Source organism: Chenopodium album, chromosome 4 (assembly GCF_948465745.1).
Source record: "Chenopodium album chromosome 4, dcCheAlbu1.1, whole genome shotgun sequence".
Taxonomy (NCBI): domain Eukaryota; kingdom Viridiplantae; phylum Streptophyta; class Magnoliopsida; order Caryophyllales; family Amaranthaceae; genus Chenopodium; species Chenopodium album.
The window spans coordinates 70738386-70810046 of NC_137837.1; the positions used below are offsets into that span (position 1 = coordinate 70738386).

The following is a 71661-nucleotide window of genomic DNA, read 5'->3' on the forward strand; positions in this document are numbered from 1 at the left end:
ACCGGCCCTGGGCTATAAAAACTTGTCGTGCTCCTCCAATGCTCGTAGTCACTTCATAATATCCCGGGAAAATGCTCCAAAAGTGCAAATCCCTACAAAAGTCAACCAAAACTACAAAAACACTAGAAAACACCAATTAGTAATAAAAGTGGCTCTAAAGAGCCAAAAACACTACCAATTATGACCAAGGGACGGGGGTAAAACACTATATAAAATGGACATATCAATTACACCTAGGGCTAAATAAGGTGGCTCATTTTTTAGGCTGAAAAAATTGTGCTCGAACTAGCTAATGAAATTTTTTTTTTAAAAAAAAAAATAGCAGGATTTTCGAGCCATTCCTAAGACAGGCCAGAATTTTAACTAAAAATAATATGTGGGTTAATCCCCCCAAAAAATCAGATGAAACCCAAATTCATGCCCTAAAATTTTGTCCAAATATGCTAATTTTTGGTTCGGGTCATGCCAATGGGATGAGCAAATTTTGATAACCTCTAATACTAACTAAATTATTTTTGGTATGCAATTATTTATAACACAACTCCTTTTATAGAAGCACTTTGTCAATCTACTTAGAAGTCTTTGAAGCTTTAATATGATATATTCACTTTGATCTACTTCTTTCTTGACCTTTATCTAAAGGATTTAGACAGTTCAATAATTGGAAATTACTTATTGCATGAAAACTAAATAGAACACGCCAATCAATTTAGGCTCTTATTATCACTTTTGAACCTTAAGAACCTAACACCTTATACATTTACACCTTCTGCGCACTAAGAGAGCAAGGTTAGGCTCATTTGGTAAGAGTCTTACTGTTGGACTTAATGATTTTGATGATGACACAACCTCACTTACTTACAAACTAATAAGTGCTTTATTGTTTAAGTGTGTGTTCAGTTGCAAAGACCAGGAGAATTAAGTGTCTTTTAAAAATACCAAGAGGAACAAGAAGGCCAGAAGCAAAGCTATCCATAAAGAAGAGTCCCTCTCAGGAACTGGTGCTTCAGAAATGAAGACTTGAGAAGAGAAGGTTTCTCTCAGGGAACAGAAGCTTCAGAGAAGAAGCTTCATCAGAGAAGAGAAGTTCCTTCCAAGGAACAAGAAGCCTCAGAGTAGAAGCTTCATCCCAGAACATGAAGACTAAATATATTTTTATATTTTAGGATTTGTGTAAGTATAAGAAGTTAATTACACTCGAAAATTTTGTGGAATTGGTCTTAGTAGAAAATATGGTGCATGCTAGAAATTAGGAAATTGGTTAAGTTGTTAAATGAGTATCTTTTCTTAACTAAAAGATTTTATTTTATTCTCTGATTTTCGAAAATATCTTGTGCAAAAGGATTTTATTTATTTTGTCATCATTTTTCGAAAATATCTCTTGTAAAATTAAATCACCATGTTTTCCTTATCTTGCGGCCTACTCTCCCATGTTCTTTCTCAGTCATGGTTTCTGCACATTGAGGAGTTCATGGTTCCTTAATTTAAGGGACATGATCTTCTTAGTGGGTATGAGTAGTGGCGTAATGAATTTGCTGCACAAAGAGGTTTTTCCAATATGTTTATTGCTCTATAAATAGTCTTTGAAATCTGATGGAAAAACTCACCCTTGCTCACATAAGTTTTCTAGCTTTTAATTCGAGTCAAGTGTCAATTCCACACAAGTTCATTAGAATGTCCTTAATGTTCTTATACTAGAGTTTGTTTTTCTTTCGAGTTGTAATTTGGGGAATGGGGAAGTTTGAGTGAACTTTTGTGTATGAGAAAGAGAAGTGAGAAAGAGAAGAGAGAACAGAGAAGTGAGAAGAGAGAAAGAGAAGAGAAGAGTGACAAGTTGGGTGACTTGTTCCTCGGGGTTTCAAGTTCGTAGAGGAACTTGAGTTTGAGTCTTTAGTTTGTAATAGGACCATTTGCCCTATTCTAGTGAAGATTCTTTTCCCAAAATCCCAAGTGGTCGTGGTTTTTCTCCTTGTTAGGGCCAAGGAGTTTTCCACGTAAAAATCTCTCTTGCATTCTTTAGTTCCTTTAGTTAATCTTTCAGTTCCTTTAGCTAACTTAATTTTAATTCCGCAAAAAGTTTGGCTAAACTCTCATACTACAATTCAACCCCCCTTCTTGTAGTATTCTTTAAAACAACACTTACCTTAGTTAATAAATCTTACAAAGTGAGGGTACTTGGAGATGAATTTCTTCTTACCTCTTCCCGTACTTTAAAGTGTTTGACCTAAAAATATCGAATATAACACACCACAAAGGTTCAGGTTTGATATGGAATCTTCTCATAACCTTTACAAAAATGTAGATATACGTACATAGACAATGTATATGCTTTTTGTTGGATAATAATACGTTCCCCATTTAATTTTCGTGTTTATCTCATTTAAAATCTTAATATTCTTATGCATGACAAATGAACTCAAACAATTTAATAATTTATCATACTTCAAAACTTGGTCATGTGGGATCTTGTTAGATTCGTCTTGATTGTTAATTTTCAAATATATAATTTCATACTTTCCCTGTTCCCCTAATATTACAACTTGGGTAGGGGACACAGATTTTAAGAATGGGAGAGAGATAATGAGAATAAATATATGGACCCATGTGATCGATGAGGATAAAGGAGAGAAAACATGTGAACATAAGAAATTGTTACAATATTTGCGAAACTTTCTAAAATGGTAATTGTTGTAATATTTGTGGAATAAGCAAGTATATATGTTTATTTTATTAATAATATTGTGGGGGTCGATTGAAGTGTGCCTACTTTAGCATGTGCGAATATGCTTGGAAATAATCACAAGAAGTTGAATATGTCATTATAATGATACATTAGGGCCGAAAAAGTAACAAGCCACCGATAAGTAATTAAGGGATTTGCAAATTGTTTATGAAGCATTTAAGGCAACCACGATAGGGACACATCGAAATACAACAAAGGATTGATCCATGAAGGTCACACCCCGCTCATAATCCATGATACTAACTCTATATTATGTTGGTCCTAAATTATAACTGGATAATCAAGAATGATGGTACGAAATTGAGTTACTAAGTCAATTCCACACATATTGGCCTCTAGTCAATTCTATAGCGACACCTATTAATTTGCAACCCAAAAAACATATAAATAATATTCAATTCGCTCTAAATAATCTACTACATCTGTTAAATGTTATATGCAACTTTGGAATATTTATATCTCACAAATAATACCTTAAAGTTGAACATAACATTTAACGGAGGTCGTATGTTGAATTGGTTAAACATGAATGCACACATAAATCTAATTATTGTGATCACTTGGATTTAGCAACAAGATTACTGAGAACCTAACCCAGTTGTCCAATTTATCTTATTAAGCATGATTTTCAGATATAGGTCTTAATTATAACAAGCATTATTGTGTTCAAAACAAATAGAATAAACAGACATAAAATATTGGAAGCAACTTGACAATAATTAAAGAACGAATTAACGCATCCTATCATGATTCTAATTTAAGCAATTATTATACAACGAACCCTAGGCATACTAACATCATTAATATAACACCTAAACATGATAGTAGTATTTGAAATCAATCCTGACAAAGTCTTGTACTGTGTACAACGAGTGTACGTTAATTTATTGTAAAATGGGTTAAAGTTATATTAAAAGTACTTAAAGTTACCCTTTATATTGCAAAAGTTATTTTATTTTTATTAATAAATCTTATCTTACTAAAAACTTGTAATGTATTAGATTAAACATATAAGTCTGTATAGTATATATATGTAATCACGTATCTATAAGAAATCACACATTAAAATAAAATTTAAATCAACGAGAAATTAAAAGTTACTATTAAAATAGTTAAAGTGACTCTTTAAGTGGTTAAAGTTATGCTTAAAAAAATGGTCGTTTTACCATAAAATTAATTTACACCCGTTGTACACAAGACTTTGTCATCAGTCCTAAATATGATGCTAATAGGAATAAATATTGTACAGTTAATTAAGCTAAACGAATAATTAAAATCTACTTACGTTAATTGCGGACCTTTACAACTTTATCATAATAGAACGTTAGTAAACTTCAATAAAATATTTAATCAAAGTAAATGAGTTAAATTAAAATAATAGAAAGTTCAATAAAATATTTAGATTTTAAATCGTCAGGTTTTTAGCTTTTACGTTGTCGACTGCTGACATAGTTTAAAGTTTGAATTTTTAAGAACACTTAGAAGAGGAATGGTAGAAGATTATATTAGAAAAGATGAAAGATTAGGAGAAAGAGAGTACGAGAGCAGAAACGCAGCTCGTAACCTTGCAAAAGCCACAATAATCATAAAGTTAACTGATGCCGAAAATAAATTAATCGAAAATATGTGCGTCACGCACGACAAAATAAAGTGGCGTGTCACGCTGCAACCTTGCGTAATTTAGCGCGATGCACCGCACTCAAGGAATACGAGAATATTCCTTTTTTATGCTTTACTACTCATTTTTTGATAAAATTATCCGATTGCTCGGTTGTTTTTTGTGCTTTAAACATTCTCAAAGTTCCAAATGTGTTCGGATGGATTTGTAGGCTAAATAATTATGAATTGGGCTTGAAAAATAAAAGAAATGGGTAACATAAAAGTTTTAGGCTAATGAAAAGGAAAATGAATGAATTTAGGTTTCTAGAAAAACTAAAGTATTTCTTCGGTCCAATATTGCATTGAAAACTATGCTAAAAAAAGCAAATGAGACCACAATAAATAAATAAAAAATTAATTAATTAATATATGATTAAAAAAAATAAAATTAAATAAATACATAAATAAATAAGAGGGAGTAACTTCTTCTATAGGTCTTAAATGAGTGTCCAACTTATTTTCCATCTTTTATGAAAAAATGATTTTATACCTTATCAAGAAATGATTTTATGGTACAAAATAAATAGTTTTCACACTTTTCTAATGGTCTAAAATGTGAAACAAATCAAGGGTTGATTTTGTTCCTTATTATAAGATAACAATAATTTTGAATACATGAATAAATAAAGTGGTAGAAGTTTCATATTCATAAAACATATACAAATTGGGATTTTTCTCTCCTCACCTTTTTCATTTTTTGATCAATGGAAAGCAATTCGAGTAAAGATGAAGAGAACCCATCCAAAAAACAACTTAAAATCCTGTGTGATTTTATAGATCAAGGTCAAAACACTAATCCATCTATCACCCTCGAGGATGATGTTGTGGAACACATCATATCTTTTTTACCCATCAAAGAAGCAAGCCAAACAGCAGTCCTCGCCAAGAGGTTTGAAAAGTCCTGGCAAAATTCCAAGCACTTGTGTTTTGATTTTTTATTTTCAAGAAAATATTTTCAATTTCAACCTGTCAACGTTGTTGATCGTGTCATCATGCATCATTGTAGTGAGAAAATTGAAACATTTAAGCTATGTTTGAATTCAAACAATATTGAGCATTTGATTAATTTATGGCTTGTTACAATTTTGCGTAAAGAGCCTAATGAAGTAGACTTGGATTTTTTATTGGGAAAGGCTCATACAAGTCCTTTACAAATTCCTTTTGAAATTCTTGATATTAAATCTATACAAACTCTAAGAATTTCATATTGTGTGGTAAATTTACCGTCCAATTTTAAGGGTTTACAATTTTTGCACTCTCTAATCCTAAGGCATATCAATCTAAAACGATCTTTTGTCAAGACTATAATTGATAATTGTTCTCTCCTAGAACATTTAGAAATTGTACAATGTCACGGAATCCGTCAAATCAAGGTTGATGCAAGTGCCTTAAAATTTTTTAAGGTACTAAAAATACTCGATTGTCATCAACTTGGTTCAGTCTTTGTAGATGCTCGGAATATGACCAATTTCCACATCGATGGAACCCCTCGAAATTTGACTTTTGGAGAAAAACAAATGTTTGAACTAATAGATGTAATGCTTAATTGCGGACGTGCGTCGCTTGCTCTCAATGTGCCAAAATTGAAGAAACTTATGATATACATCGCACATGTTAGAGTTCTGACTATCACCAGCACATTAATTGAGGTACGCATCATATAACTTGTACTTTATTTCTTTCATTTTTTTTAATTGCACCATTCTAGTTTCACCCTTACAATGCATATTCTATGTCATAAATATATTAGAGAAGGTATTGGGTGCGGACTGTCGTATGCATATCTACGTGCGGTAGGCTTGGCTGATATGTTTTATTGGTTGGCCGATATGTTTCGTTTGTTGGCTGATATATTTTTTTTTTGTATTGATTGGTATATTCCTTTTGTTGGCTAATATGTTTTATTAAATATTTGATATGTTCTTTTTTGTTGGCTACTATCAGACATCAGTTGACTGATATGTTTCTTTAGTTGACTGATATGTTTCTTTAGTTGACTTATATCTTTGTTTTGTTGGTTGATATGTTTATTTTGTTGGCTTATATGTTTCATTTTATTGTCTTATAATTTATTTTGTTGGCTTATATGTTGCTTTTGTTTGTTAATTTTATCTTATTGTTGGTTGATATGTTTCATTTGTTGGCTGATATGTTCCTTTTGTTGGCTAATATGTATCTTTTGTTGGCTGATATGTTTCATTTGTTGGTTGATATGTTCATTTTGTTGGCTAATGTGTTATTAATGTCTCATATGTTCCTAATGTTGACTGATAATAGACATCGATTGACTGATATGTTCCTTTTATTAGCTGATCCACACAATTAACCATTTCATTCAACAAAAAATCAGATATATTATACAAGAATAAAAGAAGAAAAAAAAAGTAACATAAATTCAAAAAGTAACATAATATGCATCTCCCAATTCGACCACCATAACCACCGTCATAACTGCAACACATTCTCCAACTGCCAAACCAACAACAACAACACAGAACCACCGTTGTTCCCCAATTGGCCCACAACCAGCCACCAACAGAAAATAGGGATGGAAATGTATCGGGTCGAAGCGGGTGGACCATCACCCGCATCCATCCACCCTAGCCGATCCATCTACCATCCGCTATGAGATCCACCCAAATCCACCCATCCATCACCCACGGGTGAAACGAATGGCTCGGGTGATAATCGGATGTAAAATTTGAACATTTAGAATAAAAAAACAAATTACATAAGGTGTTGAAGGACGAACTGATGAATATCCATATTCATTACCATCCAAAACATCATTTCCCATACCTAAATTAGCAGCAAATTCACATCAACAATTAATTAAAAAAAGCAGCAAATTCAAATATACATATGAACCTTGAACACAAGCAGCAAATTCATGAAAATAACCCTAAAAACAAGTATTAAAATCGAATTAATTTCGTGAAAATAAGGTAGCAAATTCGTGAAGATAAAGGTAGCAAATTCATGAAAAAAGGCAGCAAATTCGTTAAAAAAAGGCAGCAAATATGAAATTAACCCTAAAAACAAGCAGCAAATTCGAATTAATTTCGAATGAATGAAAAATCCAGAAATTAGTAACAACAATTAAAACAACTCAACAACATATATAATTGAATTAAACAAGTGAACAAACAAAATTCATATGAACAAATTAATTAATCAAACAAGTGAACAAACAAATTCATAAAAAAAGGTGTTGTTTTCCTTGTTGGAGTTGTTGCTACCGTTGTTGCTATGGTGCCACTGTGAGGTAGAGTCGCAGAGAGAGGGAAGAGAGAGAGGCAGAGAGCGGTAGTGGTTTTTTAGAAATTACAATATTAAATTAGGAGTAGGGACATTAGCTTTAGTTGGGCCTAGCCCAATCTAAAAATTTTAGAAATTGAAAAAAATAAAAATTACTTTTAAAAATACTCGGGTGATGGATCGGGTTAACGGGGTCGGGTGATCCGCCACCCGCATCCGTTAATGCATCACCCGCCTATCATCTGTTTAAGCCGGGTTTTTCACTCAAACAATAAGACGAGTGGAGCGGGTGAACGGATGGTCCACTGGATTTTTCCATCTTTAGCAGCGAACTCCACCAATCAGTCACAACCCCTTCACCACATTAATTCCCAGCATCCCATGCGACCTGCACTTCCCGAAAATCACTCAGCAATTGCAGCACCACCTCCAACCGTCTACAACATAGCCGTAAATCGCACCAATTTCGATGAAAAGTGAATGACACTCCCCAACTGCCCAACCAACAACGACGCCACCTTCAACCACCTTCCACAACGCAGGTTGCAAATTGCACTAATTTTGATGAAAATTACCCAACAATTGCGACACCAAATCCAACCATCGTTCACAAGGCAGCCGCAAATCACACCAATAACGGCACCACCTCCAACCACCGTGCCATTTTTTCTTTTTCTTAAATTGCGCAAATAAGTGATAATCGGAGGAATTTTTTCAGGCAAAAGAAATGAACATGGAGTTTTTCAAGTGGAAGAATGAAAGAAGAAAGAGGAGAGAGAAAGGTTCTACAACTTTTCTTAATTTCGAAGAGAAGAAAAGTGAAGAAAGAGGAAAAAGAAGAAAGGAGAAAGGAGGAAGGAGGAATAAATATGAGTGCTGCACGAAGCATTGGGTGCGAATTGTCACACCCAATAGTTTATGAATATCATATCTTAAATTATACTTTAGTAAAAATTATAAAATTTAATATTTTGAAATTATAAATCGAGACTAATCTAAAAATACAACACATGAGTCTAGAAAGCTATCAATTCGGGCATTCAGGTCGGGTTTTAGTCAGACCAATGTGAGTCGGTTCAACTCGAGTTGGGTTATTTCCTATCAAGTTTGAGTCGAGTTTAGGTCGGGTTAATAACAGGTTGGGTTGAATTTGGCTTGGATTAATAATAGGTTGTGTTAAATTCGGGTTTCAACAGTTTATAACGGGTTAAGGGAATTCTTGGGTTCGGGTCAGGTTCAGTTCAGGTCAATTATTTGCATATTTTATTCAGGTCATCTCCAGGTAGGGTTATGTTGAACGGGTCTCGAAAACCTGGATTTACTCTGTTCTCAAGTTGGTTTCAGTTTGGGTCATATCTTGATCGGGGCACCATTTTCTCGTGTTCAAACATGTCGTCGGGTCATGATCGGGTTCAAATAGATATATTCTAACACTTAGAAATGAGCGTATACCAATAATTTATCTAAGTAAGGAGTAGTACGTATTGATTATTGAACTTCTCATAGTAACTATTGGCACAAGCGCACAACAGACACAAATTGTCATAAAATTCATATAGTATTTTCTTATTGTAGGGAATATTTCAAGTCATCCCACACTTGAGCCCCACTGTGATCATACATTTAAGCATGGTGGCGTCCAAAGGAAAGGAAGCTAGAGTAAAAGAGTTGCCAACAAGTTTTAGGAACTTGTAAACTGTTCACATGGTGAAGGTTACACCCCTTAATGATTCTAGAGATCGTTAACTCCAATAGGTCTGGAACTATGACGGGAAGTTCGGGGATGAAGGTACAAATCCAACCTAAAAGAGATTGAACTTACCCTAAAAATAGGTCTCTACTTTATTCTTCTCGTATTCATGTGCTCTTTCTGATTAACATGCAATCAATAGGTTTACCCTAAACCTGTTTAATCTATGTTGGTTTAATATTAATGCACAAACAAATCGATTATTGGCGATCACTTGAATTATAATCATATTAACCTAAACAGTATTATTAATTATCTTATTAAGCATGATTACAAGTACAAATTCCCTTTAAACATGCGTAAAAAGCGTGATCAAGCAATAACAATAAAACATCAAGAAACATGATAATCATCATCATAATAATAATCACAATTATATTAAAGAATAATATTATTAGCAGGATCCTAGGCATGATACTAAAAAGATTAATAACAAACCCTAGCATGTCACTAAATAATAAAAATCAAATCTTTAGCCCTAACATGATATAAGGAAAGAAATAGGAAGCATCATAATAAACATACTTGATATTAGAAATTTTAATTATTAACCTAAACATGATACTAGGAAGCAATAAAACATCATAACATGATAATGGGGATCAAAATAAAATAATCTAAGCATGATTTTTATATCAAAAGATCAATAAAACAATTAAAGTACTTACTTCGATGCCTCGTACCTCTTTCTAAAAACAAAATACACGCGTTAGTAACTTTAAGGAAAATATAAAATCAAATAATTAAATTAAATAATTGAAATAGAGATTTGGGACCAAACCCTCAGAAATATCAAACCTTTCACGTCTAGGGCGAAGGCAACTTCGAACTTGGCTAAGTGTTTCTAGAGCTAATGTATGAGGAATTTTGAGAGAGGGAAGGTTTAGAAAAAGAAGAGAGAGAGAGAGAGAGAGAGAGAGAGAGAGAGAGAGAGAATGCTTCTAGCTTTTAGAGAGAGAGAATAGAGTAATTTTGGGTGTTGTTGATTTGAAAACCGGGAGATACGACCCCTATTTATAGGAAAAATAGCACGAGATCGAAGAAAATCATATTCGGAATAAAATACCTCATGTCGCAAATGACAGGAGTCAGCGCCAGAAGACACGCTCGTCGCCTGACAACGAAGACCAACGCCAGGCGACGAAGGTCAGCGCTTGGCAACGACTTTGTCGACTTGCGCTGGTTTAAAAATCAACACGCTTTTTCACGCGTACTTACCTTTAACACCGGTTGCAGGTAATTAAGCATCCAAGCAGTTTTCGAAATCAGTTTTAATATATTTTATTCTAAATAAAAGATCTTTTTAAAAATATAATTATCAATCCTAAACTCATTAGAATAAAAAGAACCTTCTAGACACTTCTAGAAGATTAAAATCAATCCTAATTACTTTAGGAATAATAATTAATATGCCCTCCTCTAGATCATTGGACCAGCTTTAAAAATCATTGGGCCTAATCTAATTTAATCCATGACTTCCTCATAATTCATCGGAATTGGGCTTATAATATCATTGGAAAGCTCTTTTCGAGTCCAATCCAACTACACTATTATTGGACCCTTATTATGGACCAAACTAAATTGGACTGACTATTTTTCATAAATAAGTTAAGAAAAGAAATATTTTCAAAAACAGAAAAAGAAATATTTTAATAAAACATCCTCATCACTATACTTTCCACACTTTCACTTCGTTCGATAATCAAATGGCGTGAAAGGTATTCATCCCTGGGTTTGGTTTTGGGGAGACACATTTGGATGTCTACACTTATATTCTTAATTATGAGGCAAACTTCATATTCTTAGTAGAAATAATTTAGAAGAGAGTATGTAACTATATAACTATATATGAATAAGATGGTCGTAATTGAATTTAAGGTGATTTGAAATCGGGTTAGGTCAATAACAGGCCATGTTTAGTTTGAGATGGGTTGTGAACATGTCGGGTTGAATTTGGGTCGATTTTATAACAAGTCGAGTTGAATTCGGGTTGGGTTACAGGTTGGGTTGTTTTCAGGTCGGGTTAGTAACATGTCGGGTTAAATTTTGGCTTTAACGGGTTTAATCAGGTTTGGGTAATCTCAGTTTAGGTCGGGGTTCAGTTCAGGTTAATAAGCTACGGGTTATATTCATGTTAAATCATCTCCAGTCCAGGTCCGGGTCAAATACTCAGGCTAGCTCAAGTCTAGGTTTCGTTTTAGGTTAAATCATATTGGGTTTGGGACACCATTATCTCGGGTTCAAATAGGTTGGATCATAATCAGGTTCGGGTAGATTTTTCATTTTGGGTCAGCTTTGACAGCTTAACACAGGACTATGCTTTTCTAACTTATAAATCACAAAAACGCTTGATTAATTAATGAAGGATTGTATTTGAATAGTGTATATCTCAAACATTGAGATTAAAAAAGAATGGAGGCAGTATTTGTTAGGAATGAAAAAATAAAATTTGTAAGGTAGTTGAGATCTTAATTCATAGAAATTTACATTGATGAGTCTAAGAAATCATTTCCATGGTAACAAAATCGGAATTCAACCCTGATTAGAAACTTAATAATTAAGGGTGGTGCTAGTCTGCTAGAGCTAGGCAAGACTACAGTCGACCATTAGTGTATGCTTTGGAAAAGCTATGTTAGGCTTTTGCTATGTCAAATTGAATCTGATCATCAGATCATGTCGTGTAAGTGAATCATCTTAATAAATTACACGCATGTCATCCCAAATATCACACATTTGCTAACATTTAAATATCCATGGCTTATTAACAGTTACGTTGTTCATGTCATGTCGTGTCGTGCTTATTATATGGTTTTGACATATTAGAAAAGTTTTGTATTGACCTGACCATACCTAGTACTAAGTAGGTTCAATTGAATCAACCCGCCCTTTACTTTTATTAATTTTGTACATCTTATTTATATTAATGATGGAGTTGTTTGTCATGCCAGGATATTTTTGCAGCCTTTGAAATTGGAAAGAACGAACTAAAACATGTTCTCTTTGATGTAAAGGAACTCCAAATACTTATGAAGGCCACAAGCATTTGCAATCCATATGACATTATTGAGTTTGTTGATAGATGCCCAATTATTGAGAGACTTTTCATTGATGTAAGTATCTCTCAGACTTTGCTTTATATATACATATATGGTGATAGTAAGCTAGTTGTTGAATTGATATATTCCTTATCACAAACGAAAAATTTATACACCTTATTCATCTCCATAAACTTAATTTTAGTGAGTAATTTAAGTTTTGTTTTAATATGAGTTATTTATGGCAATTATTTAATATCAACATAAACTTACACCAACATTACCACTTAAGCGGAAATTCACTACCTACCTATACCAACCTTGCTGTAGATTACCATCTATTACTTGCATATATACTACCTCCGTTAATTATTAAGTGCAACAAAGGGGTATTATTTATGAGACATAAAATATTCCTTTGTTACACATAATAATTAACTAAGGTAGTATACAATATACCCACTTGTGATATTATAATATTCATTATGGGACATATATCATATACTTTAAATAAAAAAAAATAAAAAAAAAATTGAAAACCGGCAATGCCAAACGATAATTAGATTTAATTTACTACCTCCGGTCCAAATTAGTAGCAACTTTGGGGAGGTTGTGGAGGCCGAGGCAAAAGATCATAAGCATGCATGATTATTGAAAGATAAGGGTATATGCTTAAGTTTTAATCCAACCTAAAAAAAATAAAAAAATTAAGACAAACGACCCACCAACCCAGCCACGACCACCAACCCATCCATGACCACCAACCGGCCACCACCACCACCTCCTACCACCGAACCCAGCCACAACCAACAACCCATCCACAACCACCAACCCAGCCACGACCATCAAACCAACGACCAAACCACCGACCACGACCCCTAACCTATGACCACACCCAGCCACGACCACCAACCCAGCACACCGATACAACCAACCCAGCAAACCCGACACAACCAACCCAGCAAACTCGACACACTGACACCGAAACCACCAACCCAACACACCGAATCCACCAACCCAGCACACTGAATCAACCAACACCGAAACCATCAACCCCAACCCACCGATTTGAAACCCACGAGCCACCGATCTTAAACCACGACGCCGCCGACCCCCGCCGATCTTAAACCTCAAGGAAGGAGAGGAGAGAGAAACCGCTGATTCACGCTCAATTCTTCGCCGTCAAACTCTGGAACTCGCCGGAAATTGCCTCAATTGGAGTCGATCAAGCGACAAGTTGAAGGAGGAGAAAGAAAAAAATTGGGGATGAGGAAGATTATGTAGAAATTTGATGAATAATGGTGATGAGGAGGAAGACGAAGGAGGGTGAAGGTGGCTGGAATTGGTTTCGGTGGCTAAGGGGTTGATTTTGGTGAAAATAGGTAACTTAATTAATGTTAGGGTTAAAGCTAATTAGATAAAATCAGTTTTGTAATTAGGGTGTTTTAAAAAGGATAAAAATGGGAAAGTTGCAAGTAATGTGGACCAGCCCAAAAAGAAAATAGTTGCAACTAATTTGGACCGGAGGTAGTATATATAAAAACATCTACCACCCTGGCCCCAACCACCCACCCCTTCCCCTTCCTCCTCCCTTTCCCCCTCCCCTAGCAACAATCCCCTCCTCCACCAAACCCGCCGCCCAAATCCCCCCCCCCCCCCAACTCCGACGACCTACCTCCCCCACCAACTGGCCTCCTTTTCCCCTTATCCCCGTTGGCAACCACCACCACCACCTTGATTTTGAACCCTAGAAAATTCAATTCACTAAACATGAATCTGTTATAACATGTAGAACAAAGCCCATCTCGGGGCACTTACTACCCTCAAACCCACTATAGGGGTACTTACTACCTTCAAAGAGTGTATATTTAATCATTATTGTCCTTTACAATATATATGTAGTATAGTTGAATGTTCTCTTTTATTAATGTGTACATTCTTGACTATTTGGTTTAAAGCCGTTATTTCATTATGTTTAGTTTACACATGTTATTAACAATAATCAATTTTATCTCATTGAACAGATGCAAAACTTTTCTTCTCAACAAACAAACCAGTACTTGATAATGAAAGATAATTTCAAATTGGAGCGACATAACAAACAACTATCTTTCCTGAAACTAGTGAAGTTCTCCAACTTCAACTTCAGTGATTGGGAAATACAGTTGCTCAAGTTCTTCCTAGTAAAGGTGCCAAATATAGAGAACATTGCTGTTTTTGCGTCGAAGAAGTACTGCCTTGAGGAGCATCCTTTTGCTGTTGCTGAGTTTTTAGAGTTCGCAAACTCTTTGAGATCAACTCCTACAATCAAAGTGGCTCTTTACGAGTATGATGACAAAGAAGATGGTGTTATTGCTCCTAAGCATCGACCTTTCAAAGAGCTCTATCCTTATTGATCGGTCTATTTTGCAAGGTTATGAACTTATGGTTATGATGACTGGTGAGAGTCATGTAAACCTTTTTTTCGTTTTGTTGCTGAAGAATAACTGCAGTTACTGCAGACTGCATCCTACATTACATGTAGGCGTTTTGAAGTTTAAACATTATTTTCCTTTTCTTTGTCAATCGACCTATTTTAGTAGGTTATGAACTTGTGGTTATGACTTGTGAGAGTCATGTAAACCTTTTTTTCATTTTGCTGTTGAAGAATAACTGCAGTTATTGCAGACTGTGTATCCTGCATTGCATGTAGCCATTTTCGAGTTTGGAACATTGTTATCTTTTTCTTTGTTAGACAAAACAAGTTTGTTTTTTATATTAGATCATTTGTTGCTTTGTCTTATGGTATGATTTATTCTTTTTGTTTTGGTTTGAAAATTTTTCAGGTCTGTTTCAATTGATAAGATATATGTTTTCAGCAAAGAATGTCTTATAGTTGATTGATAATTTGATATAGCTAGTTTGACTAGCTGGTTATATTAAATGGTTTGACTAACTTTGTAAAATCATTTGTTTTACCAAACACCAAAAGAGCTTATTGCAATAAGTATTTTCAAAACAATTGTTTCAAAAAGCCAAGTTGAATAGCTGTTTCAAATCAATTTATTGAACGCAAAAAATAGCTGATTTTGTGGTCAAATCATCTAATTACTCCCAAAAAATCTAAAGTATCTTCAATATCTCTTAAACAAATAAGGGTAGTTTAGAATTAGAGGTAACTCTGAACATAAAATTCTCAATTAAATAGTTCTTCGCAAAAAGAACAAATTATGAAGTGATTCTTGCTAAAGTTTTCCTATAATCTAATTGATCCAGAATTTCCAATAATGAAAGTTAGTTATACAAATTTCTCAAGGGAAAATACTAATTCTATACAAGAGCAAATCACTGAAATCTTACTGGCAGTAAATCACTCAGGGAACAGCCACAAAGCAGTGGCATTGAAACTTTACTAATAGTACAACAAATATTACAGTTGATCTCCAATTAACAATTGCAACAGCAACAGCAACATCAACCTGATTTATGTTGGAAATGCAACAGCTGCTTTTGAAGGGCAATACAGGAACTTTTTACAAGTGCAAATGTAGCTTGATCAAAGTGTCCTAGCAACACTCTTAAATTCATTCAAGCAAGATTGAAGAACCTTTTGCCGTTTCTGAAGAGATTGCCTTTCATTTTGAAGGATATCAATCGCCCCGGGTGCAACAAACATCTCCATGAATTTTTCATCATTTACAGCAAACAAGTCCATCCCAAGTGATACCATAAGCCTTTCTTGACTGCATCGATTAGAAACCGAGTAAGATTATAGGATATTTCATCAAACATCTATAACGAGTATGCCAATTACGTAGTATGATAAAGCCACTTACCATGGAGTTAAAAATCCAGAATTCAGTGCAGTTGTCACACTTTTCTCAACTAGAATTTCTCGTATCCGGGCAAAATGCTGAGCAGCCGATGAGCATATGTCAGCATATGCAGAACCTGATCTAAAAGCATTATCTCCATTTCCAAAATAAAGACCGGCATTATTTCTGTTGCCCAATATTCTAGGATGCCTTTTCCTTGCTCCAACTTCCATATAATTTCCTGCCTCTTTCTTCACCAAACCATAAACTAACTCACATGGTTGATCAGGTGAAGGGGTCTCAGGCACTGTCATTTGATTATCACGAAGAGCTTCTCTGTCTTCTGGACCTTTGCCTGGTGTGGTTTCCCGCACATTTTTCTCAGGTGGTATATTCTCTTGGTTTGTCGTAGCTTCATTTTGCAAACCTCGTGCACCATCTGACATATCTAGGTAAAGTGATGCAGGAGAAACTTGTCTGTAACTGGAAGTTATAAGGCTACCTTGGACATCACTTTCATAACAAGCAAGAGAATACGGACTTGTCACTGAATCAAGGTGGTGTCGAACTAGCTGTTTACACTGTTTAGCAAGATCTTTAATGAACCTATTGAATGAGTGCCTCAAAGCAGCATGGAAACCAACGTAGCCATCCATGTCTCCTGTTTTCTTCCCATCTAAAAAAACAACAAAATCCCTGCTCAATTAGATGGCTCATCATCATATCAAATACCCTTCCAAAAACACATTAGTGTCCTAAATATAATAGGCTGCATTTGGCTATCTCATTAATTCATTTTGATATACTACGTATATTAAGTTCTAGATATAGATAGTTAGACATTGTATTTCCCCCCTTTTAACTTAATGAAAACAATTAACAGTAACTCCAGATACTGATGTTGTGTAGAGATATTAAGTTGTAGACAGTGAAGGAAAGTTATGGTACTCTTAACTTTTTTTCATTGAAATGACTTCAAACCAATTTGACCAACAGTAGTAATAGAATCAACAAAACCCACATGTCAAGTTGTTTAAAAAACAGAATTGTACAAGAAAAGACAACCCATCATCAAATCCATGAAACAATTTTTCCAGGAAAGCTACAAAAAGAACCCAAAAAAGATTCATAATTTGGTCTCTTACATTCTGAGTTCTGGCATTGATTTCGCTCATTGGCAAGTTCAAACAGATTCGTTAAAACAAATGCAAGTCGGTCACATGCAGTGTCAAGCAGGGGTGCTAGCCATGATCTGGCAGCAGTACGTGCAATCTCAGCAGCTGCCTCAGTTATACCTCTACTCCCACCACGGCCAGCATGAGCAAGCAAAATATTGGCCACCTGTTGTAGGATACATGTGATATTCATAGATCAGAAGATGCCAGATTGCCAGACCAGCCAAACTAAATTACTGTAATAATACAACTACCTTTTCTCTGGATACTTGAGGACAATCAATGGAATATGCAGCACAGCGAAACTCATGCATGACTCGTTCAAAAGCAGCCCCTCCATAAAGCCGCAGGGTAGAATTTGGGGGTTTAATGTCGGCAGTAACACCAGGCCAGCCCCCAGTACCACTGTGCAAACGCTCCTCCTCAGTTGTTTTCCCCCATTGCTCTGGAGATGGATCAGCTGCTCCACCAATCAATGATACCTTTAAAAATCAAAGGGGAAAAAAAAGGTCCATCCAAGTTAAGTTTGGACGGAGAAAAGATACATCCTTAATTTTAAATAAGACCTTCAATTATTATATGGATGAAAGGAGAACTTAAAACACTGTAAAATATTCAGTTTTCAGAAACCAAACTCAAAGTAGAGCTTTGTTAATAGGATTTACCAAGAAAGGGATACAAAGAATATAATAATAAAGCAATTTTAATGAATGCTAGATACACACCACATGACTGCTTATGGAAGCTGTGTGTAACATTGCTGATCTTCGGAGATGAGAAACATCAGAAGTTGCCTGTATCTTTGATTCCATATTAGCCAGCTCAGAGGTAACCTCACCACAACGCTGCTCAAGCAATGCTAGTGTTGCTGGGGCAGCTTCCTTGTAACGTTTCTGAAGCTCAGATTCCAGAAACTCCCTAACAGAGCTAAAACCAATGAAGGGGCGGAATTTTTCCTCATCAAAACCTCCCTTAACACCTTCACGTAGATGACGCAAAACTTCTGTGTCAACTTGAGATATTTGACGTCGAAACTCATCATTAGAGATTGTATTCCTCTCCTTGGGAAGGGCCACATAAAAAGGCCGAATATTCTCTCCTAGGTAACCACTTGCACTCAGATACCGATCAACCTCCCAGCGGTCACCAAATTCCTAAAGACATGAGGCCTGTTAGTCAAACTATTCCATCATTGAGAAGATATCTTAATTAAGGATGAAATGTCGATTACTCTCCACGTCTCTCACATTTCACAATAATAGTGACTAACTAGCAAGTTTTTTCATTAAAGCCAATACAAAAGCAAACTTACTGTTATATCAACAGGTCCAACAATATGCAGTTAATATGTTTTCCAATCTTTTATGAAGGACATGCAAGCACATTATAATCCAGAATTCATACCTTAAGACGATTATCAAATTTTGAGACAACGATTATTGTCCGTCTAAAAGTTGGATCAATGTCACGAATAGCATCCAGCCACAACGATGAGCACCATTCAACACTACTCTGCTGAAGGAACAAGAGAATTCGATGGGGTGGACTTGCTAATGACTTCACCATTGATAAGATTTCATCAGGTGTACTGTCTGGCTCTCCCTTTTTAGCCTGTCAACCAAAATTCCAATCTGTCATCTCCATCTCACAACAATAACATACACAAAATGTTGTGGCATTGGCATTATATCACTGAAAACAAAAAAAATCTACCTTTAGAACAAAACCCGGGGTATCAATGATAGTCAAATTTGGACAATAAGCATATTCAGCTCTCATAACAATTGGCTTTGAAGAAACTGATGTATTAGTCTTCTTCAACAGCACCTCAGTACGCGATTTTATTGTATCGGCAATAGTAGATGCCAATGAGATAGAACTACCATATTCTTCAGAATCCTCATCCTGTCATAGCAATTGCAAACCAAAGTTCAATTTTTAAAAAATGACAACTAATGTCATGAATAACTTAATTACTTGTACCAACTAATCTAACCTTTGTTTTTTTTTCATATTTTCTCCTACAACATTACGCTATAGTTTTAATAAATGATTGGATTGATTGCAATTAGAATTATTACTAAAATGGCAAAAAATTAATCATTTCAAATGCTACAAAAATAACCCACCCCAAAAAAAATCAAAAATTTCATCATGCATATCTCTTTCTAATTAGGGGTTCGAGACGATCTTGTTCCCAAATTTACAACTTAATGGATAAAAAAGGTAAAATCTGAGCAAAAATCCAGGAAAAATTGATAAAATTTATTCATTTAATCATACAAAACCTAGAAGTAAATTAAAGGAACAAAAATGTTGAAAATGTGAAATTAAAGAAGAAGAATACGAACCTGAAATCGACACCGAGGCTCTAAAGCAGTAGAATCATGAACCATTTGAAGAATCAAAGGTCTACGAGTACCCATTTCAACTTCACGAACATTAAACCGAAACCCAAGAAGTGCTTCAAGTAGAGAACTCTTGCCATCAGATTGTCCACCAATTGCAACAATTTCAGGTATCGGAAGCTTTTCGCCGAAAGCAACAGCAGCAGCTTGTAATCGATTGTATGCTTCGAATCTTGATTTGAATTCACTGGAAGATGGCATTGAGGAATTAGGGTTAGGGTTAGGATTTTGGGTTTGGGCGATTTGGTGGTGGTGTCTTTTAGATGATGAAGTTTTTGATGGGGTTTTAGTGGGGGTGTTGAGGAATGTACTTGGAGTCGCCATTGTTGAAGAGGAGAGAGAAAATGGGGGGAAAGAGTGAAGTTGAGAAGGAGGAGGAATTTGAATTTGAATTTGGAAAGGAAGCCGTTGGAGCGGAGGAGGGAAGAACGAAGAAGAAAAGGATGGATTTATGTGGGCTTTTTGTTTGTTGTAATCTGGGCTCACTTGTAACTTGTTTCGATGATACACAATGTAACTTCATTGGGAATACTAGACACGACTCACACAAGAGTTATCAAACCGAGTGTGTGGTTTGGGTTTGGATTGGCTATGGACGTATTGGTCATATTGAATATGTATGGTAGAAGAGAAATCATATTAAATTTCGAGACAATACGAAAAGGTTTTGGGCAATCCGAACAAGAAGGAGGAGAATTTGGTCCACAAACAAGTCTTAAGAGCTTCATACTAAAACCAATTGGTAATAGTAGGAGTTACTCCTCTACCTTATAGAGTTGAACCACCTCTCCTCTTTCTCCAATGTGGGACACTCACAAGTGGGCAACAATAGGTTTCAACAAATCATGGGTTGATTTTGATTTGGGTCGTGTTTGGTTTGGCAAATCTGAGGATTGATTTGAGTTGTTTCATGTTATGGCGAGTATGTACTGATTTATTCTGTGTTTGAGTCAAGCTGAAATCGTGTGAGTATTACGTTCGGGGTAAATTCAGATTAGATAAGCCTTCAAGTATGGTTTAAGGTTGTATCATATGATATTTTGGTATGGTAAATTCAAGTCGGATGAGCCTCATATTTGGGTCAAGTTTGGATTAAATCAACCTATTTACAAATTAGCATAGTCTTAAATTTAAGCAGAGTTTGAATTGAATGGGTTTCGGATTTAGGTCAAGTTCAAATCATGGTATTTAAGACTTAAGACTATAACTTGATTAGATTATCAACAATTTCTTTTTCTTTTTTTTTTTTCAATAATAATAACTATTATAGTCCTCCCTTTTTATGACATTCCCTCATCGCAATGTATCATTAATTTAGTAACTAGGTCTTTGTATATCGAAATACATTTCGGTTCACTATATAGGTAAACAACACAAGTAAAACAATTCATCTTAGTTCACTTAATCTTACCTCAGCTTAGTTTATATTGTACGACTTATGATCATTTTTATAAATACACTTTTTATGGCAACTCTACCTTTTGGTTATAACCAGAAACTACAACTCCTATTCCACTTAGCTAAGGGCCTGTTCTGATTGATTGAAATGAGCTAAACTGAATTTAACTTATTGAAGTTTAACTGAACTAAACTGAACTTAATATCTTATGAGAGATGAAAATTAAGAATTGAAGTGAATTGAAATGAAAATAATTTGAAAAGAACATATCCTAAGTTAGCTTGAATGGTAGAAAGACAATTCAAAATTTCAAATTGAAGGATTGAGAATGAATCAGTCTTTTCTCGCTTTAATTTGGCAAGGCCTATGCAATTGACTTCCCGTTGATGTCCCCAAACGTACACGTTCCATCTTCCCAAGTAAAATATGGGCTTGTGTTAGCTTAGTCAACTGTTGGAATGCAACAATTGGAATGATGATAGCGAGGGGTGCATCGGATCATGCGTGGTTTTGGGGGCGTGCGGATCAACCCATTATATCAAAGGACTTTGTCCAAAAAAAAAAAAAAAATTATATCAAAGGACGTTAACGTGCTTATCATATGCTACATACCACATAAAAAAATTATATCAAAGGACGTTAACGTGCTTATCATATGCTACATACCACATACCTACTAGCTCTGTAGCTATAGTATCCAAGGACATTAAACCCCCCCCCCCTTTTTTTTTTTTTTGGTGTTTAGAGAGCCACAATGGGCGGGGTGAGAATCGATCCCAGGATCTCCTGTAATCGGGAGGGAAGCTCTAACCACTTGAGCTATTCACGATTTATACTCCGCAATTATTTGATCATCTAATTCTTTTTTCGGTTTGTCTTAATGTGTGCCTATGGGCATATGTTAAGCTACAAAATTAAGAAATTTTCTAATATGTGCCAATGGACACATGATTAGACGACGTAGAATATTCTTTATTAATTTAGTCCCGTGCGTTGCACGAATTAAGTAGTCATTATTTGTTTAAATAGTTGTCAAATTTATATTAAAAAAAATCATATTCTCATTAATTAATTTTGAAAGAAACACCGTATTTATTTAGTTTTGGAATATAGGAAGAGAAAAAAAATAAAGGATGGTGTCAAAAATAGTTTAGGCGAGAAAATTTTTAATAAGGAATTGACATGTGTCCCTTAATGATGTCTGCATGTTTTATTTTAGTAATAGTTAATAGATTTATCTAATTATACAAACAAAAATATATTTAGTTTTATAGCTAATTATTTGGTCATGGGCACACATTAGAAAATCTCTTAAAATGGAGTAAAATGGATTAAATAACTTGTTTTATTTTACCATATTAGCAGGGTAGGAAAAGAGTACCACTAATTGAGTAAATAGTGGGCAAAAAGTAATGAAAACTTTTAACAATTTGGAAATGAAAAATTGGACTATGATATTGTATGTCGATGGATCACTTCAATAATTATAACTCAATAACAATTCAAATCTAACAGACCAACACCATGAGCATGTTTTAAAAGTAAGAATAAATTAAACAAAGGCAAAGTGCTCATTTGTTTTTGTTATTTTCCTTAATAAGTGAGTACCATGGTTTAATATTATGATGTGTACCATAACTAAAGATATTGGTATAGCTTGCTCCCACATAAACGTTCAAAATTTTCAAAGCAAACCGTTAGACGAGTCGATCTGGGCTGCACCCGCAACCAAGAGAAGATTCCACTTTACAAGTTTCAGGAGATTCCATCCCAAAATCATAATTCGTGTATATATATGACATTAGCAGGAGTAATCCCTTACCATTCATGATAAAGTGTTTAATTTTTTCTTCTTTTCTCAATATCTTGTGTGATTTGAAAAGTTTACGCTTTGATATAAAATGAACTTGTTATTTTTTTTATCTTCTATTGTATATTTTTTAAAATAAGTGGAATAACCAAACAAGGCCTTATTTCAACACATTGTGCCATATGGATGGTTATAATTTATTCTTTTTGGGTGTTTCCAGCCGGTTCACCCTTTGGGCTAATCCGAATTCGGCAATCAGTTATGGGTGGGTTAGGTTCCAGTCCCCTCCCAATTGTTGTTGTGGGGGATCGAAGACGGGTTATAATTGTAGGATAGAGGAGGTATTAATTTGAGTGAGCAAGTGATGATGGAGTAAATAGAGATGATGAGTTATATAGTTTGTCTAGAAAGAGACAAGATAGCATAGAGGGAGCACTTTATAAGTTTCACCACGACACGCCAAAACGTAACTAGAATAGCAGCAACTAATTAAAAGGTTGCTTCTTAATGCAAGGCATGCAATAGATTTATAGATAGATGAGCATATTGTATAGCTTAAGGTTAAGGTCGGGGCTCAATGTCATAGGTCGCTGTTTCATCCAGTGTGATTAGTGGGGTGACTATGCCATTATTGCTTTAGTAGATTAGTAGCAGCATTAATTAGGGTTTGCACCAACAAAAAATAGTATTCCCTATATCCTAAATCAATTGCTACTATAGGATTGAAGGGTGTTTTATGCGATAACTTTTTTTAATGGTGATCCAATTGGTGTAAGTAATAACGAACAAAATATTTTAAATAATTGGTTAGTAAGGAGAGACGATTATGTTCTCCGAAGTAGAAGCCTACATATTAGTAATGATTGTTTAGGGTTCATTATTGATCTAGCTAAGACCAAACCAATTTAGACTAGGATCAAAGACTAGATTGGTAAATTTCTGATCTTGGACCATACATGAATTAGAGTATTAGACTAGACTAGAAGCTAAGGCAGCGAAATTTCTCTTTTTTTTTTTCTTCTTCTTTACAATAAAAGTTACTCGTTGGTTGGTCAAATTGACTTGTTTCATAATAATCCGTATTTGATTTGCTAGTAATTAGACATTAGTAATATAATAGAGCATAGTAATAAGCTTAAGCACCTCTTACTCAACCAAAATTAGTTCTTTTTACGCAAGATGATATAACAGTCTTCTCAATTTATTATACTTGTAGTTAGGGTAAGACTAGTTAATAAATGATAGATAATCAATACACATCCTTTTTAAATAGAAGAAAAGGACAATATTTAAGAACTTCTAACCAAATAAGATAAACAATGCAAAAAGCACCAACATATTACTCCGTACTCCGTAATACATAGCCACAAATCCACTTATTGTTGAATGTTCCTAAGAAAAAAAAGTCCAAATTCTATATCATCATTCTTCCTCCTAATCTTTTCACTAGATTGCACTCCATCTCCAACAATGCAATCCATCTCCAACAATGCAATCCATATCACCATATCTCTTTGTTCAAATACATACCAACTTCAATAAATTTGACTTTTTAGATCATCATTTTTGTCAACAGCAATTAACATATAAAGTAGTAAGAACTATGCACACACTTTTAACCCAAACATTCTTTATTGATATCAAGTAACACCTTTTTCTCTTGAATAGTCTCATGCTCTCATCTTAAGTTAATAATCTTACTTAATCGAATTAATCTATCCAAACTCGAACTCATAAACGCGATCTTAACTTTATTTTTTACACTCAAAACGTTCTCTCAATTTCATATATATGTACATGATTGGAAATTAGGATTTGTAGTTTGACAAATTTCAAAGCTATGGGTTCACTTGTGAAGCTTAAGCTTATATAATTCATATAATATAATTATGTTCAAACATGCTTAACAACACCTTAAACTAGAATTGTTCATCATGTAATTTTAGGTCCACTTAATCAATTTTATTTTATGAACAAGAAACTTACGATTATCAATACAATCTGATGAAGCTCCAAGCACAAAAATTATGCAAGATCACCATTAATTAATTAATCCATAACATAACACCATATTAGTCCATGAATATTACTGTACTGAAATATATACTATACAAAGATTTCATTTATGAAATTTATTTTGCATAAGTCTAAGAAAACTCATCTTAGATTATGATTATGCTAATAATAAATAAATAAATAATAAAAATAAAAATAAAAATAAAAATAAATAAAAATAAAAGAGCATACATTTTCTAACAATACATTTGATTATTTGAATACCACTTGATTTTACAAATTCTACTTTAAATACAACACCATATATATATTATTCAGTTATTCTATAGTAATCTTTTTTATTACAAAATAAATAAAATTTTCTACTTTAGAAATATTTGCATCAGAAGGATAAGTGAGCAGTAATGCCTATGCTACTATGGAAATTTCTCTTCTTTTTTTTTGAAAATACTATGGAAATTTCTTAAACCTAAACAAACCTTAAACATGGGATATACTATACAAACCCTATCAATTCTGCTGCACTCTTAGATTTGAAACTCGACACCTCTAGATAAACCGGATCAACTCCCTTACCAGTTGATCTAAACATATACGTGCTCGTATAGACAAATCGAACCACCATCTGGCAAGTTTTTATAATATCTGAAATAAAAACGTTCCAGTAACCTAAGCTTGGTTTTCACTAAAAGAATAGAATAGAATGTGTTAAAGGGTTTGATTCTGCCATAAAGCAAAAAGAGGAAAACCATAGAAGAAGGAAAAAGAACAAAAAAGGAAAGCTCATATGATATGAGTAGAAGAGGCCATAATTTTTTAAAAAAAATTGTGCATTATTATTATTATTTGTAAAACAAATATAGAAAGTGGACAGCACAGGTACTACTCGTAGTCTCGTAGTTTTGATTGTTCTTAAAAGGAGTGCGTGGAAAAAGAATGCCAAAAAGGCATTACATGAGACAATGGTCCATGCTGCTCAACATCACTACTATACCCTATTATACCTTTTTTTTTTTTTCTTTTATCCACGCTCCACCTCAACTTAATCTTATACTCTTATATTCTTAGTTATTTTCGAGTACACTTGAAATTACTCGTATATGAAAAAGGCTATTATGGGTCTGTTCTCATTGACTAAACTCAGCTGAACTGAACCGAGCTGAACTGAACAAAACTGAATATTTTATAAGAGAAGGAAATTAGGAGCTGAACCGAACTAAATTGAGTTGAACTGAATTTTAACGTATGAGAACAGACCCTATGTCACTTATCTGACCATTTGGATGAGAACATATATATCCATTTGATTAACTTATATTCTTGTATAATTTTAAGTACACTCGAGTCTATGTATACCCAAATACAAAAGGGAGATTCTTTAAAGTTTACTCCTTGTGTTATTGAGTAATTTACACGACCAAACTTAATATACGTGTCAGTGCAAAAGTTTAACCTTAAATATAGGAGTGTAAAATTAAATTTTAATAAAATAATATAAAAAGTTGATATTATGAGACTTTAAATTATCATCTATTTAACCACATATCTCAAGATAAAATATGATACATCACGAAAAATCTATGATCAAAGTTAATATGTGAACCGTTTAAAAAAAGTTAAACATGTCAATTTTGGGACAAATGAAGTACCAATGTACCATACTTCATAATATAATGTTTCTCGCTTAGTGGTTAAACCTTTCCTCCCGATTCTAAGATATCATGACATCGATTTTCATCACCCGTACTTGTAGCTCTTTAAATGCAAAGTGAAAATCTTAGGGTTCGTTTAGTATCGTTGTAGTTTTCTATTTTTTGTTTTCCAAAACCATATGATATATGTAATATAATGAATAAAAAATTAGTCAAATTTATTAAGATCATGATAATTTTGAAAACTGACAACAGAAAAGTGGAAACATCTTTTTCTTGTTTCCTGTTTTTGGTTTTTTGTTTTTCAAAAAACTGAAAACTGAAAACAAAAAACGATGTCAAACAAGCTCTTAGAGCAAGTTTAGCCCCAAGTCTTATGGGGTGACATCTTCAAATTGAGTCTTAAGATTTATGCTTAATACTTTTCCCATTTTTCTTCAAAAATCTTTGGCAAGTCTTAAGTTGAGTTTTGAAATTTCAAGACTCAACTTAAAACTTGAGATTGGGACCCACTTCACTTTTATTTTTATTTATTTATTTTTTTACACTTTTCTACATATATATGTTAAATATTTAAATCTTAGGGTTAAAGTGATAAATTTGTGTAAGTTTTAGTGAGACTTAACAAGAATTTGATGACATCATTTTCAATGAAGACCACCAAAAATGATGTCAAATCCAAGTCTTAAAACTTGGTGCTAAATTTTCTCTTACTAACAAACATATGTGATAACTAAATTTAGAAAAGAAAAGTCATTTTTTTTTATCTTACACACCCAAACATGGGTAAATTTCTATTTTCTTTTTAAGAGGGGCAACTAAGTAGGGTAAATAATAGCAGAGCATGCAGTATAGAAATTGATTATACTTTCATTCCTTCACTCAATTTCCATGACAACAATAATACCTGCAGACCTCATCACTCTCACTTAACGTAAAGCTAACGCCATTCTCTCTCTTTACTTTTCCCTCTTAAAGCTCATTCTTTCATTCTACTATCACTTTCATATTTCCTTCTTTTTCCACCTCAAAATACACCCCCAAATTCCCTACTTTTTTTTCAAAAATTTGCCAAAAACTCATCAACCCACTTCAATTTCTTCCTTATATACCTCAATTCTGCAATTATTTCACAACCCCAGAAGTTAAATCACAAGAATTTCACCCCCCAAAAGTCATGAGAGACAGAGGAAAAAGAGAGGTTGAAGCATATAATAATATTAATAATGGAGGAGATTATAATTTTGTTGGTGATAATTATTTCCCTGAATTTCCCTGCAAAAAACACCCAAATTCAGCTTCTTCTTCAGGTGGGATTTGTGCTTACTGTCTTACTGATAGACTTGCTCAGTTAGTCTGCCCTCAGTGTGGTGAACAGAGGCTTTCTTCTTATTGTTCTTGCTCTTTTAACACTAATAATAAGTTCTACAATAGCTATGACACCTCCTCCTCCTCCAACCCCACCGCGGCCGATGTCGGAAGAATCTCATTCTTACTAGAGAATGACAAGAATGGTGAAGAGATCTCAAGTTCGAGGTCGAGGATTGAACGAAGATCAGCTCATAACAATGATGATTTCTCCCATTTTAGAAGAAGCAATAGCATTTCTACTACTGCTGTCAATAATAATCATAATAACAATCATGGGTCAAGATCAGAAACTGGTAAGTTTTGGAAGATTGGAAGATTGTTCAGAAAAAAGAGAGATAAAAACATTCAGAATATCAGCAACAACAATAATCAGAGTAGTCATAATAATGAAGAAAATTATGAGTGTAATGGGGTTTCAAGATCAAGATCACTTTGCAGTTTCAGGGGATTCTATGATACTGATCAAGAAAATGGAGGTTTTGCAGTTTCATCATCTGCTGCAAGAGCTTCAAGTGTAAGTACAGGAAATTTTGTTCTAGATTCAGCTAAAAGAAGCTGTTTTAGTGAATCTGAAGCAAGAATTAGCAACTTTGATTATTGTGATGCTTCTAATTTTGTTGGTACAAACAAGAGTAATATTTTCTCATTGAGAGAGAGTGAGTTTGTTAATAGTGAAGATCATGCTTTCATTGATTTGAAGCTGCATGATATGTCATCGGAAAGCTCGAAAATGCCACCTGATCTTGCTGCTTTGAGGAGGAGTGGGCTTGGGTTATCAACTAAGGAGTTCGGGTTTCGAGGCGGTGGCGGTGGTGGTGATGGATTGGGGCATGAGATGTTCAGAAATGGTGGAGGGTCATGTAGAGTTAGTAGTGTTAGTGAAAGAGAATTGAGGAAATGCAGAAAGAGCTACAAAGTTTGGAAATGGTTTTTCAGGCATCAGACTGATAATTCTGGCAAATTTGATGATCATGGTCCTTTCAATTCATAAGAAATAATCAACTTGTTCTTAATACATCCTTAAATTATATTCCTAGTTTTTGTATCTTTCTTTAGGTTTGTTCCTATTTTAAGTTGATTTGGAAGAATTTGAGGTCTTGTTGCTTTATATTAGGTGAAGAAAATGCTAATTTTACACCAACAATCAAAGGGGATATGTGTTATTAAATCCTCCTTTTTCTTTCTAGTTTGTGAATAGGACTCTTCTCTTCTCGCATTTTGTATCTTCTTCATGCTATAGAAAGGCAAGAGCGTCGCAAAGGATAATGATATAGACAATATCTGATAGATGCGAGGTTTCAATTACATATTCGTACATTCGTATAATTGTAAGTGATTATTGTGTTGCACAACTGAAAATAACACTTAATTTGGTCAAACTTTTGCTACTAGCATGCTAGAAATAATTTGCAAAAAAGTAGTGGGCTTACTAGTTAGGATGTGTCAATATTTTGTTTGGTTTGGTTGTTCTCTTTTTGCTCATGTATCATGTCAAACATGAGAAATCATTGCATTTTGCATCATACATTTGTGGTTGATGGATTCTATTAAAGTGATGATATAATTATATCTATTGACCTTAAGAGGAATATTTAATAGGACATTTAAAAAATTTAAGCAAACTCATCCGGAAATTTAATAGTCACATTAAGTATAAACATAATTTACTCAAAATCATGTAGTGATTGGATCATTTTCATACTCTCTCCATCACTCGATATATTATCGTTGTTGTAAAATCGATAACAAAGCATCACAAATTCAGGAATATTGATAGTTATTTCCGAACATCAAACAATAAGACTCAGTATACGTGACTATTAAATTCATACAACAGTTTGTTAATGAATAAACGCGAAAGCATGTACTGTATGATGTTTTGTCACAGTCCACAGAAAGAGTCAAATGTCAAAGCAATGTTCTTTATGGCAAAAGAAAAAAAAATCGGTGAGAGCAAAGATATGGTTACCACACACATTGATAGTGATTGCAGGACAACATAATAGTATAATTAGCACTTAATTTATGAAAATAAACATAATTAAGAAAAGCTAAGTTTATGTCTGAACATCTGCTAAGTTAAAAAAAGGCATGTCAGGAAACCTTTTTTGTGCAAAAAAAAAAAAAAAAAAAAAAAAGAAAAAAGTGTTGCGGCTTAAGGTCTAAGGAAACGGTTTTGTCTTTCTGAAATATGTGTAAAAGATTGGTCTTATGCTGTCTGTTGTACTAATGACAACTTAATTGAAGTAGAAAAACCCAAGACATAAAGATAGATGAAATCAGGAAAAGAATAATGTTGGAGTGTTTTTTACACACTTTTTTTTTCTATGTATGTGAAGCACAAAAAAATGTGCTCATATACAGGGTAAAGCGTCAAGATAAATGATTGGGGGTGCAAAAAAACACTTATTTTTATCATTGTAGTTGGGGCATGTTGTTACAATCATGAACGAGAGAAAGTAATTAAAAATTTGTCCTATTTACCCGATTTTTACTTAAACTTATTATTAAGAAAAATTGTCTATACTAAACTAACCTAAACTTTTCTGAATTTATTTGGTTTATTAGTTGAATTTAATTAGCCCTTAATAATCATATATGAAGTATGAACTTATTAATTTCTAAATTAGAGGAAATATAGTGAACAAAACAAAACCTAGGAGAAATTACAAGGTTATTATATGCAAACGATATCCCTAAAAATTGTTCAAACATAAATTTATTCCCTATATGCATCGGTTTAAAACGTTATTCCCACAATGTTGTCCACGTAGGATTGGTTGGAGCTTTGTATTTTTTTTCTAGTTAAACATAGAACCGCTAACGGTGATAGCGGTTCTATACATTAAAACCGCCAACGGTTGGCGGTTCTATGTTGAAACAAAAAAAAAAAAAAAAATACAAATCCTACGTGGACAAAATTGTGGGAATAAGTTTTGAAACCGATGCACATAGGGAATAAATTTACCATTAAGCAATTTTTAGGGAAATCGCTCTATTATATGATGTAGTGTTCTTCAAAATGTTAAAAAATAAGAAAGTTGGCTGCATTCGAGCATAATATAAACTATCATCCAAGATTAAGGGCATGTTCTCATAAACTGAGCTGAACTGAATATTTTATAAGCGAACGAAATTAGGAGCTGAACTGAAAATAAGTCCAAACTATAAGCATTCTTTCAAGAAAATGATTAGGGAAAAAAAAAAACTAAGATTGTATAATTATCATAGATTAATTGAAATGGTCAAGACTAAGAGAATGTTTCGAACCAAAAAATGTGACAGCCTTGAGCATGCCATTATTATCCTATAATCATTTTGTGTTTCTTCATAGCAAGTACCGTTTGCATTATTGATATATTGTAGTAGATTTTAAAATGCAAGTAGCTATGCCAACTCACAAATAGAGAAGTTAACAGATTTGGGATCAGAGGAAGAGAGTAATTCTTTAATGAAACATTGAATTTTATTACTCGCTATTGTCTCTATTATTTTTCCGACTGTGACTTTTTTCTGTTACTCAAAAAGATTCTAAATAGAAAGAACAAAAAGAAACGGAAGGAGTATTACACATTCAATTGAAATGGTCAAGCCTGAGAAAGGGCATGTTACCAGCCAAATTGCTAGCCTATTACTATTAAATTATATTTGATGCCTTAGCATCATCTACAGATTACGTATTATATAACATGATGCCAATGAATCTGTTATCAATCCTAGAGACTTGAGTATAATTATAGTCTTGTCCAAGCTAATTGCAACCGTGGTTCTTTCCTCTTGAATTTCTCATTTGAAATGGCGGGAGCTATGGCGGTCCTGATGGTACTACTAGCGGCAATTGCTACTGGGGCCTTTGCCAATGATCCTGACATGCTTCAAGATGTCTGTGTTGCAGACCATACACCAGGTAAATCTACTCATCAAAACAACTAATTCAGTCATGTATGATCTAAAAACAAGAGGTGTGAGACTGTGGGGGGTAGCTCAGAAGTAAGCCATCCCCCTTGATCTCCAAGGTCAACGGATCGAATCTGCATTTTTCCTTTCCTCAAGGCAAGAGAGAAGACCCAATGGGTGTCACACAATGTCTCATCTTAGAAGAAAATAAATTATAGTCTTGACGCAAAACTCTTAGACTAACATTAAATAATGTGAATCGTATGACATTGGTAAACAAATGTATAACAAACCTTCTTTAAAAATAATCCACCTTCAGCCCCTCATTAATACTAAAGTTGTAAGGAAACAACTAAAATTTCACCGTTTTGCACATTTTTAGATGGTACTACTACATTCTTAGAGTATTGTTTATTCATTAGTCCACATATATTGTTAGCCTAAAATCGTATGACATTGGTAAACAAATGTATAACAAACCTTCTTTAAAAATAATCCACCTTCAGCCCCTCATTAATACTAAAGTTGTAAGGAAACAACTAAAATTTCACCGTTTTGCACATTTTTAGATGGTACTACTACATTCTTAGAGTATTGTTTATTCATTAGTCCACATATATTGTTAGCCTAATTACTTATTTTTCAGATTTCACCTTATTGTTTTTATTTAATTTTTTCGACAACAAATTCGAAATCTAACCTGTCAGATGATCAATGTCTCAGGAATACTTGTGAACGGGTTCGCGTGCAAAAATATTAGCACAATATCCCCACTAGACTTCTTCTTTAAAGGGATTTCACAACCAGGCCAGATCACAAACACTATTCTCGGTTCAAAAGTCACCTCAGCGAATGTCCAAGACATTCCAGGTCTCAATACATTGGGAATCTCCATGGCTCGTGCCGACTTTGCTCCCTACGGTCTAAACCCACCTCACATTCACCCCCGTGCCACTGAGATGCTCTTTGTCCTCGAAGGTGAACTATATGTTGGCTTCATAACCACCAGCAACAAGCTCATTTCCAAGGTTGTTAAGGCTGGTGAAGTATTTGTTTTCCCTAGAGGTTTGGTTCACTTCCAGAAAAACATGTCCAAACACCCAGCTGCTGTTTTAGCTGCCTTCAACAGCCAACTCCCTGGCACTCAACAGTTTGCAGCTGCTCTATTTACTTCCGACCCGCCTGTGCCTAATGATGTGCTAGCTAAGGCTTTTAACATTGACCAACACAGTGTTGAGAAGATTAGGGCTGGCCTTACTCCTAAAATGTAGGCTTTTTCCATGGTAATATAACATAAATCTTAATTCAGATGTTAGTTTGTAACATTAAGTTATTAGCAATAAGGATTGTTCATGATCAATTGGATTAATATGTTTTTCATTATTGATTTTTTTTTCCATGTTGAAAGTATCATTCTTTACTAGTGTGTATTAATATTAATGTAAGTTGATCTGTATCATTAATACCGACTTATTATTTGCCATAAGTTTGATTTGAAATTTATTGGAATTCAAAGCATGTTGTGTCTTGTGCATCCTCCTACTAAAACCTAAATGGTCACAAAGATTTTCCCAATTTCTGGGACTGTCTTTTCCAAAATAAATAAAAAACATATATAAAATAGAAAAGAAAAAAAAAAAAAAAAAAAAAAAAAAGAAAGAAAGAAAGACAACAATGTGTTTAGCAACCATTATGATTTGGTTACAAAACAAATTTGGACACCAGTCTACTAACTTAGCGACCACTGTTAATAATGGCTATTTCCTACATTTTGTAGTGTGTGATCCTCCTGCAGCTCCTTAAATTATTCTTCTTGTTCAAGAAAGTATACTGTCTGAGAGTATTAAGGGTTTAACTATGAAGAAGTCATAAATGTGACAAGAATGCATAGTAACATCAGAGTTGTGATCCAAACTAATTGAAAATTTACTACGATTATTAGTTGACTTAGTTTTATTCTTGGTTCCAAGTAGTAGAACTATTATTGGAATCTCCATACAAGTAACCTTTGATTACACTATGCCTCTAAAAGTTGTTCAAAAGCCGACTTTAGCTTGTTAACAGTTACAAGCAAATGAATAAGCAAATAATTATCTGATCCAACCCCAGCCCCTCTCTCCTCCTCAATAATACACCCAAAAAGGGACTGTTCAAAAGGGGTTGTTTTGAAGCACTGGCAATGCAAAGATGAGGCCAAAACATGCCATCACTCCCCCCCCCCCCCCAACACCAAAACAAGGCTAGAGTTTCCCATTAAATGGTTTTCTATTGCTCTGCCCCCCTAAGCCCAAGCCGCTTGCCATAATTGTTGGTCCCCCTTGACAATAAGGTATGGCTTTGCCCCTAGTTCAAACATTGAACCTCTCTTTAATTACTGTATGTAAATATATTGTATAATATTTATTTTTGGCATATTCAAAGACAAGGAGAAAGAAGAACCACTAATTGTATAAGTTGATGACTTTATGTATGATGATGAATATGAAAGCATTGGCAAATTACTAAAAGAAGTTAAGTACACTAGAGTTCACCACAGACTTAACAAATAGACCAGATTGATTTGAAAAAAAAGTAAACCCAGCTGAACAACATACGAAGTATTCGAAATAGTTGTGTAACAATTTATAGTACCTTTGAATATGGTCATATATCAGTCAGCTCACTACAGATATCGTATAAGTTCAACTGCATATTTTCCCTTCTTTGTTGTAACTATCTCGCCGATCTGCAAAGTGATCAATAATAATAGTAATAATAAAAATTGACAAAATGATAAGTGGAACAAAAAAACTGGAATTCTAGCACAAAAACAAACCTTCAATCTCCCACTGCCACTGACTGAGACGATGTCACCAGTCTTAAGTGTAGCTCCGTTTTTCGTCACAGTACTCCAGTTAATGCGGACATCTCCTTTGCTATAAAAATGATCAATATAGTGCATTAAATTCTATTTCTGGCTCATATGTCATACATTTAGCATATTAACTCTTCCCTCCTTCCCAAATAACAGACCTATGCCCCTATGGGTTGTCTCAACATAGTAATCTATCACTTTCTAGATTTAGCATATTGGAATCTGAACCTTGCTAATACACCTTATTATCTTTAATGAAACATTAGTTAAGACATTCAAAGAAGATCTACAATGGCATGATGGAAATGTAAGACTTTAAGTAGTGAAAATTAATTAGGGAATTTTGACTCAATCCCCTGAAAAAAAACTCAGTCAAATGTGGGCATATAACAATGGGAGTAAGTTGTTACACCAAAAGCTATGCTAAAGTAGTGTATGTTGGAAGACTAATCCCTAAACACAAATGAAGATATATGCGACCAAAAGTTGAAAGCAAATCCACTTTTGCAGTTGGCAACACTCGTCCAACATTGATCATAACTACATGAAACAACCAAAGGTAAATTTCATGAAGTAGCAGCAAATAGAATATATATATTCTTCATTTGCAATTGTTTCTACTAATAATGTTCAGTGTCATATGCTATATTGCAAAGGCCATAAGATCTAACTGTAATGGATCATACCAATACCAATCTATGACTATAAGAATAAGAAGAAAATGAACAAAATGCATCCACGAAAATGACAATTCACAGCCAGAAATAATGGCTAATAGCCTACAATTTGTAGATTGAATGGTGAGACACCTTCTCATATACCACACATCTACAAATAAAAAACAAGGTAAATGCAGTCTGGGATTCCCAACAAACTAAAGAAGGAGCAGGCAGATAAAAGAATATCCATATTTAAACACTAGTCTACCACCATTATGAAAAACAAAATCTAATGAATGAGAAATGAAAGGTAAAGCTCGAATCTACCTTATCAAATCAGCAAACTTTGAGCGTGAAATTTTAAATCCAGCACTAGCTATAGCATCAACTCTCAACGACGACTCTACTGTCTTCAGTGTCTTGATCCTGCATTGAACAAACAATGATTCTTATGGTGTAGACTCCCTAAAATTCGTGAAAGTATACTAACCAAGTAACCAACAACAACCACTACCTTGGTGGTTCATATTCGAGTTCTTCCAATGGTATCAATGTACAAGAGACAGGAACCTTACCAACCTGCCACAGAAAAGCTGCTCACAAAAAAGATTTTGGTAATATTTTATTTAGTGATACTTAAACATGCTCACTATTCATCTTAAAGCTTCAATACTACAATAGTATAAAGCTACAAATGGAACAACTGAAACACTCTGTTAAGCTCAAGTGCAAAAACGGGATCCAACAGAGAGTTATCTACCTTGTCTAATAATGACATCATATAGTCAACAAGCTCAGGAACAATAAGAACTTGAGCCCCTTTTCCTCCCTGTAAATCCAAAAATATATAATCAAGATATATTTACTCATAATCATATATCTAGGCTAAACAATACACGTAATAAATTTTTGCGATTTCTTTTTCATTTTTTTAAGAATCCCCCTCTCAAACCCAGGGCATCCTTTCGAGAAACCAGCTTGCTTGTTTAATGTTCATCCTCAAGTATGAGCAACTGGTATTTTCAAAAGGGCATAATTGATAGTGAAATATACTTATAGTCGTATCTTGAGGAGATATTTAAGGGAGTTAGTTGGAGTAATATTATGAATCACTATCAGGAGGAGAGGGCATCACCAAATTAATTTGGATTAATCAGTGCTGCTTCATTTAGTTCTATAACATACTCTCTACACTCCTACTCAAGATTAATCAGAGGTCTAAACTCAGCTGAATCATATAAGTAGTCCTCAATCTAGCTGCAAGAAAAAGGAAGGGAGAGAGAGAGAGGCATTGAACCATGAAAACATGATAAGCTTGACTTGCTCAAATTTACCATACCTACATCTTTCTATAATTGAGCAATTATCAAAAGAAAGTTCAAAATAAAAGTCAAATGGACTACATAACATGCCTGAAGGAGAATATCTCCAAGCTTTTCTCTGGCAATCCCTGTGCCTAGAATTGAGCCAAGGAAGTCCCCATGGGTAGGTGGTTGATATCCAAAGTTCCCTGTAATGCTAGAGACAGTAATCAATTTAATCATTAAGCAATATACATATTCAATAATTATGCTTAAACACATAGCTAGCAAAAGAAGTTAGAACATAAGAGAAATGGCCACCTCAATGCTGCGACGGTATCAGAAACAGATCTAAGAACTTCTGGGTGTCCCACTGAAAGTCGACACCTCTCTGCCTACATAATTTTGAGAAACTCAAACTAAGTAGGAAGATTTTAAAAAGTCCAAGAATTAGACAACTAGCTTCAGAATAAATTTTTGACCTCCAAATATCCACCATTAGGAATAGCATTCACATCAGCTAACTTGTTTAAGGCCACCATAGCCTCATTTAATACAGGTGGGGTAAGAAAATCTGTATGCAGGACTTCTCTTCTCAATGATGCCCGGTTTGCCTTAAAACCAAAGAATATCCTATTAGACAAGTACAATAGCTACAACCATGACACCAGTTTATAAGATGAGAGAAGGAAATGCAAGTACCATATCAATAATATGCTTTATCTGTTCAACAAGGTTTCTGTCACTAACTCCTTTAAGTAATACATCCACTTCATTCTTTGTAGCTTGAGTTACTTGGCATACCTCTGCATATTTGGCCCATAGACTGTTAAATTGAAATATATGCAGACTTAAGTCCAAAATAAGTTTTCAGTTCTAGTGGATTTTCTAGAGGTTAACGACCACCATGAATTTGCAAAAGCCTAATATACAAAAAACATATTACTCAAAGGTCAAAAGCAGAGATTTCAAAAATCAGAAACATGCACACAGAAACGAACTTTGTGTAGTCGATTAGTTGCTCACTTGTTGGCAAAACAGGTCTGAGACTCGTATAACCACACCGCATAAGAGGAAGAATAGTATAAGCTTACCCATCCTACTAAATAGTTATCCCTACCCCAACTCTCTCCTTTTCCCTCAACTTCCTTCCTAGTCCTTTTCTCCCTAATTTCCTTTGTCCCACCCACATCCATTTTTGAGGTCCAAAGTTTCCAAACTCAGAAACGTCATCATTTGATGAGGATCTAACCAGCTCTGCGAAGAAACATACATGTGCGGCCTTACCATTGCAGTGTTGCCTGTATGGAGGTAGTTTGAAAGACTAATACAACCTAATTTTACCCATTATACTAAACATATTACGTAGTATAAATTTGAATCTTCCACAACCTCTGAATAACTATAAAAGTCAAACAACCAAAGTTTTTCTGCAGCTATCTTACACTGTACAATCTTTCTCACAATATCCTCTACTCAGTGCTATGACTGCTATCTCTTCACATTCTCATACCACGATATCTCTAACGCTCCAGCCTCCAGGATACTAAACCAAGAATTAGGCTTCGAGCTTTCCACAACCAACAATAACAACTCCAACAAAGTAAAGGTACCCATGATCTCCAAAGTCCATCATTCAAAAGCTGAAAATTTTCTCCTAATTCCTTATCAAAGACACTAACTTAAAAACACTTCCAATCTTTACCATAAACATCAAGTAATCATATTCATATGCTCATACAATGAAAACAAATTCAGTATTCAAGCTAGTAGCTACACATAGTCTACATTAAATTAGCATGCATTACTGCTAGAAATTTTAGTAACCCACATTGGCATTTCATCAAACACCTTAAGTACAATATCAAAACCCCACAAAAAAATACTCAGAAATAGGGTGAAAACAACAAATTCCCATTTTTTTCACAAATGGGACAGTATCATCCAATCCTATTAAACAAAACATAAGCTAAAGATAAATCCCACAAAAAAAAAAAAAAAAAAAAAAAAAAAAACAATTTTTTTTTTCTTTTTTTGAACCTGCAACTTCTGGGTGCGAAGATTTCATACTAATCAAGATAATTTGAAGAACCCATATTGCTAAATCAAAAAAAAAAATTGATTACCTGGAGAAATTGGAGATGAGGAGAGAGAAAATGAACGGAAAGTTGGGGAGTGAAGAAAGAGATTGTTGCGATAAGGAAGATGAACTGCGTTTGATAATAATCCTCCTTTTGGAGTGATGAGAATAGTGGAAGCCATGGATTGAACTCGAGAAAGTACACTCATTGTTTTGTTTAATTTAGATGGATAGATTGAGTCACAAAGATACAGTTTGTTAGAGTTTTGCAAATTCTGAGCTTTCTCCTTCCCTTTCAATGAGATAAACGAACCATAATGTTTCGTATTTTCTTTATCAAAAAATAATTAACAAAGTGAAATGTAACATGTATTATTAACAACTAGCCTTCTGGCCCGTGCAATGCACGGTTTATTTATAGGTATAATATATAAATAATTATTTTTTAATACATTTATATTGTCAAATGAATAGTTTATAAAGGAGAAGAAGAGGTAAAAATTGAATGCAATTGTAATTGAAATTAATCTGGAGGAAAGTGAACCAAACAACATTAAATAATTTATACATGTATTGAATTAAAGTTTTTTTTTTTTTTTTTCATATGAAAAAGGGATTAAAAAAAGAAAGATTAAATGAAGTGACATGTGGCATTGTAGAGAAAAAAATGAAATGTACATGTGGCATTATAGGGATGATGGTTTTTGTTTTTAAATACTAAAGTATAGAAGTGGTGATTGGGACTGCAATTGCTAGGGAGGAGTGGAGGACCACGTGTTCGATTCCTCACAACAATAATTGAGAGAAAATTAGAACCTAAACACCCAGAAATAGCCCCGCATAAAACACTTGGAAAAAAAAAATTCAAATGTGATCCATATCAGATTGTTTTAAAAAATTATGTTTAATGAGTACCTTTTTATTAAAAAAAAAAATACATGACTTCATTAGCTTTTTTTTTTTTTTTTTTTTGACAAGACGAGCTAAGAAAGAAAACAACTAATAAAAAAACTAGAAGGACCATATCAACACACGACGCTGACGAGCTTGAGCTGCCAACCAATGAGCTGGAGCCACCCACTGACGAGGAACCTTCTTGATAGTACAAGAGGAAAACCGAGTAATGATATCCTTAACATCTTGAAGCATCCATAAGCATTGGATATCCTGACAATCCTTGCTCCTCAGGAAATTTAACAAGGCTAAACAGTCTGTATAGAGCAACAAACACCTGTACCCACGACGATCGGCTGCCTTGAGAGCCTAGAAACAAGCCTGTAACTCTGACTGAAAGGCAGACGAAGAAATGAAGGCTCTGGACCCTCCACCAAGCACCATGTCAGAATGTGAATGTCTAAAAATCCAACCAGCTCCCGCAGAATGATCATGGGAATTATAAGCACCATCGACCACTAGGCAAATATCCTCAGTGGAGCTTGAAGAACCCTGAAGATAACAGGACAAGGTAGCATGCTGCTGTGTAGCATAAGAGCCGACTCTGGAAGGACGCATAGAAGTCTTAAAATCCTCAGCCGCAGAACTTCGAGAGACCCAGTCCTGCATAAAATTAAGAACAAAACTAGGAGAAATGACAGCTTGGCGAAAAACCTTGTGATTACGAGCAATCCAGACAGCCCATTGGAATGAGACCAAGCTGACCAGTAGTTCCCAAGACTTATTCCGAAGTAGCTCCAAAACCAACTCCACAAACCATGCGGAGAAACGGATGTCCCTACGAACAGTAAGAGATGAAAATTGTGGAGCAGTCATCCAAACGTCTGAAACAAAAGGACAATCCCGAAAGAGATGTTCAATAGACTCTTGATGTCCCATACAGAGAACACAAGTAGAATCCACTGGAATCCCCCGCTGTTGCAAAATACCATTGAGAGGCAAAGCATTGTGAAGAAGCTTCCAACAAAAACATTGCAACTTTGGTAAAAGCGGCAAACCCCAGAACACCTTCCACCACGAAGAAGGGAAGGAAGAAACACCATGAAAGTAGTCAAGACGACTAAGCATCATGGCGTAGGCTGACTTTGTAGAGAATTCTCCGTCCTTTGAGTATTTCCAATAAACGAAGTCATCCATCAGTCTACTCGGGCGCTCTAAAGCCAAAATACGACCGGCTATCGAAGAATCAAACAGCTGATGAACCATAGAAGTATCCCACGCGTAAGAACGCGGATTAATGATAGAAGAAACATGATACGGAAGAGGCGCCTCACTATTATCACGAAACGAGATTGGGTCTCCAGGAACCCAACAGTCCTGAACAATTCTAACCTGAGAGCCCGAACCAACCTTCCAAGCTGCACCGTCATCTAAGACCGACAAACCCTGCAAAAGACCTTGACACCCCCATGAAGAACTAGGAATCCTTCGAGTCTGTAAGAGATGAAGAGAAGGATACCTAGCCGAAAGAAGCCTTGAAACAAGAAGCTGAGGGTGATGGTGAATGCGCCAACACTGACGGGCCAACAGAACCGAGTTGAACGAATTTAGCTGACGAATACCTAATCCTCCCAGGCCTTTCGGAAGATGAAAAAGGGTATTAGATCTTAAGGCTAATCCCCGGGAATGAGGATCTGATTTCCACCAGAAGCGAGCCAAAAGACTATCTACCTTGGAACAAATAGATGAAGGCACTTCAAAAACAGAGATGATATTGTTAAACGAAGATACCAGAACTGAGTTTATGATAACCAACTTCGCTGCTGAAGAAAGCCCCAGAGAGGCAAAGGCTGACAGACGTTGAACCACCTTATCAATAAGGAAACTGAAATCCGCAACTTTGTTGCGGCCTAACTCCACTGGTAAACCTAAGTATGAACCTAAAGTAGGTTTACACTGGAGCTTCAAGCTTCGGGCAAGGAAATCACGATAGTCCGTCGGAGTATTAGGACTAAACTTAACAAACGACTTCTGAAGATTAATCACCTGCCCTGATAATGAGCAAAACTCTGATAATAGAGCCGTAAGATTCTCACAAGCGTCAGGAGTAACTTGTAAAAATAACAAAGAATCATCAGCGAAGAACAGGTGAGAAATCGCCGGAGCACCACGCGAAATGCAAATACCCTTGAGAAGAGAGTCACTTTCAGCTTTCCGAACCATAGCAGACAAGACTTCCATACAGAGAACAAACAAATAAGAAGACAAAGGATCGCCTTGTCGAAGACCACAAAGAGGGCGAAACGCCGGAAGAGGATTACCGTTAACTAGAACCTAATAGGAGACCGTCGAAACACATTGACGAATAATGTGGATCCAGTAAGGAGGGAAACCATAAGCTTGGAGCAGACGAAACAGAAAATCCCAATTCACTCTGTCATAGGCTTTGTTCATATCTAACTTAATAGTTGCGAAAAATCTCTTTTTTGCTTTAGACTTATTCATAAATGAAAGAACTTCATGAGCATCAGGGCATTATCTGAGAGAAGTCGTCCTGGAACAAAAGCATTCTGATAATTTGCTACCAAACTAGGCAACACCTGACGAAGGCGACTAGTAAGGCATTTCGCCACACACTTGTAGATCACATTACACAGTTATACTATGACTTCATTAGCTAATGCATGTAATTAACTATTCTAATATTTTTAATCTTAGTGTATAATATACTCGTAATTCATATTCATTTGGATTAATCTTATGCCTTTTGTTTTTTACACAACGGTACGTTTTGCCATTTTTAATAGTACTTGTCTACTTTCAATTCATATGCTATGTTGAGAGGTGGGTTTCTATTGGGGAATCATAAGAATTGATGAGTGGTGTACGATACAGTTGTGCTAGTTGTGGCGGTGATTGCTGTTAAGAGAGTAAGTGTAGGAGTGGTTTGGAAGTCGGAGTTAAATGGAAGAGGGGAGGAGTGAAAATAGGGATGGAGGATATAAGGTTGTCTTGATGGAGCAAACCCCGGTTCATCTCCTACATAAACTTGGCGATTCCCTAAGGCTTTTTATTACATGCCACTTGATAAACGTTTAAATCTTTGCAGATGAACTTAGATTTCCTCGTCTTGATGGTGTTTTTTTTTTTCCACAATTGGTGGAGGAACAAGGGAAGATGAAAACTTGTTTGTGCACTTATTGCACGGTTGCACCCAAAGGAATGATATGTAACTTTCAAAATCACATTTAGTATAAATCTAGTAAAAACCCCACTTTTTATTATTCACCCTGTTCAAAAACTTACTCTTCAAAAACTTATCCAAACGAGATATGAGACCTTTGTTCGATAGTATAAGTGTGTAGCACTGAATCATTGTAGTATAACCCTGAATCCAAAAGCACTTGTCAGATTCAAGGGAACAAGATCTTCCAATGTGTTATAGCCCTAGAAAATCAGCCAATATGGCAATTCAACTACGAAATATGAGAAAAACATCGGGAATCATCTAGAAAACATCGGGAATCATCTAGAAAACATCGAGAATTATCTGACTATAGATATATTATAGGGTTGTCCAGAACTTTAGTTCCAAAAGTCTTAGGTTCAAAGGGTAAAAAAAGAAGCAAAACTTGAGAATACAGAGAAAAGAAGCTAAAAAAGTATCTAGTCTCGTTCCTGTAAAAACTGCGAACTGCCTGCCTGAGCTACAGAAAACTCCTTATGGATTGATAGTCCATCTCCACATTGAGATGTAAAAAACATAGAATCAGCATTTCCTACTACTCTACACTACCCCAGCTTAAACAACATACATTAGGGCGGCCAAGCATCTGTCTTTTTACCTCTCAAGACCGCTAAACTTTGATTTAGAGAAGGTACTTGTAACCAAGAACAAGCAACAGAATCGTCACAACAGCAGCAGCAGCAACAGAGCCCCAAAGCCAATACTTGTCTGATTTTTTCTTTTTAAGTATAGCCTTTGGGAGAGTACCTCGAGTTCTTATAGGTTTTCGGTGCCTGAGAACATTCTCCTGCTGAGACTTAGCTTTAGACGGGACTGGAGTTTCAACGACTGCTTCCACATCCTCAGATTTCTCAGCTTCATCAGTCTCGGGATTTTCAGTTGCCTCTTCTTCATCGGTTGGCTGAACAGTAGATGCTCCTTTCTTCCTCAATTTTTTTTCACGCTCCTATAATGGGATTAGATATAATTAAAGGGTCATAAGGAATAATTTAAAAGCACCTTTTTTCTATTTCCCTTTCACATCACAGTAACACCAGCCACTCCTTTTTTTCTTCAAGTAAAAAACCAACCACTTTATCAAAAGCACATGTTCAACAAATAAATAAACTAATTATCCCGTATTTTACTAAATGCAACATTTCTACTTTTACACTTACCAATGCATAATTTCCATCTTTAATTGTCGATAAATTGTTCAAAAAGTTGACAATCAAAAACTTTACATTTAGAATATTCTAACAAGAGACTAAACACTTAATAAATAAAAAAATAAAAAAAAAAATAAAAAAGTGAATTACAAGTACTTAGTAAGTGGTAGTTAGTCAAACAATGAGACATGAATAGAAGAGCTTCAAATTGACATAACAAGATGGTTTCTTAATCAATGGAACAGATGATCAAATTAATACTACAAAATCAAAAAAAATGAAACAGAATTGAGCAAGAGTAGGAGAAGAGGGAAGCGGGGGTAGTTGAGGGAACAAGAATTTACCTTTTGCTTCTTTTCAGCTTCTTTCTGGATTCTAAGAGCTGCTTTAGCAGCAGCTTTGTCTTGCATCTTCTTCTTTCTCTCAAAGGCTTGTCTTTGTTTTTCCTTCTCTTCTTCCTTCTTCATCTCCTTCAGTTTCTCTGCATCAATTGCAGTAACATTTGAGACATCCTTCTTCGGTTTTTCTACCACAAAGACATCTTCTTCCAGGGCTCGCTCTGAAGCAGTTTTTAGATCTTTGCTTCCCTTTTTTAAATCCTTCTGAGCCTTCTCCTCGGGCAATTTTTCTTCTTTTAAAGTAGCCTTTGGAACTTCTTTCTGCGGCTTTGATGAGGGTTTAGACACCACAGCTGTCTCAGAAGGTTTTGGGGACTCTGCCCTCACCAGTGGCTTCTCATCAAAATTCCTAATTCGCCCATCTCTGCTCAACTGTCGACGGTCCAGTGATGTCAAGAGTTTTTTCTCATAATCAGCCCTAAAAGTCTTGCTGCTGTTCCATTGGGACATAAATTTCTCAACCTGGAAAATGGGAGATGAATACGATTGCATTAGAATGCCATGTGAAACACTTCATATTAAGGGGAAGTACAAGTCCAAGAAAAACCTCAGTATTATAGAGTTCCTCAACGGCCTTCACATCCCTCCTGTTCATAGCAATTTCATTTGCTGTGCTTATAACTCTTCGGTTATCAAAGAAATCTTGATTCTGGAGAAAAAAACAAAGGAAAGAAAAAATAAAATGAGATATTTACTTGTCAGCAAAATGCTCAACCACAAATCCACATATTATGCCCATATATAACACAATCAGCTCAACAATAATTGATGATTGATCACAGCATAGCCACAATATTAAGGCAGACCCTGATGGTTTAAGCATCAGGTATGAATTTCTTTTAAAGTACCCACCCCCCCCCCCCCCCCCCCCCCTTTTTTCCCAAAAATAAAGGAAAAGAAAAGAATAAGGACACTCCTTCAACAGAAACACTCCTTCAACAGAGATAATTGAAGAAATTATTAGGCACACTTCAACAGAGACGGGCAAGAGGATAGGAAATGAGGGCGGTGACAGCAAAGTCAAGTTGGCCACAGAGAAAGATTCAACATTCAGGCAAGCCACCTGATGAGCTACCAGTGCCTCACGCCACCTAATTTTTCAGGGAGGGTGGCTTGAACGAAATCTTCAATCTGCAAGTTAAGTCAGCTACCATTCTAGGTGAGAATTAATGCATTACTTCTTCTCCAAACAAGAGCCGTTGAGGAATTAAATTTAGGGTCGATTATTTAGTTTCAATGCATTTCAAACTAGAAAGCATTCAAGTAGGAAAGAAGAGCTGGAAACAACTTCAATTTTTCAAAAAAGTAAAGTCAAAAGAACTCATTGCAAGAAAGCTTATTCAGGTAAATGAATAAGGACCAGCACTTCAAATTCCTTTATCACAATGCAAACATGAAAAAACAGCGTAGAGACTGATACCAAGTGATACATGACAGCGGCTCATCAAAACAATAAGATTACTCCCATTTTGACAAAGCAAAAAATGTTAGTAATTGAAAAAGGTGTTGGTATCCTGAACCTACTACACCACCAAATCAACTGCCACATTCTAGCTGATCGCATGTGGAAAAATGAAATTCAATGAAAAAATACAATTGACAAGAAGACTGCATAGCTTAAAGTAAAATGTGATGACAACCCAGAACATTGACAAGCAGGAATTCATGAAATCATATATCAAAGAAGACGAGAACATACCGCTTCGTTTTGTGAAGCCTTTATTTCCTTCACAGTTAAGAGGGCTTTATTTTTCTGATCCTTAACTTTATCCAGCTCAGCTTTTATGGCCTCGATCTGCTTCTTTACTGTACTCAGTTGTGGACTTAAACGATCCTTTTTCGCTTTTATTTCTGCCTGCTGCTTCCGTACTCCATCCAGATCAGTACCTAAAAGCTGTAGAAAATTTTACCAAAAAATTAAAGTAGAAAATCATAGATACGGAAAGGGTTTGATGATATCTGATCAAGTAATATACCTTGACCTGGTCCTGGAGTGCTTCTTTTTGCCCCATGGATTCCTGAATCTTTGCCCTCATAGCACTATTGGCAATAACCTTCGGTCTTGTTGCCTCCAATTCTTTGATTTCCTTCATAAGTTGTTTCTCCTCTTTCAATGACATAGTTTCATGTTGCATCCGATACTCAAAACTTCGAATCTGCATACATTTATACCAAGGTCAAATACATATCAGCTATTATATTACAGCTGCCTTCCAAGAATTTGTTACTTTGACTCACACGCTGATTAAGCTCCTCCTCAGACGAACATATGCCATATCCCTTCTCTCCACCACTACCACGTAAGGAGCCCAAAGCGCTCTGCAAGGGCTTCATTTCCTCTCTTTTTTCATTTATAAATGCCCGATATTGTGACCCCTCATCCTTAAAAGCATTCAACTCATCATACAGCTCAGATTTCTCAACCTGCAAAACAGTAATTAAGTGCAAATCCTCAAAATCACCATAAAAATTGATAAAGATAACTATCTTTTGCAAAATAGCAACCCAGATCTTGCAATTTCTAAAATATTTCACTCTTTGCTAAAAGTCCAGTGAAAAGCTGAGAAAGACATGGAACTATGAATCTGGTATATGGGTTGACTGTTGACCCAAGGACAAGAATGAGCAATACTCAAATTGTTCATCAATTTCCATCTGATATACAGGGTTCACATCTTAAGTTATAAAAAGATATCTAAATTAGCAGTGGACAATAAGGTTGAAATGAAGCAGTATGAATGTATCATAGTTCACGCGAAATAGAATAAGAGGGATACACCGAACAAAGGTACAAACACAGAGACTTAGTATAAACAATTTCCAAGCAAAGCCTTAGAACTATAACTTATACACGTAAGTACACCCAAGATATTTGTGAACAATTATCAATACAAATGTTCATGCACTCATATTATGCACTAACAACAGTAACGATTAGTAAGCCTTTTCAGCTAATGCATTGAGAAAGTTAACAGACGTGAAAGAGATCAGATGAAGACAAGCACAAAGCTCAGAGGACATGATATTTGACACAGAAATACCAAATAGTCAAATACTATAGTAATGAGAAAGAGATAGCATCCAGTAGCTTGAAATAAAGATAACAGACAATGTTAGAAGCAACGTAGTAACACTTTATATAGGAACTAATGGTATTGATATAGCTTTTGCGCTCATTGACCTTATTGGAAACAAGGTACAGCATATAGCATTAAAGGAAACATCACAATACATAGTAGTGGCATTAATATAGTATATTATTCAGATACACATGATTTCACAATGCTCAAAAGTTAACAAATAATCAGAAAATGAACTCGGACAAAATACTTCTAAGAATTTAAGTCATCCCCAAAGCAATGATCCAGAGTTCCAACGGAATATTGTTTGTTTGATTTCTTATACGGTCAGGGAAACCACATAGTTCCAAGGGAAGATCTTACTGAGTTAATAAGATATTTCACAGGATAAACCAAATTGCATTCATTTGTTTATGACAATTGCAGCATGGAAAATCAACCATTTAAACTATAGAGCTTCAAAAAAGAAGAAAATAACAAAATAGCTTCTTACTGACATTTTTAACTTTCAAATCTTCAAATAACTGATTGAGTCTTTCGTTTTTCTTCCGAATTTCTTTCTCAATCTGCTCCAATTCAGCCTTCACTTTTGGGTCTTCATAGAGCCGATGCTTGGGAAAATAAAAGCAATGGGTTTGCCTCTCCTGAGGCCATTCATCAACTGCGTCCTTGGGAAAGCCGGCATTTGAGACTTCGTTTGCCTCTCCAGTGGATTGTACTTCATCGACACCGTGTGAACCAAACGTGATCACCTCAGAAAAATCAATTTTCCCATTTTCCTTGTCAAACAATTTACCTTTCACTTCATCATTCACCTTTGGTAACTCAGATCCTGCAACTTCTACACCCATTTCTTATTTCCTACACCAATAACAGATTCTTAATACCACCATAAAATCAATCTCTTCTAATTCTAAACCAATTATATTGCTCACAATTACACTAATTAATATAAAATTAATACAATAATTAACAAGAAAAGTCAAATTCATAAACCCCATCACAATTCTCCCAAATTCAAATTAATTTAATAGAACTAAAACTTCTACAGCCCAAATTTTACAGTAATACCAATTATGTTACTAACACTCTTTATTTCATCTCAAATACCCGTGTTAGACCCTCAACACTCCGATATGGATACAAACCGTTCAACCCTTCCCAAAATCAGGGGATTTAACACAAATAGCCAATTCGGACACTTAACATACACATATCAGAGATTAACATACCAAAGATCATAACTTTAACAGATCTCAAAAAATGAAATAAAATCAAATCAATCAAACATGAATAATTAAGCTCTGAAAAATTGATCTAAAATCAAAAATCAACAGCACCCAATTCAAATTACACCAAGAGATGAACAATAAACATGAATAATTAAGCTATAAAAAATTGATCTAAAATCAAAAATCAACAACACCCAATTCAAATTACACCAAGAAATGAACAAAGAATCAAGAACCAATGAATAAACATGCATGCATCAAAGAAATATAACAGTAAACCCAAAAATCAAACAAAAATCCAAAAAACAAAATTAAAAAAAGGCGATCGATGACAGATCGAATAAATTGGATCAAACAAGAAATGAAATTAGTTAAAAAAAAAAAGAGGGATAATTACCGAAAGAGGAAATCTGAAGTGAAGAAGAGTCGTAAAAGAGTTAACAGATCTCAAGCCTATTAGAGATAGAAAGAAGAGAGAGAAAGAGAGATAGAGAAAGGGAGACAAGACCAAAGTATGATTTATAGGGTGTGTTCTCCTATATGGAGAAGATTGGTGATGGAGAAGATTATTTCACTTTAAGTAATTTTCTCCTTTTTTTTCCTTAAAAAAAAGTGTAAAATTTTTCCTCTAACGACTTGTATGACTTTACGATTTTTATTTCTGAAAATCTTATATGTGGTTCGCCAAATCCTGTGATGGGGTTATTTCGTCAGTGTAATAGGAGTTATCCGATCAGTGTTTAAGAGGTTACTTCGTCAATATTATAGGGTTACCCGGTTAGTGTTATAAGGGTTACTCAGTTTGTATTACAGGGGTTACTTGATCAGTTTTATATGTGTTACTTTGTTCTTTTATAACTGGCCACACACAAGACGAGTTATTAGTTTTTATTTTACACTCGGATGTACGAATCTGTATAGGTAAACTTTTATATCTGTATTTAAGGTCTATTCTCTTCAACTTAATTTCAGTTCAGTTCCTGATTTCCTTCTTTCGTAAACAATTCAGTTCAGTTCAACTCCAATCAATTTAGTTCAGTTCAGCTCAGCTTAGCTGCTCAATAAATTAGAACAGGCCGTTAGTTACTCTGTAAATTTTCTCCTCTAACGACTTGTATAAATTTACAGTTTTTATCTATCGACTTGTATAATTATGTGATTTTCATTATATACTCGGATGTACTAGTCTCTGTGAAAACCTTTTTACTCGCATTTAATTACTATGTACCGTTGCTATCTCGAGCTGGGTTGACCTTTTCAGTCCAGTTAGCTCCTTAGCTTCTTCCTAACCTATAAAAACATTTACAAAAATCGGATGTATAATAAAATAAATATTGTACCTTAAAATGATAAAAGTTATCCTATAATGAATGAAAGTTATCCATTCTATATAAGTTATTCGGATATAAATAAAATTATTTAAACTTTATGGATAAAAGTTATCCTAAATTGATGTACTCCGTATCATGTATCCATAGGAAAAACTAATTGGGTCGAACTTTGACCTTGGTTTACCTAACGTAATTAGGTAGTATATAATCAAGACTTTACCTTAGTATGTGTATTATATACAAGTATATACTTGGCTGAATTAATACTACAAATCTTAATATTCAGTGTATTGAAATTTTTGATTAATCTATGTGTTTATTGTTCTTTAAAATGTTTTTACTCCACAATACATAACATGTGTTTATTGCTCCATAAATAGTAAAGAGTGTAGCTGGGGTTACTTATTTAGAGGGTATTTGGTCAGTCAAGGATTACTCGGTCACGGGTTATTTGATCAGAGGTTACCCAATTAATTAGGTATTACAATTAGTATTTTAGTGTGTGTCGGCCAACCACACGGTGTGCGAGCGCGATCAGCCACACAAAAAATGTGCACTAGCTTGTATGGTCAAGTAACAAGTTTATCATATGATTACTTTATGAACTCTTCTTAGTCTAGTACGACTGTACGAGTATAAATATTAGGGGCAAATAAATCGTCTTTTATGGACAATAAAGCGAGAATCAATAAAAATGGAAGATTTTAGTAAACAAAGTTTTATGTGATTTGGTGGGTTTACTAAAATCTTCGATAACATCGATTTTGTTTTGGTATAATTTGGAAACGTTTCCACATTTGCTGACAACGTTTACAAGGAAATCACATTATGATGAGTGATGGTGACTTAAAGGTCAAATTAAAAATAAATTTTAATTTTTGAAAAACATTTTAACTTTATAATACGAGTAGTTACTTTTTTTTTTTCCTTGTGAAAATCGTTTTCTGTGTGGATACATTTATTGCAAAAGATAAGCTTTGTTTTTTTTTTTTTTGGTGCAAAAGAGGGTCAAGACCCGTATTATTCATAAAAGCTAAAAAAAACAATTACATAACAAAGCGAGACGAAGATACGCCTATAACATCCTCCCAAAGAAGATTTTTTATTTCGATCGGAGGATCATCGAAATAAACTATCTTCTCCTCAATTACAACCTCCATATTGGCTAACTTATCGGCCACTTTGTTACCCTCCCTAAAACAATGAACTAAATTAATATTACTACCAAAGGAATTTATAAGGTTGCCACACGAATTTAGAATATGAATGCATTCTCCTCCTCTCTGATCCTTGCTTAGGATAGCTTCAATGCAGGCCTTGTTGTCCATTTGGACCATGATTTTGATAGCTCCCATCTGCTTTATCATATTGAGACCAATTTCCAGCGCTAGTAACTCAGCCTTATAGGCATTACAGACCCCAAAGTTTGCAGCATAGGCTTTCACAAATTTTCCGTAGCAATCTCGAATCACCCCACCACCCCCAGCTGCACCAGGGGTGCCCTTTGCCGCACCATCTGTATTTAAAGCCAGCCAGGAAACAGGTGGCGCAAGCCATTTAATAAAAACTTTCTCTTTTGCTTTTTTGTTGCGTCCAGTATCTCCTAGAGAGAAGGTCTTCCATGTTTCCTCAAATTGTGATCGAAGAAAGATACCTGTATCTCCTGGGATGTCATCGCTTTTGCCAAAAACAGATATGTTTCTCCATTTCCAGATCCACCACAAAGCAATAGCAAAGCAAGTCGGCCATTTTTCTGAGAAAATCAACCCCTCAGCTTCCAGATTTCTAGTTATCCATTGCTTGAGATCCCCAACATAGAAAGAAGGGTATAGCGCTGAACTTCCTACATTCTTCCAGATGGTTCTTGCAATTGGATAATCTCGAAATAGGTGGAGTAGAGTTTCATCCGTATTTTGCAAACATCGATGGCAGAGTGGGTCATCAGTGAGATGCCTCTTCAATCTATTGGCATTTCAAAGGATTCTATCATGGAGTATGAGCCACAAAAAGGTGCGAATTCTTTGTTGCACAGGGGTATGCCACGCCAATTCCCACCTATGGTCAGTTGGGATATGATCATCCTCTCTCATAATTCTCAAGGCATACTTAATTGAAAATTGACCTTTATTAGGTCTTTTCCAGTATCGAAGGTCACCAATTTTAGGGTCTTTAATTAATTTATGAGAGGTTATGCTTTTGATACAGTGAGAGGGCAGTAGATGAGCAAAGAGATCCCAACGCCACCCCTCACCAATCCTCCACAATTCTTCCACAGTTGCACCTTCAATTGATTCAGGGATGGCAGCTACACATGATTCACGGAGAGGATCATTCGTTGCCCAATAGTGATCCCAAAACAAAGTCTTATTACCATTACCAATAGCAACACGAGAGCCCTTCTTTAAGAGTGCTGCATTATCAGTAATACCGCGCCACACATTCGACATATTGGAACAAGGTTGAAACATATCAATGTCACAACGCCCCTTACAATATTTATAGCGCAATACCCTTGACCAAAGAGACTCCAGCTCCGAAAGCATCCTCCACCCCAATTTTGTGAGAAAAGCAGAGTTCACTTGCCTTGCCGATCTTACACCAAGTCCACCTTTCTCACGCGGTAACTGCAAAGTATCCCATGAGAGAAGGTGGATACGGCGCTGTTCATCCGTCCCACCCCAAACAAATCGTCTCGCTTTTTTGTCGATTTCATCGCAAGTGGTTCTCGGCAATTTTGCTATTTGCATTGAGTAATTTGCCATTGTAGTGAGGGTTGATTTTGTGAGAGTTATACGGCCAGCAAGTGATAAGAATGTTGTCTTCCATCCCGTAAGACGACGGTCTATCTTCTCACACAGATGAGCATAAGTATCTCTTGTAACTCGGCTTGTTAATGTTGGCATCCCAAGATATAAGCCCAAGTCTTTAGTGACTTCCATTCCAAGAGCCTGGCTTATTGTCTGCTTTTCCAAGGTGTTCATATTATTTGAAAAATAAACCCTTGACTTCGGTAAACTGACTTTTTGACCCGAGGCTGAGCAAAAACGTGTGAGGCAATCATTGATCACAGCAGCTTGTTCAATAGAGGCTTCAGCAAAGAGAATTAGGTCGTCTGCAAAAAAGAGGTTCGAGAGCAAAGGTCCACCTCGACTTGCATAGACCGGCTTCCACCTACCTTCAAAAATAGCCTCCTCGATAACTTGGTTGAGACGTTCCATACAAAGAACGAAGAGATAAGGTGAGAGTGGATCACCTTGTCTAATTCCCCGTGTAGGGAAAAAAGACTCTGATTTTTCTCCATTCCAAAGCACCTTCATTGAGGGAGTGGTCACACATTCCATGATCACTTCAATCATCACCATAGGTAGTCTCATCTCCATGAGTGTGTCTCGAATGAATGCCCATCTAAGCCTATCATAGGCCTTTTCAAAGTCAATCTTGATAGTCATGTAACCCTTACCCCCTTTTTTCCGTTTCATAGTGTGGAGAACCTCTTGCACAATCACTATATTATCTGTGATTTGACGACCCAACACAAAACTTGATTGTGAATCAGCAATTATCTTTGGCAGCACTAATTTAATTCTATTCACAATCGCCTTTGTGACAATTTTGTAAGCAACGTTGCATAGACCAATTGGTCTAAATTGGGAAGGTTGTTCGGGATTGTCGATCTTGGGTATGAGCACTATAAAGGTCTCATTTAAGTGACTTGGCAGACCTTTTCCCTCTAGAGCTTGCAACACCATAGAGTAAACATTCGTTGCTACATGATCCCAATTTTTCTGAAAAAATAGGGCTTGAAAGCCGTCAGGACCCGGGGCTTTAAGTGATCCCATATTATTGATAACAAAATCAATGTCACTTTTTGTATAGGGTCGTGACAACAAGTTCAAGTCTAAGTCAGAGAGCCGAGTGCAAATTCCCGTAGGAATATTATAGGAAGCATAAGTTCCATCATCAGTGAATAAAGTAGCGAAATAGCTTACTACAATATTTTTTACTTCCTGTTTGTCATACACCCATTGATCATTACTGTTTTTGATAGCAACAATTTTGTTTCTCCATCTACGAACAACCGTACTCAACTGGAAAAAGGTAGTATTACGATCTCCATATTGCAACCAATCTACCCTTGCCTTTTGATACCAAAGCATCTCTTCTTGTTGGAGAATCGCATCAAGATCTCTTCTCAGAGTTGCTTCGAGTTTGATCAAACCCGAATCTCTTTGATGTGCAAGCTTCGACTGGACCCCTTGGATTTGAGCCATAAGGTGTCTTTTTTCACGGAAAATGTTATGGAAAACATTTTTGTTCCACTCCTGCAGGTCATTCGAGAAAGAGTGCAATAAGGGAATAAGCGGTGCATTTTTATCCCACTGACTACACAAAAATTCCTCAAATTTTTCATGAGACATCCACGCAGCTTGGAAGCGAAAAGGTTTATTCAAGGCCTCAAGAGGAGCAAATCCGTTGGGGGAGATGAGAAGAGGAAAATGGTCTGATTGAATAGCCGGGAGATGCTTGACTCGAGCTTTATCAAACCGCAACCCCCATTCCCCTGTACACAATACTCTGTCCAATCTGGCACTTCGACGAGTGTCAACTGAATTTACACGAGCCCAAGTGTGAGAGGGTCCCGAAAATTCAACCTCTAGTAGCTGATTATCATGAACCCAATGATTAAATAGTCGACTCCTACGAGAAGTCTCCGAGCAGCTTGAATTGCGCTCCCAATCAAACTGGGTTTCGTTAAAATCCCCTGCCAAAAGCCACGGCTTGTTATTATTTCGAGCAAAGTCCGAAAGTTCCCTCCATAGTTCTTGTCTCTTAGAAGGATCCGGGCTAGCATAAATTGCAGAAAAATACCAAGGGTCTTCTCCTACTTTAGAGACAGTCATCGTGATGTATTGGTTAGATTGCGAGATTGGATCAATAGTAACAAGTTCCGGTTTCCAATACACCCAAATGCCTCCACTAAAGCCTTGAGCATCCACTCAAGTGTGGCCATTATAACCAAGTAAATCAGCAATTTTTTGCGCTTGCTCTCTGTAGGGAATAATTTCAAGCGTTTAAAATCCCACTAGCTTGAACCCCACTGTAATCATACACTAAAGTACGGTGGCGTCCAAAAGGGATGAAGATAGAGCAAAAGAGTCGCCAACAAGTTTTTTATGAACTTGTAAACCGTTCACGAGGTGAAGGTTACACCCCTCAACGATCCAAGAGATCGTCAACTCCATAAGGTCTTGAACCAAATAAGGGTTCGGGGATGAAAGTACAAATCCAACCTAAAAGAGATTGAACCTGCCCTAATAATAGGCCTCTACTTTATTCTGATCGTATTCATGTGCACTTTTTGATTAACATGCAATCAATAGGATTAACCCTAAACCTGTTTATCTATATTGGTTGAATATTAATGCACAAACAAACTATTATTGGCGATCACTTGAATTATAACCAAATTAAACCTAACAAGATTATTATTTATCTTATCAAGCGTGATTACAAGTACCAATTCCCTTTAACATGCAATAAAAGGCGTGATCAAGCAATAAAAATAAATAATCAAGCAACATAATAAATAATCATAATCATGACAATAAAATTATAATCATAATAATAATCATCATAGATAAAATAATCATCATCAAAATAATAATAATAATAATAATAATAATAATAATAATAATAATAATAATAATAATAATAATAATAATAATAATAATAATAATAATCATAAATTATAACAATTATAAACATAATCATATTCATGTTAATATTAAAGCATAATAATAGCAAGATCCTAGGCATGATACTAACAAGATTAATAACAAACTCTAGCATGTCACTAAGCAATAAAAATCAAATCTTTAACCCTAACATGATACTAACAATCATAAATATTAGGAAGAACATAGGAAGCATCGTAACAATCATATTTAATATTAAAGTTACCCTAGACATGATACTAGGAATCATAATAACAATATAAACATGATTTCTACATCATAACATCAATTAATCATTTAAAGTACTTACTTTGATGTCTCGTATCTCTTTCTAATAACAAAATACACATGTTAGTAACTTCAAGGAAAATAATAAAACAAAAAAATTAAATTAAATAATTGAAAGAGAGATTTGGGACCAAACCCTCAGAAATTAAACCTTTCACGTCTAGGGCGAAGGCAACTTCGAATATGGCTAGGTGTTTCTAGATCTTGCGAATGCGGAATTTTGTATGAAAAAGCAAAGTAAGAAAGAATTGAATGTTTAAGAGAGATGAAATAATCAAGAAAACTTGATGAGGATTGGTGAATGATTAAGAGAGAATTAGAGAATTAATGATTGCGAATGAAAGCTAATTGTAGGTGAATGATCGTGAGGATTGGTGAATGATAGATGTAGATGATGATTGATGAATGGAATCAATTGGTGAATATTGATGATGATAATTGGTGAATGAAAACGGAGTTTTTAATACGATATTTATAGAGAAAATCAACCAAAAAAGATAATTTAACAAAACAGAGTCTGACGCTCAGAAAACAAGGCTGGCGCCAACCCTGGCTAGCTGGCGCCAGGCACCAGCACTAGCGCCAGCCGCCAATGGCTAGCGCCAGGCCTGGTTCCAGGCGCCAAGGCCTGGGGTCAGACGTCAAGCTCAAATTTAACGCGTTTTCGAAAATACGATAAGTTTACCGTACTGGAGGATAAAATAATATAATTTCTTCAAAAATGCTATTTGATTTTGAATAAAACTCTGAAAAGTCAACAAAAGTCAATTTATCAATGCTAATTGAATTAGGAATGTGTAGACACCTATTTGTGTCTCCCCAAAACCAAACCCAGTGATGAGTACCTTTCACGTCGAATCATAATCGAATGAAACGAAAGTGTGGAAAGGTCTAGTGTTGCGGAAAGTTTTATTTCTTTTCTTTTCTTTTCTCTCCTCTCTGTTTTTGAAAACTTTATTTTGAGAAAACAGCCAATCCAGTTTGGTTGGTCCATGATATGGGTCCAATAGTGGTGTAGTTGGATGGGGTTTGCAAAGGCCTTTCCAACGATATATTATAAGCCCAATTCTGATGAATATTGAGGAATTTATGGCCAATTTACTAAACTGGGCCCGGTTCGAGTTTTAAGTACGGCCTAATGATCTAGGGGAGGGCCTAATATAATTTATCATTCCTAATGCAATTAGGAATGGTTTTAGTCTTCTAGAACATTCTAGAAGGTTCTTATCATTCTTAATTCAGTTAGGACTCTTCAGAGTTTTAATTGGATCAAATAGCATTTTCGACTGAAATTATATTATTATATCTTCCAGTATGGGAAATTATCAGATTTTCGAAAACGCGTTGAATTCCGAATTGGCGTCCAACCCCAGGCCTTGGCGCCTGGAATCAGGATTGGTGCCAGACGCCAGCATTGGCGCCTGGCGCTAGCCACTGGTCCTGGCGCCAATGAGCCAGGTCTGGCGCCAATGTGTTTTTGTGGTCTTTAGACTCTGTTTTGATAAATTATCTTTTTTGGATGATTTTCTCTATAAATATCGTATCAAAAACTCCGTTTCCATTCTTCAACCATTCATCAACAAGCATCAACAATCATCAACATTCATTAATTCTCTTCATTCATCATCTACATTATTCATCAATTTTCAATAACATTAATTCTTTAGTATTCTTTTCTAAACTTTGTTCAACATACAAAATTCCGCATTCGCAAGATCTAGAAACACCTAGCCATATTCGAAGTTGCCTTCGCCTTAGACGTGAAAGGTTTTAATTTCTGAGGGTTTGGTCCCAAATCTCTTTTTCAATTATTTAATTTAATTGTTTTGATTATTATTTTCCTTGAAGTTACTAACGTGTGTATTCTGTTATTAGAAAGAGGTACGAGGCATCAAAGTAAGTACTTTAATGGTTTAATTGATATTATGATGTAGAAATCATGCTTAGATTGTTATTTTGATTTCTAGTATCATGTTAGGATGTTTTCCTTAATTTGATGTTTAGGGTGACAACAATAAATTCTTAGTATCATGTCTAGGGTAACTTTAATATTAAGTATGATTAAAAGTACGATGCTTCCTATATTCTTCCTAATATTAATTCATGTTAGTATCATGTTAGGGTTAAAGATTTGATTTTTATTGCTTAGTGACATGCTAGGGTTTGTTATTAATCTTATTAGTATCATGCCTAGGATCTTGCTATTCTTATTATGCTTTAATATTAACATGAATATGATTATGATTATAATTGTTATAATGATTGTGAATATTATTATTTTGATGATTATTTTATTTATGATAATTATTTCAATTATTATTAATATGATGATTATTTTCTTTTATTATTATTATCATGATTATTTATTATTATGTTGCTTGATATTTATTCTTTATTGCTTGATCACCTTTATAGCATGCTTAAAGGGAATTTGTACTTGTAATCACGCTTAATAAGATAATTAATAATCTTGTTAGGGTTAATTGTGATTATAATTCAAGTGATCACCAATAATAGTTTATTTGTGCATTATATTCAACCAACATAGATTAAACAGGTTTAGGGTTAATCCTATTGATTGTATGTTAGTCAGAAAGCGCACATGAATACGATCAGAATAAAGTAGAGGCCTATTATTAGGGCAGGTTCGATCTCTTTTAGGTTGAATTTGTACCATCATCCCCGAACCCTTATTTGGTTCATGACCTTATGGAGTTGACGATCTCTTGGATCGTTAAGGGGTGTAACCTTCACCTCGTGAACGGTTTACAAGTTCCTTAAAAACTTGTTGGCGACTCTTTTGCTCTAGCTTCTTCCCTTTTGGACGCCACCGTACTTTAGTGTATGATCATAGTGGGGTTCAAGCTAGTGGAATTTTAAAGGCTTGAAACTATTCCCTACAGAATGAAAAGAACCTTCTAGAAGATTCTAGAAGACTAAAACCATTCCTAATTGCATTAGGAATGATAAATCATTTTAGGCCCTCCCCTAGATCATTGGGCCGTACATAAGGCTCAAACCGGGCCCATTTTAGTAAATTGGCCATAACTTCCTCAATATTCATCGGAATTGGGCTTATAATATATCGTTGGAAAGGTCTTTGCAAGCCCCATCCAACTACACTACTATTGGACCCATATCATGGACCAACCAAACTGGATTGGCTGTTTTCTTAAAATAAGTTTTCAAAAACAGAGAGAAGAGAAAAGAAAATAAAACTTTCCGCAACACTAGACTTTCCACACTTTCGTTTCATTCGATTATGATTCGACGTGAAAGGTACTCATCACTGGGTTTGGTTTTGGGGAGACACAAATGGGTGTCTACACTCTCCTCCCATGTGGGTTTCAACCAAGGCAAGAACAATGGGCTTATTAGACCGAACAACTTCTCGAAGCACAGCAATAAATTCACGGTTACCCGCCCCTTGAACATTCCATACCATACACATTATGGGGTAGGAATCTACATTAATGTGTTGATTATTATCCATAAGACTTGGTGAGTTTGGAAAATAGGCATCATAAGCACTGGAAAGAAAACGGAATGCTCGGTTAACATCCCATGGTAACTTCAGGGTTATCATCAATTCCGGCATCATTTGACTCGATGCCGTCCATGAGTGTATCTCCACCTCCATCTTGTGAATCAGGGGGTCGAGAATGCCTAGGTAAGGTTCCATTATTGGTTCGGTCATGCATAGGATCTTCTCCGGTGGGATTCGAAGGGTCACTGGAGATTGGACTAGCTGAGACATGGGTTATTTCGAGGGAGGGTTGAGATGTTAGGATTGGCTCTGAATTGGCTTTCAAAAGGGCAGTGTTTGAAGCTTCTTTGTTGGCTTGGAAGGTGAGTGGTGAATTTTCTTTGCCTGGGAGTTTGGCCTCAAAGGGAGTATTTTGGATTGGTGGGGTTGAGAAATTGGAGCTATCTTTGAGAATATTTTTTGGATTATTTTTGGGAGTATTTAGGGATATTTTTATTCGATTTCTTTATTTCTTGCCATTTCTTGGAGCCTCCTAAAAATTTTCCACCAAAATTCGGTTTGGGATTATCTTTTCCTAAGATAAAAGAGTTATCTTTAGTAACAAGATTATTTTGTTGAGAAGATTTTGCCAAGTCAACCGTTTCAATCAAAGGTTCAGCATTATCATCAGAATTGGCAAAGATTTCGCCTTGATTTTCTCCCATGGGATCATAACCTTCCTTATCATGATTATTCAAAATTGAAAATCTAGACCCTCCTTGATTGTTGCCTAAATTATTGGTATGCTGCTCAGCATTTGAAGTCAACGACTTGAGTTGGCCATCGGTGGTGGTAGCTGCCACTTGAGCCTTGTTAGGCTTGGTTGGTCTCTTTCTCGGTGGTGGCTTTTTAACCATCATCCAATCACCATAATCATGCTTTTCAAATGTAGGAGTACATTTAGAATGATTCTGATTTTCATGAATATTGTGCTCCAATTGATCTTCACCACTGTCAACATTGAAACTACATTGATCCCCATTGTGACCAATTTTTCCACATTTAAAACATATCATACACAACCCTTCATATTGGATTTGCCACACCTTGCCTTTTAGCCAAAATTTGGACAAAAGAGGTTTAGTTAGATCAAGCTCCACGCTTAGTCTAGTAAATTGACCTCGTTGAGCCATTGCAGTGTTGTTGCCAATTCGAACAACTTTGCCAATCTTTCCACCTATCATACGTAGAAACTCTGTGTCAAAGTATTCTACTGAGAGGTGAGGGATACGAACCCACGCTGTGAGAAAGCGCATTGGAGCATCATCCTATATAAAGTCTGGCACCTATTTCCGGATGGTTAAATAGTTGTCATCTAGCATCCAGGGTCCTTGAGTAACTACATGATTGTAATCCTCCATACTAGAAAATCTGGCAATGAAATAATCATGCCCAATATCAGTGAGTACAAGTCCCCCTTTTAGCTCCCATTTCCTCTTCAGTCTCTTCATAAGAGACATATATCCAATCTTCCCATTAAACATTTTGATTATCAGAGTATGTTTCCATGGTTTGCGCAATCTAGCTTTCTCCTCCTTGGATAACAAGATGATCGGACATTTTGGATCTTCAATTATACCCTTCGGGGGTTCATCATCATCAGAAACATCATCATCCTCTAAAGGTTGGACCATAATGCCATTAGACATGCCTCCTCTGCTCAATTCTGCATTCGCTACCAAATCTCTGATCTAAAGGAGACAGAACTAGGGACAGGAGGAAAGAATTGATTTTGCACATTAGCATTGGGTATAGGTTGAATATTATTGAAGCTGGGGTGATTTATTTTTCTTTTTGGTTTTTTTATGGATCGAGAGATTAGGTCTTGTTCTTCAGTGGTGGATTTTTGGAAGAGAGAATTTTAATCTTTGTTGGCGAATTGTTGTTGCTTCGCTCAAGCTTAATGGCTTACTCGAATTAAAAGCTTTTTTTTTTTGTCAAACAATAAACATTCGCTAACCCACCTTTGAATTATGTTCAATCTCAAAGAATGTAATTTTTACTTTTAGGGGTGTTCATCATATCATATCACAGGAGTATAACTAATACTCCCTCTGTTACGAATTACTCGCAACAATTTCCTTTTTGGGCCGTTACACATTACTTGCAACAATTTTTTTTTCCATTTTTAGTAAGTTTTTTAGGGTAAAATGACAACTTTACCCTTACTTTTATTTCTAACTCTAATTAATTAATAACAAAACACTACACTTACATTCTAATCTAATTATCAGAACCTAAGCCTAATCTAACCATTCCTACCAAAAACTAATCATATTCCATCTACATTCAACTGATTTCTCTCATCTCCTCAACTACCCCATTGAATGTTCTTCATTCAATTGACCTCGATCATGCTGCCCAGAACTCCTATTTTCTGGAGAATTCTCCAGATTCTCTTCTTAAACCCTAGAGTTCCTCCTCCAATTTTATTTCTCTCTCCTCTTCGTTCTCTACTCTCTTTCCTCCATTTTCTCTCTGAAACCCTAAATTTGAGTCCCTGCGTTTTCTGGAAAAATGAGTTCCCAAAAAAACAAAAAACCATGTGTAAAACCTTCTAATAACGATGATCAATCGACTATGTACATTGCTAGGCGTGGATCTGGAGTGCTCAAGCCTGTGTGGAGGTGTTCATCTTCGTTTTCGAGGTACTCTAGTGGAAAAATAGGGGCTAAGTTGCATTTTTCGTCCAGCAACGAAGATGAGCTAGTGGTTGTTGCAGATCCACAAACCCCCTTGGCTATTGTCGCGGCGCCTGTCCCAGATCTGACGGTTTCCACTAAGGAAACTGTCGACGAGGTGGGTGGGGGGAAAAGGTCCCCTGAAAAAGGAGCCGGAAAGAAGGAGGAGACGCCTCCGGCTGCTGTGAAAAAGGAGGGGTCTCCTATGCTGAAACGCCGATCTGTCTGGCTCGATGACTACAGCGACTGAGATCCATGTTACCTGGCCTATCTCAGGAAGCATTACCCTAATGACTTCCCCCCTGATCTCTGAATTTGCAGCGTAACTATGACTAAACCCTAGTTTTCTTAATTTTTTTTAAATTGTTGTTTGATATTGAGTCCCTGTTGATAAATTATGTTGGGTTGTGTAAGAGTATTGTGGGCTTATTTGTTGTTGATGCATATATCCTGGGTTGTCTGTTGTGTATGATTAGTCTGGGTTGTCTACTGTGATTACTTCCTGTTGCTGCTATGGTGTTGCTTGTGGGTTTATATGATGTTGCTGCTATCTTGTTGCTGCTATGATGTTGCTTGTGAGTATAAGGGTTTGAGGATGTTGAATTTGGTTTAATTACTTATTATATGGTCACCCTGCTTATGATGTATGGATGATATGCATGTTTAAGGTGGATGTTGTAATGTATGGATGATAATGAGCATGTTGCTGTTATCTAAGCCCTTGGAATACTCTTACTGTGGTTGTGTTTGTGTTGCTACCATGGAGTCCCACCATGTACACAGTTGTTTTGTGACTGCATACTAGAGGCATACAGTGACCACTAATTCACTGCATACTTCAGGCATAGAGTCCTTGATGTCCCAAGTGTTGTGTGTGAATGAGTCCCCCCCTGTTTTGTATTGGTTTTTTGTTGTTCCAAGTGATGAAGGGACTCTTCTGACACTGACCTCAGCTTAAAGGATGCTCTAACATTTTCTTCCAGATTTTGTTGTTGAGGTGCCTTTGTTTGGATGGTTTTTACGTTGATATAACATCCCATTTGATGGACTCATTTGATTGTTATCATGTCCTACCTCTAGGATAATGTGTGGTCATAATTGTTTATATTCATTGTCAAAAAGTTGTCATGTTTACATAATTCCTAATACATGTACATGTGTTTGTCATGACTGCCTTACTAAGTTGCCTATGCTATTTGTCAAAATACACATAACCATTACAAAAATAAACAAAAAAACCTAGTTTTAGTCTAAACGGGTACTTGATGGGGCCTTGCATTGTCCCACTGAATTACTATGTTCTTTGATAACTGTTGTGGCCATTCAGCATGAATTGTTGGAATTATCTTGTTCATGATCATGTCTCTGATTGCTTCTCTGTTGACATTTTGAATGACTTTTGTTTCCATTATGCCTGCCTCTCTGTTTTTGCTTTTTTTCTTTGCTCTTTCACACTTCACAAAAGGGAAAAGTCCATACTTCCCTGAGTGAAGTAGAGTCTCATCCTCATCATAAAGAGGCTTACCTATCATACCCATGAACATGGCCTTCAATTTGAACCTCTTTGATTGTTGTGCTCTGTAAGGTACCTCTTCATTAGGTGTTAGGTAAAAGGTCCTTGTCTCTGGGTTCAAGTAGAACCACTTTTCATCAATGTGAATATGATGTTGCAAGTCCATAAATGATGGGTCCCCTTCACTTGGTACTGGATTGATATGTTGCAACACCCATTTTAACCTTGCAACTTTGTGATTATCACTTAAAGCTGGGTGATTAGTTGCTGTGACTGCCCTTAATCTGCCTTTTTTCTTTAATTTATGTATGACCACATGATTGACTTTCAGCGCTGCACCATAGCTTCTGTTAGTGGTCCTCTTATAAAGTGGCACAGACATAAGCCACTCATCAGAGTATTCCTTAGGCTTGGGACCAGTCTTGCCTAACTTTTTGCTCATGACATCTACTACATCACCTAATTGAATGTGTTTCTTTATTTCTTGGAACCATCTGCCTATTGTTGATCTAAGTACTCCATGTTTTCTTGCCAAAGAGGACAGCATGCCACATGGAAGAGAGTCCCCTTCCATGTGTATCAGTATATCATCTACTATTTGCCTCTTTTCATTGATGTTAAGTTCTCTGTTCTGCCTTGCATTATGTTCCTCTTGGTTCTGACCCTCTGCCTCTGCATCTGATTCCCCTGTTTCTGTCTCTTGCTGAGTACTTGCTTCATTGCTGCCTGAAATTGTTTCTGTACTGTTGGATTCATGACCCAATTCTGTACTATCTTGCATTTCTCTGTCCTGCTCCATGAGCAGTTGGCTAATGTTGTAAAAGCCATCAAAATCATCTTCCATGAGTCCCTTTTTTTTTCCAGATGTGTAGGTGGTGAAGTAGAGTTGTTCTGCCTTTTTTTGGGAGCTTACAATGGAGCCTAATTCTGTACAAAGAACTAATGCTGCTACTAACTCAGCAATTAGGAATTAGGACTAATTTTAATGGCTGCCTTTTGTTGTAATTTGCAAACAATGGCTTCTTTTGGTCTGTAATTAAACTTTGAATTATGATTCCCCCCCCCCCCCCAACCCAAATCTAAACAGTGTTAATTGTGAATGAAAAATGAATGGAAAAGTTAATCCCCCTTTATATAAGGGGCTTTTGGTATTTAAAAAAGGAAGTCAAAAAAATTTGAAAGTGTTTTCAAGTCTTTTCAAAATTTTCATGAAAAGATTGGAGGGAAATCAATTGGAGGGGAAATAATAACCCCTCCAATTTGCTGCCAGCCAAAAAGAGAGGGAAAAAGGTAAGCAAAAAAAAAAAAGAGTCACATGGGTCTCCATAAAAATGGGGACTAACAAATTTCCTTCTCTTTTTAACTCATCTAATTACATACCCTTCCCATTTAATCCACCCCCTAAAAACTTTCGCCTAGGAGTCCGCAATTCCTCCCTTTGTTGCGAGTAACTCGTAACGGAGGGAGTATATAAACCTAAACTTTTAGTTAGGTTACGAGACATCGACACTTGACATTGTAATTTTTCGTCAAGTGTCGCACCATGTTGGATAGATTTAGATAAACTATTTAGGATAAAAACGTTAGTTTAATTTAAAATTTTATTTTCAATCAAATTTAGATAGAATTTTAAGATAAAATGGTTTAGATTTTTATTTTCGATAAAATTCCAATATTCATATATACAAATTAAATTACAATTTTATTCAAAAAAGTTTTAGATTATTATGGGGAATAATTTCAAGCGTTAATCCCCTTGCTTGAACCCCACTATGATCATACACTAAAGTACGGTGGCGTCTAAAAGGGAAGAAGATAGAGCAAAAGAGTCGCCAACAAGTTTTAGGAACTTGTAAACCGTTCACAGGGTGAAGGTTACACCCCTTAACGATCCAAGAGATCGTCAACTCCATAAGGTCTTGAACCAAATAAGGGTTCGGGGATGAAGGTACAAATCCAACCTAAAAGAGATTGAACCTGCCCTAATAATAGACCTATACTTTATTCTGATCGTATTCATGTGCGCTTTCTGACTAACATGCAATCAATAGGTTTAACCCTAAACCTGTTTATCTATGTTGGTTGAATTTAATGCACAAATAAAATTATTATTGGCGATCACTTGAATTATAATCATATTAACCCTAAAAAGATTATTAATTATCTTATTAAGCGTGATTACAAGTACCAAATTCCCTTTAAACATGCATAAAAGGCGTGATCAAGCAACAAAAATAATCATCAAGCAACATGATCATAAAATAATAATAATTATAATCATCATAATAAAAATAAACTATAATTAAAATAATCATAATAATAATCAAAACAATAATCATTCATAAATAATAACAATTATATTAATCATAATAATAATCATGTTAAAGCATAATAATAGCAAGATCCTAGGCATGATACTAACAAGATTAATAACAAACCCTAACATGTCACTAAACAATTAAAAATTAAAGCTTTATCCCTAACATGATACTAACAATCATAAATATTAGGAAGAACATAAAAGGCATCGTAACAATCATACTTGATATTAAAATTACCCTAGACATGATACTAGGAATCATAAGAACAATCTAAGCATGATTTCTACATCATAACATCAATAAAAACCATTAAAACACTTACTTCGATGCCTCGTATCTCTTTCTAATAACAAAATACACGCGTTAGTAACTTCAAGGAAAATAATAAACAAACAATTAAATTAAATAATTGAAAGAGAGATTTGGGACCAAACCCTCAGAAATTAAAACCTTTCACGTCTAGGGCGAAGGCAACTTCGAATATGGCTAGGTGTTTCTAGATCTAATGAATGCGGAATTTTGTATGTAAAAGCTAGTTTAGAAAAGAAAAAGAGAGAGAAATCAAGAGAAACTTGATGAGAATTGGTGAATATTAGAAAGAATAAGAATTGATGAGAATTGATGAATGAAAACGGAGTTTTTACGACGTTATTTATAGAGAAAATCAGCCAAAAAGATAAAATATCAAAACAGAGCATTGGCGCACATCAAAACAGAACTGGCGCCAACGCTGGCTTATTGGCGCCAGGCGCCAACATTAGCGCCAGGCGCCAATGCTAGCGCCAGGCGCCAATGTCTGGCGTTAGGCGCTAATCCTATTTTTGACGCGTTTTCTAAAATCAGATAAATTTTGCCGTACAGGAGGATAAAATCGTATTTTCCTAAAAAATGCTCTTTGATTTTAATTAAAACTCTGAAAAGTCAACAAAAGTCAATTTATCAATGCTAATTGAATTAGGAATGAAAAGAACCTTCTAGAAGAATCTAGAAGACTAAAACCATTCCTAATTGCATTAGGAATGATAAATCATATTAGGCCCTCCTCCAGATCATTGGGCCGCATATAAGGCTCAAACCGGGCCCAGTTTGGTAAATTGGCCATAACTTCCTCAATATTCATCGGAATTGGGCTTATAATATATCGTTGGAAAGCTCTTGTCAAGCCCCATCCAACTACATTACTATTGGACCCATATCATGGACCAACCAAACTGGATTGGCTATTTTCTTAAAATAAGTTTTCAAAAACAGAGAGAAGAGAAAAGAAATTAAAATTATCCGCAACACTAAACACTACTACAAAACTTGGATAAATGACCCCCTATGAAAGACCCGTTGTATAACTAACGGGTCTTTTTGATATAAGAAATCCAATATTTATTATAACGGGCCTGTTATGTGTACTAGGGCCGATAATTTTAATAGGTGGAAAAACAAAAGAGATATAAAAGACCCGTTATCAAACCTAACGGGTCTCTTCATTATATTTGGTCCCACAACATTTGAGATAAGAGACCTGTTCTCGTGGTAACGGATCTCTAACTTTTTTTTTTTAAAGAAAGTCTCTAACTTTATTCTTTATTAAATAGTGAGTAATTTTACTTTTCATCATTCTCTCCCTAAAAATTAACTCACCTGCTATTCTCTCTCTCCCTTTAAAAATAAAAGGCATTCTCTCTCTTCATACCCCAACTCAAAATTAAAATCCTAAACCTCTTTTTGAAACTGATCCGCCGTCACTAACTTTTTTCTTCCTCTATTGAATTAAAACTAAGTAAACACTCTAAAATGTGGCAATCCCAAACGGGGTTTTCTCCCTTTAATACTTGAATGATCTTTCTCAAGTTTCAGAATTTTACCAAGTTACATGAAGATGTGGAAAAAAAATGCTCATAGGAAGCAATTGAAATGTTGGCAAGAGTCATCGTTTTAATTCCAAAAATATCTTCAGATTTACAGTAATATGGGTTTTATTAAGTAATATTTTGTTTTGTGAGGTACACGTATTATTTTACATACTTCTATTAGATCTACAAAGCTTTAAAAAAATTATTCAGCCTACTTTATTGCAGAGAAAAATTTTGTTGATGGTTCTTTATCGCCGCCGCCGAGTAATTATTTATACTATTAGCTAGATCTTCATTGTTGTCAATTTTGGTTGATTTGATGTTAGTTGATATGAATATCCATGAATAGTATTGCAATCAACGATCTTTAATAGAATTAATTTACAAGTTGTATTGATTTCTTAATTTGGGGTGAGAAGTCATTAATCAAGTTGTAATTTTTAAATCCAAAAAATTAGATCTTCATTGTTGCTGCTTTATTTTATAATTATTGACGGTGATGGAATTGTTGTTCCTAATTAATGACTATTAGGTACTGAATAATGATATCTTTTGGTAGAATTCTAAATACTAACGATTCATTAATTTGTTTTTTGTTTTGTTAGATTTGCATGATTTTACCACACAAAATTTTCAAACAATGGAGACAGAAAAAGGAGTACTCAAGCCTTATTATTGTAATTATAATTGTAAATCTTAGTAGCTTAATTTTTTTTTTGTCTATTTTTCTGGAATTTTATGTTGGTTGATTTTATTATTACATCAACTATTCAACTTTAATGTAGACCATTGTTATTTTCCAGTGGTCTTGAAGTATAAATTACGTAGTATAATTAATGAATTTTCCGCCAAATTGTATAATTCTGAAAACGAAATTCAAAATTCAAATTTAAAATGCACACCATATCAAAGCAATTTTTATTTTATTTTTTTTGAAAAAATTAGAGAGCAAAGAGACCCGTTATTTGAAATGATAGGTTTGTTTGATAGCACTAAACAGACCCCATATGTGAAATAACGGGTCTGTCGTCCTTCTAAATTATAAATCTACTAATATACATAACTGACCCCTTATTAATGACAACGGGTCTGTTTGTCTTCATTAACAGACCCCCTTTACTGAACAGGTCTCTTTATCAAAGAGACCCCCGAGCTAGAGACCTGTTCTAAGGCGGTCTGTCAGGCATATTACAACGGGTCTCTTTCTCAATTTTTGTAGTAGTGAAACTTTCCACACTTTCGCTTCATTCGATTATGATTCGACACGAAAGGTACTCATCACTGGGTTTGGTTTTGGGGAGACACAAATGGGTGTCTACAGAATCCCCCACTTTGACTGAGTTTGGAGAAACGCAAGTTTCAAAAACGAAAGTCAAAGTATCGATAGGGACGGAGAATGATTCAGAACGTTCTGCGATCCTAAACCACTCTTGTAACGCCGATACCTGCAAACTAGCGTTAGTTAAGCAGATAAAAGAGTTAAGAAACGCGTATCTTGCACCGTCGAGCACACGTCTCTGAAAGTAACCGATTTGCTGCCGCTTTACTGTTGTTTTGATGACCTCCTGCAAGCTAGATAATGCCATCGCGTTTGAAAACCGCTACGCCTGTAACTGCTTCCAAATTAGAAGATTGCTTCGCCTGAAACGATCCTCCTCAGCTACGATAATATTCCACGTCCAAGGGAATACTATCGAAGATTGCTTCTCTTGAAACAATCCCCATCCGCATTGATAATATTCCACGTCCAAGGGAATACTATCGAAGATTGTTTCTCTTGAAACAATCCTCATCCGCATCGATAATATTCCACGTCCAAGGGAATACTATCGAAGATTATTTCTCTTGAAACAATCCTCATCCGCATTGATAATATTCCATGTTCAAGGGAATACTATCGAAGATTGTTTTTTCCTCATCCGCATTGATAATATTCCACGTCCAAGGGAACATGATCGAAGACAACTTCACTTGAAATCACCTTCAGTTGTTTGTGATAACTTTCCACAATCTATGGAACGCCATCTCGTTGTTTCGATGTTCACTCGTATCTGAACTAAGAGCTTATTTTGGATATGTCCTTCTGAATGATATACCCACGCGTCTCTTGAGCAAAAGAGCTTGAAAAATATGTCCACGCGTCTCTAAACAAAGAGCCTTTGATTGATATGTCCACGTGTCTCTGGAGCAAAAGAGCTTGAAAAATACTTTCACGCGTCTCTAAACAAAAGAGCTTGAATAATATGCACACGCGTCTCTGGAGCAAAAGAGCTTGATGATATGTCCACGCGTCTCTGCAGTAAAAGAGCTTGTAGGAAATGTTCACGCGTCTCTGAACAAAAGAGCTTGAATAATATGCCCACGCGTCTCTGGAGCAAAGAGCTTTGATGATATGCCCACGCGTCTCTGGAGCAAAGAGATTCGATGGAGATGTTCACACGTCTCTGAACAATAGAGCTTCGGTACTTGAACGTTTGTTGCGATAATATTCTGAAGAAAAACTTCCGAAGACCAACGTTTGTCGATCTCTAAAGCTCGTCTGAACTTTGCTTCCGCTAAAATCAGTATGTCGGTGTTTCCGTGATGAGCCAATTCTTAGGCGCTTTAAGCTAAGTGAGACGATCTTTAATCAGGTCGACTACTTATTGTGATTGTAATCAAACTGACTACTTAATCATGTCAAATTGCTTATAGGGGCTAACTGTCGTACCAAGGAACCCGAAATTGTTGTATGAGATTGAAATCACCTTTCTGAGAGGCTTCGAGCTCTGTTGCTGCTGAAATATCTTTGGCGCCAAGAATTGACTCTGTCGCCAGACGCTGTAATCTGGCGCCAGGCGCTAAAAACTATTACCAGACGCTAGATGTTTTCGTCTGGCGCTGGAGTAGGGTCTTCCTTGTTCTGCTGCACCTGTATTTATTTTTGACTATAGAACTTTGCCAATCTCTTTAATTATCTTAGGGTTGACCTAAGGTTTAGCGTCGCTTGACTTATTGACTCGACACGACTCAAGGCATAAACTTGACTTGCTGTGATCGACTGACTCGAGGTTGACTCGACTCGAAGTGAAATGACACATGTGTTAGACTCAAATCAAAGTGATATGACACGACATGACTCAATGTGTACATGACTCGTGTGTGCATTGTAATGTGATCGTGCGACTCAAAAAATGCAAAAAAGCAAAAATTTTTCGTCATTTTTGTGGAGGGTACCGACTTTCTCCCGAAAAAGAAAGACACGAAAAAGAAAGAAGCGAAGTTTTGAAGGTGCATGTTGAATGAGCTTAGTCAAATGTTGTTTGATACTATCTTTCAAGGATTAATCCATCCTAGGCTATCTCAATTGTTGACTCAATGATGAAAGCATTTGGGTAACTTAGGCACGGAGGCTAAGCACTTCATACTTCGTGATGCAATGACAATTATGAGTGATGAGTGATGTTGATATGACAAGGCATGCTTCAGCGTTATGTTAAGATTTCATGACAAAGGGTTCCCAAGGGAAGGTATATTTGGTCATGTATGTGTGCGGTGTGTGATAGTGATTCTAAGGCTA

The 71661-nt window shown here is 35.5% G+C and overlaps 7 protein-coding genes across 8 annotated transcripts; 3 read left to right on the top strand and 4 right to left on the bottom strand.

The window, feature by feature from the left end:
- The first annotated feature begins 5811 nt into the window (after positions 1–5811).
- Positions 5812–15199, top strand: LOC145627195 (putative FBD-associated F-box protein At1g61330). Its single transcript, XM_081679589.1, has 3 exons — positions 5812–6051; positions 12359–12520; positions 14470–15199. The coding sequence occupies exons 1-3, from the start codon at positions 5863–5865 to the stop codon at positions 14839–14841; spliced, it is 723 nt and encodes a 240-aa protein (XP_081535715.1). The 5' UTR covers positions 5812–5862; the 3' UTR covers positions 14842–15199.
- Positions 15200–15524: 325 nt separating this feature from the next.
- Positions 15525–20199, bottom strand: LOC145627196 (dynamin-related protein 5A-like). Its single transcript, XM_081679590.1, has 8 exons — positions 19766–20199; positions 19128–19319; positions 18819–19025; positions 18140–18568; positions 17669–17896; positions 17385–17580; positions 16261–16915; positions 15525–16167 (listed from the first exon to the last, which is right to left on the bottom strand). Exons 1-8 carry the CDS (start codon positions 20144–20146, stop codon positions 15981–15983), a joined length of 2475 nt encoding a protein of 824 aa, XP_081535716.1. The 5' UTR covers positions 20147–20199; the 3' UTR covers positions 15525–15980.
- A 7677-nt stretch (positions 20200–27876) lies between these two features.
- On the top strand, positions 27877–29061 carry LOC145628083 (uncharacterized). Its single transcript, XM_081680409.1, has one exon. It carries the CDS (start codon positions 27877–27879, stop codon positions 29059–29061), a length of 1185 nt encoding a protein of 394 aa, XP_081536535.1.
- Positions 29062–31514: 2453 nt separating this feature from the next.
- Positions 31515–39167, bottom strand: LOC145629265 (uncharacterized). 2 transcript variants are annotated; one of them, XM_081681812.1, is made up of 11 exons: positions 38908–39167; positions 37484–37587; positions 37264–37395; positions 37103–37176; positions 36893–36998; positions 36241–36309; positions 35995–36059; positions 35808–35906; positions 34783–34882; positions 34599–34692; positions 31515–31954 (listed from the first exon to the last, which is right to left on the bottom strand). In XM_081681812.1, the coding sequence occupies exons 1-10, from the start codon at positions 39068–39070 to the stop codon at positions 34630–34632; spliced, it is 975 nt and encodes a 324-aa protein (XP_081537938.1). In that variant the 5' UTR covers positions 39071–39167; the 3' UTR covers positions 31515–31954; positions 34599–34629. The 2 variants fall into 2 exon arrangements, with proteins under 2 accessions (XP_081537938.1, XP_081537937.1); XM_081681811.1 differs by having other exon boundaries at positions 31515–31983.
- Positions 31866–34524, top strand: LOC145629266 (germin-like protein 5-1). Its single transcript, XM_081681813.1, has 2 exons — positions 31866–31977; positions 32691–34524. Exons 1-2 carry the CDS (start codon positions 31866–31868, stop codon positions 33236–33238), a joined length of 660 nt encoding a protein of 219 aa, XP_081537939.1. The 3' UTR covers positions 33239–34524.
- Positions 39168–43301: 4134 nt separating the features above from the next.
- On the bottom strand, positions 43302–49414 carry LOC145629267 (proton pump-interactor 1-like). Its single transcript, XM_081681814.1, has 8 exons — positions 49258–49414; positions 48126–48489; positions 46787–46972; positions 46525–46704; positions 46248–46442; positions 45096–45197; positions 44495–45010; positions 43302–43948 (listed from the first exon to the last, which is right to left on the bottom strand). Exons 2-8 carry the CDS (start codon positions 48477–48479, stop codon positions 43625–43627), a joined length of 1857 nt encoding a protein of 618 aa, XP_081537940.1. The 5' UTR covers positions 48480–48489; positions 49258–49414; the 3' UTR covers positions 43302–43624.
- A 14257-nt stretch (positions 49415–63671) lies between these two features.
- LOC145628084 (uncharacterized) lies at positions 63672–64778 on the bottom strand. The gene has a single exon (XM_081680410.1). The coding sequence runs from the start codon at positions 64776–64778 to the stop codon at positions 63672–63674; it is 1107 nt and encodes a 368-aa protein (XP_081536536.1).
- Positions 64779–71661: the final 6883 nt, after the last annotated feature.

What these genes read in the sequence shown, in the direction of transcription:
- LOC145627195 (XM_081679589.1), top strand. Translation starts at nt 5,863, where the DNA reads ATGACCAATTTCCACATCGATGGAACCCCTCGAAATTTGACTTTTGGA. An exon ending in TCACCAGCACATTAATTGAG is followed by an intron (nt 6,052 to 12,358) that starts GTACGCATCATA and finishes TTGTCATGCCAG; the next exon opens with GATATTTTTGCAGCCTTTGA. An exon ending in TTGAGAGACTTTTCATTGAT is followed by an intron (nt 12,521 to 14,469) that starts GTAAGTATCTCT and finishes CTCATTGAACAG; the next exon opens with ATGCAAAACTTTTCTTCTCA.
- LOC145627196 (XM_081679590.1), bottom strand. Translation starts at nt 20,146, where the DNA reads ATGGCGACTCCAAGTACATTCCTCAACACCCCCACTAAAACCCCATCA. An exon ending in AATTTGATAATCGTCTTAAG is followed by an intron (nt 18,569 to 18,818) that starts GTATGAATTCTG and finishes TCATGTCTTTAG; the next exon opens with GAATTTGGTGACCGCTGGGA. An exon ending in TCTGGATTTTTAACTCCATG is followed by an intron (nt 16,168 to 16,260) that starts GTAAGTGGCTTT and finishes TAATCGATGCAG; the next exon opens with TCAAGAAAGGCTTATGGTAT.
- LOC145628083 (XM_081680409.1), top strand. Translation starts at nt 27,877, where the DNA reads ATGAGAGACAGAGGAAAAAGAGAGGTTGAAGCATATAATAATATTAAT.
- LOC145629266 (XM_081681813.1), top strand. Translation starts at nt 31,866, where the DNA reads ATGGCGGGAGCTATGGCGGTCCTGATGGTACTACTAGCGGCAATTGCT. An exon ending in TGTTGCAGACCATACACCAG is followed by an intron (nt 31,978 to 32,690) that starts GTAAATCTACTC and finishes TCAATGTCTCAG; the next exon opens with GAATACTTGTGAACGGGTTC.
- LOC145629265 (XM_081681812.1), bottom strand. Translation starts at nt 39,070, where the DNA reads ATGAGTGTACTTTCTCGAGTTCAATCCATGGCTTCCACTATTCTCATC. An exon ending in TAAAGCATATTATTGATATG is followed by an intron (nt 37,396 to 37,483) that starts GTACTTGCATTT and finishes TTTGGTTTTAAG; the next exon opens with GCAAACCGGGCATCATTGAG. An exon ending in GTGGCAGTGGGAGATTGAAG is followed by an intron (nt 34,693 to 34,782) that starts GTTTGTTTTTGT and finishes ATCACTTTGCAG; the next exon opens with ATCGGCGAGATAGTTACAAC.
- LOC145629267 (XM_081681814.1), bottom strand. Translation starts at nt 48,479, where the DNA reads ATGGGTGTAGAAGTTGCAGGATCTGAGTTACCAAAGGTGAATGATGAA. An exon ending in AGGCTTCACAAAACGAAGCG is followed by an intron (nt 45,198 to 46,247) that starts GTATGTTCTCGT and finishes TTTTTTCTCCAG; the next exon opens with AATCAAGATTTCTTTGATAA. An exon ending in AGGAACTCTATAATACTGAG is followed by an intron (nt 45,011 to 45,095) that starts GTTTTTCTTGGA and finishes CCCATTTTCCAG; the next exon opens with GTTGAGAAATTTATGTCCCA.
- LOC145628084 (XM_081680410.1), bottom strand. Translation starts at nt 64,778, where the DNA reads ATGGAAGATGATTTTGATGGCTTTTACAACATTAGCCAACTGCTCATG.